Here is a 72,089-nt window from a genome sequence, read left to right as displayed (position 1 = left end):
ACTTTTCTAGTTGTTTTTAGCAGATGTTTAGTGGATACTCCAGGAGTGACGCAGCTCGTCAAAGCAATCAGTTTTTAACAAAACAATATTTATTAATAGACTACCAAATGAAAAACAATCGAAACATAACAAAATTTAGAAGAACAACAATTTGCAAAAGACGAGGGACACGATAGTAGCCGCAGTGCTAATAGGATGATTAGTGTCAGATGGACTTTAATTTAGGGAAATGGGAGAGGTAGTATTTTGGAGAGGCAACTGAGGGCAGGTCCTAAACTCTTCATGGCAAGGTCCTGAGTAGTGCTCATCAACAAATAGAGCTTGAAGTCCAGGTTCATATTTTCTTGACGATGGAGTCGCAGGTAGATAGGGCAGTGAAAAAGGCGTTTGACGTGCTTTCCTTGTATTATTCAGAGCTTTGAATATTGAATTTGGCAGGCCATGTTGCAGTTGTACAGGAAATTGTTTAGGTTTTTTTGTAATATTGTTGCAATTCTGCTCTCTCTCCTATCAGAAGGATATTGCGAAATTTGAAAAGGTTCAGAAAAGAGTTTCAAAGATGTATTTTGGGATACAAGATTTGACGTACTATTAAAGGCTGGATAGGCTGGGGCTGAGTTCCCTGGAGCACGTTGATGAGTGACAGTGAGGTGTGTAAGACCATTTGTGGCAAAGTTGTGCATGTATTTAGGATAAGTAGGGAACAAATTAAGAGACCTAAGGGGCAATGTTTTCATGCACGGTATGGAATGAACTGCTGAGGAACTGGTGGAAGCTTGTACAATTACAACATTTAAAATGTATCTGGATAGGTATGTAAGTAGGAAGAATTTAGTGGGATTTCGGCCAAGTGCTGGCAAATGGGACTAGATTAATTCAAGATATTTGGTGAGCACGCACTAGTTGAACTGAAGGGTCTGGTTCCATGCTTTACATCTCTATGACTCTATGACACTAAATTAGCAAAAAACTATTCAGGTTTCCTCCAAAATTCCAAAAACACACGCCTCCACCCCCACCCCACCTTGGCAAAAAGGTAACTTCAACCTTAGGCTCTGATAGGAGAGAGAGATTGCACAAAGGATCAGCCAGGGATTATTGCATGAAACACGGATCCACTTTCTTTAGGAGCAGCTTTGTAAGCTCCCCAACTAAAACTAAACCAAACTAGAATGACCCTGAACTGGGAGAACAGACCTCTCGCCTTGCATTAAAAAACGTTTTAAAATTATTTTCTGGCAAAATAAAAACACTTTTCCCTGATTGTTGCCTTATGTATCATCTGTTAGTCATATTTAAAATGACGTTAGCTCAGACAAATCGGAGCCTCTTCCTTTCGCAACATTTTTGGGGAAATAAACAGGAACAATTTAACCTTGCAAAAGAAACAGTATCATCAGGAATATGCTTATGCTTACTGTTTTCGCGCCCTCTATCTCTGTCACTCTGTCTCTGTCTGTCTCTTCCTCTTGCATTCTCTCTCTCTAAGCCATCTATGAGTTATTCAAACATTTTGGTTTTCTATTTAAAACAACATTGGTACAAGATGTCGTTCCTGAAAATTGGACTGCCGTTCTCTCAGCTCTTAAAAAAAAGTGAACGGCCTTCAACTTTCACATTGCATTGGAACGGTCGTGGAACAGTGTCAATGTGAGTGTTCTACGAATCCAATCACTTGGCTAATATTCTTGGGATATGGCTTGGAATTCTACTTCAAAAATAGATTAAAACCTGAACTTAATATGAAAGAAGAAAGAACTTAATGGAGATATAACCCTTCCATTAAATGTCAATTTGTTTGGCAAATGACATTTAGCATAAACATTGGCTGTCCTTGTCCAGATTGACCAGCTATGACTCTTGACACACAACAATGCGATTGACTCTGAGCTGCCCTCTGAGTTATTAAGGATGAACCATTCATAATAGCTAAGCTAGGGATGCTCACGTCTTATGGATAAATATGTAAAAAGTCATTCTAATCTATCAAATTATTCCATTGGCTGTACAGCATTCATAAATGAATTGTCACTATTTCAGTGGTGTTGTTTATTTTCTTCTTCCAGTATTAAACACATCAAAATTAGCAGTATATGTCAAAAACAGAAATATCCATGAATCAGTTAAACAGAATAAATTGAAACAGTTCAGTGATTTTCAGATACTCACCCGGCACACCAACAATTGCAAGAATAGGGTAGCAAATATTTTCAACCTGTACGATTACGGGCTGCCCCATGTGTGCCAGTAATGAAATTTTCTCTTGCCTTCCTAACACACAGATGTTCTGCATTCAAATTCGTGTCACTTTAATACGAGAGAGAATCCTCAAGTGGTTGTGCCAGTATTACACAATGTTTAGCTTTTATTTCCATCCAGTCAACAAAATTAAGCCCAAGCGATATGCATGCTTATTGTTCAAAAATATGTTCAATTCAAACTGTATTTTATCGTGTTACAAAAGACAAAAGCCTTTTAAATTGAAAATTTTAGAGCGTATGTAGCTGGTATGCAATTAGGAAAATAACTGAGCACCTTTGCTTTGTAATAGTGGCAATTGTACCAAAATATTCTTACTTATTTAACTTATACACAGTATTAAATAGATTTATTTGAGAAATACAGTTGTATTGGCAATCCAAGTAGCTCCACACTGAGAACTACAGGGAGAAACCATGTGATGTCAGTTACAGATCTCTGCAAGAACAATTTCACATATTCAATTTTACCATTCAGAGGTTAACGCCCATGTTGGAGATGGGAGATGGTTTTACGTGACAGATACTATTTAAGAAAAATGCGTTCAGATATGGAATTGTTTTAATTAACTCTTTGCTTAAATGGTTGAAAATGTTACTTTAAAATTTCTCAAACGTGACTGACGTCAAAATTACATCGAGCGTTGAAATTGTGTGTTTCATTCAATTATTGCAAATGCTATCATCCGTTGAAATTGTGTCGACACAACGTCATCCCCACTTGCCTTTTTGATTTTGTGAATGGACGTTAACAGGGTCGTTCTTCAGATTTTTCATTGACTTTGCTTTCTGCATTACTTTTTGTTTAGTAAAAGCAGAAATCTTCGAAACTGTTCATTCAGAAGAAACAGGTGAAAACCAATGCTTGATGTTTGATTTTATGACTTTACTGGTGCTGCCACGTGTGACCATGTTGCTTCTTTAAGCTTTGCATTTTTATTCCCATTTTCTTTTGGAGAGAGATTGCTCGAAAGGTGTACCCATGTTTGTGGTAGTATATGCTTATCTGTGAGAACTTTTTTTTCGAATTTAGGAAAAAAGAAGCACTCTCGGTATGTGTGTCCAGCTGTTAACAATTTGGACTTGTTTAATTTTTGTTAACATTTGATTCTCTCTCTCTGTCTCTGTCTCTCTCTCTGTCTCTCTATCTTTCTCTCTCCCCACCCCCCCCCAACCTCGCTCTCTATGTGCTGCTGGCTTACATACGAGACAATTCTGTTTCTGACTGGCTTTGTGCTAAGGCGTGAGTTTATGGCATGTTGCAATATTGTAACAGCTATTTCGCACTAGTTCTTGCCTGTATTATTCTGGCAAGTTTTCCAGTATGGTTAAATTATTTTTTGTTCTTCTTTGGTTCGTTGCATTTTTAAGGGAGTATTAAAAGAAAAGTGTTTTGCGAAAAGCCAAACAGTTTGACGAGTCGAATTCTAACTGGCAGGAAGGCTCATACATCTGTTTTTAAACTGCGAAAACGTTTGCGTTTAAGCTACCTTCTTAAAAAGTAATTGAAGGGGTGTGTTCCATGCACGCTATCTCAGTGATGAGCACAGTTACGCATAATATAAGCAGAAAGTAATGGAGAATCTCAACAATTCATAATTGACAGTCCCATAAGTGTCATACGGATTGGAAATGTTGACATTGTTTCTCTTCATGCAGACACTTCATGACCGGATGAGTTCTTCAGCATTTTATATAACTATTTTATTTTTCCAGCAGTTAACAGCATATTGTTATCATATAAGCTGAAGATTCCAGGGCCTGATATCTGGCAGACATGCTTCATTTACTTCGCAGTAACAATCTATTTTTAAAAAGCAATGAATGCCTTTTACATGATGTAAATTTCAAACAATTTAGCCCAGATCGCTACTTTGAATGACATAGAATTAATATTGCTGATAGTATCCCATCATTTACTCCAAAATTGGCGGCCTGTTTGGAAATTTGAAGAATCATGATCATTTTTCCTTTTTATTTCATAGGATGACTCAAAATTTGGACAGAAAGATGTTCTGATGCAATTTTCCATCTAAATCCAACACATTGGAAAGACTGGATAGAATAATTTCCTTTCGAAACCAATTTACGTGAAGGATGGAATGATGGATACTTTTCTGTATTTTAAGTAACTGTCATTTCTAGAAGTAAGCAGAATAAGCAGCATGCATATGTCAAGTCCGGTTTTGTCAATAATGCAATGTCAAGAAATATGGTTCGAAGATCATGAAGGTCTAATCTTAACCTGTTGAGAATAAAACAGCATTACTGTATACTTCAGAAAAGTGATAGTTTTCTTAAAGGAATGCATAAGCAGCACGATATACTGTCTAATCAAATTATTAGACCTTCTTTGAATTTCTTGATTATATGTTTTTGGAGATGTATCTCTTGTTTCAATTTAAAATATAAGCCATAACTATTAATTAACTTGGAGCAGTGTTTGTAGAGGTATAAGGCGGTGTTATTTTCTTGCTCTGTAGATTGTGAAGGAGGGAAAATGATCTTTAGTAGATTGATCTGTGCTTCTTGTCAGATGTGGGAGTTTAAAGAGTGTTTAAGGGTTAATGCGGATTATGTCTGCCATAAATGCTGTTGGTTGCGAATCTCATCAGATCGAATGGATTGGTTGGAGACACAAGTAGAAGCAATGAGGAATTTGCAACAGCCACAGTATATGATGGCTTGCAGTTGTAAGAAGGGCGGAAAATCTCAGATTGATGTGATAACTCCAGGAAATTTAAGAGAGGGAGACACCTAATGCACGAGTCTTTTGTGGGTATACCCATTTCAAACAGGTAAGCTGTTTTGGAAAAAGTGATGGGGTGATGGATTCTCAGGGTAACGTAGCACGATCAGCCAAGTTTCTGGTATTGATAATGGTTCTAATTCAACGAGGGCTACACCGGATTCCAAGAAATCAATTGTGTCAAGGGGATCCTCTGTCCGAGGTATGGACAGACATTTCTGTGGGCAGCAGTGTAAAATCGGAATTGTGTGTTGCTTCTCTGGTGCCAGGATCAAGGATGTCTCAGAGACGTTGCCGTTTGTTCTCACGGGGGAGAGGGGCCAGTAAGAGGTCTTTGACGACATTGGAACGAACGATATAGGAAGGGAAAAGGTTAAGATTCTGAGAGGAGATTACTGAGAGTTAGGTAGGGATTTAAAGGTCCTCGAGAGTAGTAATATCTGGATTACGCCCGGTGCTCCGAGCTACTGAGGGAAGGAGTAGGAGGATAGAGAAGGTGAATACATGGCTGAGGAGCTGCTGTATGGAAGAAGGATTCACATTTTTGTTTGCTTGGAATGTCTTTGGGGTAGAAGTGTACAAGAAGGACTGTTTGCAGCTAAGTTGGAAGAGGACTAATGTATTGGCAGGGAAATTTGATAGAGCTGCTCGGAAGGATTTAAACTTGTAAGGGGGATGGGACCCAGGAAGATAGTGAAGAAAGATGTCAATCTGAGACTCATGGAGTTGAGAACATAACAGAGTCAAATATTCAGGGTAGGCAGGGACAAGGTAGGACTAATAAATTAAACTGCATTTTTTTAAATACAAGCGGCCTAACTGGGAAGGCAGATGAATTCAGGGCATGGTTAGGAAGATGGGACTGGGAGATCATAGAAATCGCAGGACCATGCTCAGGGATGGGCAGGACTAGCTGCCGATTATTCCAGGAAAGAAATGTTACAGGAAGTATACAAAGGGAGGCAAGAGAAGTGGGATAGTGGCGTTTTTGGTCAGGGATATCTTTACAGCAGTGCTGAGAGAGGATATTCGTGCAAATCCATACAGGAATGTTATTTGGATGGAACTGAGAAACAAGAAAGGGATGATCACCTTCTTGGGATTGTATTATTGATCTTCTAATACTCAGAGGGAAATTGAGGACCAAACTTTAAAGGAGATCTCAGCTATCTGAAAGAATAGCAGGGTGGTTATGGGTCGGGATTTTAGCTTTACTGTGGAAACGGATATTGAAAATATAGAATGCAAGGAAATAGATGGTGACACCTTGCAATCTGTACATGTTACAGAGGAGGAAGTGCTGGATGTCTTGAAATGCATACAATTGGATAAAGCCCCAGGACCTGATCAGGTGTACCCTAGTACTCTGTGGGAAGCTAGCGAAGTGATTGCTGGGCTTTTGCTGCAGTATTAGCATCATCGATTGCCACAGATGAGGCCCAAAGACTGGAGGTTGATGTACGTGGTGCCACTGCTTAAGAAGAGTGGTAAGGACAAGCCAGGGAATTACAGACCAGTGAGCCTGACGTCAGTGGTGGGCAAGTTGTTAGGAGGGAAACCTGAGGGACAGGATGTACTGGCATTTGGAAAGGCAAGGACTGAATATGAATAGTCAACATGGCTTTGTGTGTGGGAAATCATGTCTCACAAACTTGATTGAGTTTTTATGAAGAAGTTGAAAAGAGGATTGATAAGGGTAGAGCAGTAGATGTGATCTATATGGACTTCACTAAGGCGTACGACAAGCTTCCCATGGGAGACTGGTTAGCAAGGCTAGATCTCACAGAATACAGGGAGAACTAGCCATTTGGATACAGAATTGTCTCAAAGGTAGAAGACAGAGGGTTGTGGTGGAGGGGTGTTTATCAGAATGGACGCCAGTGACTAGTGGAGTGCCACAATGATCAGTGTTGGGATACTCTACTTCTTGTCACTTACATAAGTGATTTGGATACAAGCATAAGAGGTACAGTTAGAAATTTTGCAGATACCAACAAAATTGGAGGAACAGTGGGCGGTGAAGCTGGTTACCTCAGATTACAACAGGATCTGGACCAGGTGGGCCAATGGGCTGAGAAGTGGCAGATGGAGTTTAATTCAGATTAATACGAGGTGCTGCATTTTTGAAAAGCAAATTTTAGCAGCACTTATACACTTTATGGTAAAATCCTAGGAAGCGTTGCTGAACAAAGAGACCTTGGAATGCAGGTTCGTTGCTCCTTGAAAGTGGAATCGAAGGTAAATAGGACAGTGAAGAAGGCGTTTGGTATGCTTTCTTTTAATGGTCAGAGTATTGAGTACAGGAATTGGGAGGTCATGTTGCGCTGTACAGGACATTGGTTAGGCCACTGTTGGAATTTTGCGTGCAATTTTGATCTTCTTACTAAAGTAAGGATGTTGTGAAACTTGAAAGTGTTCAGAAAATATTTACAAGGATGTTACCAGGTTTGGAGGATTTGAGCGATAGGGAGAGGCTGAACAGCCTGTGGCTGTTTTTCCTGGAGCATCGGAGGCTCAGGTGTGACCTTATAGAAGTTTACAAAATTAAGTGGGGCATGGATAAGGTAATTGGACAAAGACTTTTCCCTGAGGTCGGGGAGTCCAGAACTCGAGGGCATAGGTTTAGGGTGAGAGCAAAAAGACCTAAGGGCCAACTTTTTCAAACAGATGGTGGTGCTTGAATGAAATGAGCTGCCATAGAAAGTGGTGGAGGCTGATACGTTTGAGGGATATTTGAATGGGCATATGAATCGGAAGGATTTGGAAGGATATAGGTCGGGTGCTGGCAGGTGGGATACCTGTTCGTGATGATGGATTGGACTGAAGGGTTTGTTTCCATGCTGTACATCTCCATGACTCCATGATTAATGTTGAGAAACTCTACAAATAAATGCACTTATTTGCTTCGCATATATCACTCCTTGTTCTAGAATTATAAATTGGTCATTGTAACTTGTTATCGATAACTGCAAAATTGCAAAATGAACAGCAAAAATGTTTTGCTGGAAAAGCACAGCAGGTCACGCAGCATTCAAGGAGCAGGAGAATCAAAGTTACGGGCATAAGCCCTTCTTTTGCAAGGATACATTGCAAAATGTGCAATTATGTATTATGCTTATTTTTCAGCTCATAAAACAGAAGTTGTAAGATTTCACGTTTCCATGGTTATTGGCGTTCTCCCCATCACCATTTATATATTGTTGTGTTTCCACCAGCTATTGTTTCCCGTAAATCATCTTTAATGTCTATTGATCTGTGCAATGTTCCTGATCGTCAGCACATTCGGCAGGAATATTCAAGCAAATAGAACAAATTGGTGACAACAATTTCCATCCACCAACATGCATTCCATGTAGATAAAATGCAGAAAATTGCTTTCACAGCATCTTAGGTCTGTTGTCAATCATCTTATGAGATACAAATACAAGATGGATAGAAAGTGTCCATAAATTGCTCAGAGAACTGCCGATTCCATAATCAGTGCGGCTGCTTCGCACAACATTACTTTGTTCATTGCTTTTAGTATGGAACAGCCACAATTCCATCAAAGATGGATGCAACAATTAACCAGACAATTATGCCAATCTCACCTGGGCGATGCTCAGAGTGAAAATGTGTTGTTGTTGAATGATAGGCTTTGGTAATAAAAGTCTCTGGTGTCATACAGAAAACCATCCACTGTCAGAACTGATCAACTTGTTCCTACCATTCTCATCAGGTATCGAGGAATGCATTTGGGCAAGTAACAACGTCCACTGGATTGAAACATTTTTGTCGCCGGATTGGCAGCCACAATAAAAACAAATATTTTGCTTATGCTCAATATGTTTTGATCATAACAATAAGTTAATAATCTTACTGGATTAAGTGTTTCCAAAATTCGATGGCACTTGGCATATATAACAGATTTATAACCGATTATAACAGCTGAATTTAAGGGGTGCATGGAATATATTCTCATATTTCTGTGGTTGCAAACAACAGACTGCGTAACCACTCCATAGAATTCAAGTGATCCTTGTTGTGAAGTTTATTTCCTCTTATATTATGGTTGCTGCTGGTTATTTCAGCACCTCCTGCAAATGACAAATTGTGCTTTAGAACATGATGATAAGCCGTCTCCTTTAAGTCTGTAGATATCCTGATACATATGAGCAAACACTCCGGTTAAGAAAGAAATTCAGGAGCATAACCAATTAGGGATTAAGAAACATCAGGATGTTTCCAAATTAGGATTGCAGGAGAAACTGTGATGGTTTTGTACGCTTTCACTGTAAGTGAGAGAGGTGGTGGATTTGGAAGTTACTTTCAACAGGCCGCTTTGAGTGATGCGGTGTGTTCCTACAGAGCATGGTAAGTTGGAACCAATTGCTGCTAGAATTTTTGATGATGGAGGTTGTTGAAAATTTCTGGAGATTGATTGGATGCAAATCACGCTTTGCACGCGATTGCACACATCCATGCGATTTGCAAGCATTCCATTGCACTGCTATCCTCCGTTTTCTCATCATTGAGTGGAAAAGAGGCGTTGTCCTCAGTTTAGAGCTCCTGGCCACTGAGCAATAGCTGCATGACAGAACTGTCACGGAGTCAAAGACATGTATAGCATGGAAAACGACAAATCTATACCAAATTTTGGCTTACATCTCCTCACTCCTTCTTAAACATATGGCCACTCAAATGCATTTCAGAAGTTATTATTCAACCAGTCTCAATCACTTCCTCTGGCAGTTCATTCCATGCATTCAACACTCTGTGCATGACGCTTTTATCCATTTCGCATGTTTCCTCTGTTATTTTAACTATGCCATGTAGTTTTATATTCCCTAAAAGGGGGGGGGGGGGGGCGGGGGATTCTAATCACCCTATCCATGCGACACGTGATTTTGTAATTCACGATAAGGTCACTTCTCAGCCTCCGAATCTCCACAGAAAATAGTCGACAACTATCCAATCTCTCCATGTAGCTCAAACTCTCCAACTCATGCTATAGCCTTGTAAATCATTTCTGAATCTTTTTCAAGATTAACATCCTTCCTATAGGAAGGAGAGCAGAATTTTGCGCATTATCCCAAAGGTGGCCTACCCAATGACCTGTACATGCATAAAATGATGTCCCAAATGCTATTCTCAACGCACTGAACAATAAAGTTAAGCACGTCTAACATATTTTTTCAAGAACCTGGAACTCTACTTTCAAGAAGCTATGAACCTGCATTGCCAGATCCCTTTGCTTGACAACATGCAACAGAAGTTTAACGTCAGGTGTACAGTTCCTGCTCTGATTTGCCCAAACAAAATGAAGCAGCTCATATATATCTATATTAAACGTCATCTGTCAAACCTCCTCCTCGCGTTCAATGTGTTATATGTCGCGTTGTGCTCTGAGGTCGCGTTCTTCATGCAATTCTGGTGTCATCTGCAAATTTATTAACCATACCACACCAGCGTCATCACCTTGGCACACTACAAAGGTGCAACTACCCACGACAAGTTCTCTTTGTATTCCATGTATTCGAAACTTGTTAACCTGTCTACCATGCAGAAGCTCACCTCATGATATACCGAAGTTGATCGCTAAGTTGCAAAACCCTCATTTAGTATCTCACCAATCTCATATTTTTTCTGATATTTAGGTTGCCTTACTGACTCCTTTCTGCTCTTTTGTCATTGTTGCATCTGTAAAAAAAAACCTGTGAATTCGCCTGAGGTCATTTATCAGAGCAATCTCACATCTCCTTTTTGTCCCACGATGCACCTCGCAAGTGTTCTCTGACAGCTCTCATACTCGAACAGCGATTCACTCTATCCCTTCTGCCTAGACCTCATATATACTCCCTTCTTTTTCATTAACAGAACCTCATTTCTCTAGGCATCCAGCGTTCCTCACATTTACCCGGCTTGCCTTTCACCCTATTAGGAAAATACTGTTCCTGGGCTCTGATTATCCCATCTTTGAAGACTTCCACTTTACAGCCGTCAATTTACCTGCGAATATCCACCTCCAATTAACTTTTGAACGTTCTTACTGAATACCACCAACACTATCCTTCCTCTAATTTAAAACTCTGACTTTTGGAACAAATCCTTTCCCTTGCATAACTTATTGAAAACTGAACATTGTGACCATTTGAGGTATTGTTATCCTTCATTGATGCATCAGTCACTTGGCCCTGTCCTATTTCCCATGAGTAGGTCACTTTTTGATGCTTTTCTAATTGATACATCCTCAGACTGAATGAGAAACATTGCTGTACACACTTTAAAAGTTCCTCTCCATCCGAATTTTTAAGACTATGCCAAACCGGGCTAATGCTTCTAAAGTTAAACCATGACCTTATGCACTAGTTTCTTCAGGTCAGCGATTAGAATGATTAGGATCATTTGATATGTATGACTTCTTGTAAACTAGATATATCTGCAATGACGTGTACATTACTGGATTCATGACAGTGTCGTAGCTACGTTAGCTAGTGGTGCTGTTAACTCTGGTCCAACCTTTATCAGTACTACTATCGTAATGTCAGGAGATACCATAGACTTTGCAAACTCCGGTGCACTCAAGGGTTTCTCGATGTGTTGTGGCAGAATTTAAATTTATTGCATGTTGTCATCTGTGAGGCTGGTGAAATCCGGAGCAAACTGTTACAAATCTTCCACTTGACATTTCAGGAAGAAGATGCTTACAATCGCCTCAGCTGTGTTTTGTTCGTCTGTTTTATACTTTACTTGAGATATTTATTGATCATCCACAGTCAGTGCATTCTTTAATGGTTGAAAATAAACTATACTACTCGTAAAACTCTGAAAAACCATATCGAATTTGTCAGCAATTTTTTTTATACATCGAATGTTCTATGGTGACTAAATCAAACCAATTATTTATCGTAGACCACACCTGCGTTGGTTTTGTTCTCCAAATGAGCCGAGTAATTCAAATAAACACAGAAAACTTGAGGTACACAGTAATATACAGAACGCCAAAGACTAAAACAATAGAGAAGTAAATATTTTCGACTCACCTGATTATACGTTGTCCCATGTTCATTCAATAGTGGGAATTTCTGCTTAGCTTCTCCACAGGCAGTTGATCATCTTTCCAACTGATGTCACTTTCTTGGACGAGAGAAACCTGAAATGGTAACAGGAGCATTATGCAATAAATAGTATTACTTTCTGTCCTTTGAACAACAGGATTATACCAAAGTATGCACATGATACAGCAATGTTGTTCAACAAGTTGGATCATTTGACTAATATCGACATAAACATGCATGCGATTTTGCCAGCTCAATTATTTCTCAAAGGAACAATTATCTTGCCTGCATGGTCCGTTCAGATGTTCACTTTTGACGAAGTCAACTCTAATGGTTATGAATCTACAAGAAATGACGATTCGTATTTACAAGGTAATCAATGCATTTTGTTTGATTTTGCTTCCAAATAATGTACAGGAATTAGTGATTTTTCAAGAGATAGAAGTATTTTACTCGTAAGGCAAGCTTATACTGACTGGGAAATTATGCAGTTCAATTAAATTATGTCTCTGTTGTTATTTCATTAACTGGAGTAACTACAAGAGGAGAAGGATTTTGCGAGAGTAAACGAGTCTTCAAAGTTTTGAATTCAATGAGATCACATTAAATTGAATTCTAAGTTCGGAGTAACATATTATATTGCTGCAGCATACTTATCAAAGGATTAAATACAGCCAATATAGTATTGTTAATCAAGAAATACTCAAGGGATAAAACAGGAAATTGCAAATTTGACAGTTTAACCTCAGTGATGGGGAAAGTGATTAAAACCTTTCTGAGGGTTACAATAAATCTACCCATGGAGAGGGAGGCATTAATCATGAATAGCCAGCAGGGTTTTGTTGAGGGGAATAGAATCCTCATCAACTTGATTGATTTGTTTTCAAAGAGGTAAGAAGTTGTGCAGGCAAAGAAAATGCATTCAAAGTCGTCGATTTGGACTTCAGCAAGTTTGTTGATTTGGAAGATTGATCAGTCAGTTAGTGGATGATACGAAAATTAGTGGGATGTCAAGAAGTGAGAAGGATTTCCGTAGGCTATTGAAATATATAGAGTGGGCAGTCAGTTGACCTGGTGAGTGGTTAATAAAATGTAATTATGAGGTGATGCACTTGGGCAGGACATACAAAGAAAGGGAGTACATGATGAACCGTTGGACAGTGGGAAATGCTGTGGGTCATGAGGATTATTGGTTGGGCTTCTCCGCTGATCCCTCAACATTGCAGAGTATGTCTACAATGTGATTAAGAAAACATGCATGATATTTGGCTTATAATCAAGATATGGTTTTTTGGGGCATGCTTATTGAGCCACAGCTGGGGTATTTCGTGCAGTCCTAAAATATACATTACAGGAGGATGTGGATCCCCTGGAGTGGGCCGCAGCCGAGATTTAACACGGTACTGTCAGAAATGGAGAGTTCCAGACGTAAAAAGAGACTAGATAAATTGTGGCTGCTTTCCTTGCAGCGAATGAAACTGAGGGAGTACACGATATATCAAATTATGAGTGAGAAATTCAGCGTAGACATTCAGCAATATTTCTCTTTCGTGAAGAGAACAGGAATGAGACTTCGATGTAAGTTAACGGGCAGAAAAAGATAGAGGAACGTGAAGAATACGATTTTAACTCAATATTAGTCGGAATAGAGAAATCACAAGTTACGTTACTGGGAGGGTTCGAAATCCTCATAACAGTTAAGAAGCATTTAGTTACACAATAGCTTGCAAAACAATGGGCCATTTTTTTGTTTTGGAAGTTAGGAATAGCATAGTGAAGTGGCTACTTTTGGTTGCCACAGAATCGATGGGCTGAAAGGCTTTTGTTGTGCTGTAGATCCCTGTGATTCTCTATCAGTAAAGACAGACTTGCTTTTATTTTTGCACAGTTATTTATTTACATCATTTCCAAAAATATTCTTCCCTTAAAATCTGCTACAATGACGTAAAACAGGAAAATCCACCTCTCCAGTAGCACGTACATAAACAATGGAATATGATGCAGGAAATGTCTCTTTAATTATCACATTTTTGTTTCACATTATTGTATTGATTAAGTTAGAAATCGTTCAAACTGGTGAAGCAGAGCTAATTTCTTTAACGGACGTGATTTTCTGTTAAACATGAAATCCAGCACTCTCAGAACCACCATCCTAACATATGGATCGTTGTGAAATGACTCTTGCTATTAACTGTTTTTTTTTTCATTGGAAGCTCTACTTTGATGAAATAAGGATTGAGTTTTAAATTCTGAAACAGCATTTCAACGTATTGGATCGGAAATCTTTTCCAAAAAGAAAAACACATAATTAACCAACCAATCAGGTATAAGTCAGTTTCAAACTCAGGATTGCATTTACATTATTTCCTACTGTTAGTCTATATGTTAAGGTTTATATAGGCGTCAGGATTTAGGAAGGTTTATGATTGAAATTTATGTTGGATTTCTTAACATGTTTAAGCATGTAGCCAAATCCTGAATTCACAAGTAGATATTAAAGTAACACAAAATAACGTATTGCTTTGATTTTTTTAATAATAGAATTTATTTACCAAATCACCATTGCACTTTCGAAATGTTTGAATTTTAAAAATATGCATTTGATAATCTAATCACAGATGTAATCAAACCACATCACAAGAATTTTTCATGGATTTCTCAGCAATATATACCAATGCTATCGTGTACATTGAGACATAACATTTCATTGAATCTTGACCTTATTCGCGTTGGATTTCTAATGTTCTCGCATTGCAACTCCCTCCAAAATCTTGAAACTTGAACTGCCTCTAAGCCTGCTCTCATCAAAGTGAATTGATTTTAAAACCTGAGCGTCCACTTGACTTGGTCAATAACACATGCACTGAATGATTACCAGTTATTTGAGAAAAAAACGTTCCCAATTTATTTCTCTTCCAAATGTTCGTCACATCCATCCACATATACTCTGTCTTTTTTTTAGTTCCAGAAGAATTCTTCTCAGCGTCAGAGTATTGAAACAATGCCAATGTATTCATACTCAGAGAGGCATCATAAAGATCAGTAGAAACATGGAATATTGAGCTAGCCTACACGATTGAACAATTAGAGTGGCTATGACAGATCAGCTAAGCTCAAAGGATTTCTCGGCACCAGAACTGCCTAGAAGCATTAACAACAATAAGGTTGCATATTGGATCACCTTTGCCAGCTCTCGAGAACATCTGGTCACGTTGATTTCCTTTTCGTCCGACTTGTCGATGCATCATGTAGGGTAAAAGACAGCTTATCTTTGACCTCTGAGTTACGCAACAAATTAACTGAAATACAGCAATTAAAATGCTGGAAAACTTCTTGCAAGTACAGACTGCAGCCTCATGCCAGGAAAAGCAATGCTGCATCTCCAACAAAATGTTCCTTTGTGATTTCTGTGTACTGACTTGACATGCACTAACTTCGATAAGTGTGGTGCTGGAAAAGCACATCAGGTCAGGAAACATCCTAGGAGCGGGAGAATTGACGTTTTGGCCATAAACCCTTTGTCAGGAATGAATTGTTAGTCGGAATACTGCGATTATGGGACACTTTATGCATAAATGTTAAAAAGGACTGCACATGTACGAGGTAAGTGGGTCACATTGTTTGAAAGATACAATGTCCATTTATGAATTAGACAGGGGAGAGTTTTTCAATGGAAGTGCTGTGAAGATTTTTCCATTCGCAAGCTATGGCAATGTATGTGCACCAAAATGTTGCTTGTAATTAAGAAAAAATACAGAGCGAGGTTATTTCATTTCACGTTTAAAATGTGGTTAGTGGAGTAGTGGAAGAATCAGAATGGTTTCAATTACTTACAATATACACAAATAACTTGATTGTTTGTAATTATTATTTCGTAGTCACCTTTGGTGAACATACGGAGGACGACAACAAAGAAGGTTTTAGACGGCTACAAAATGTTGCAAAAGAGATTGAAAATGCAGTGTGATTTGTTGTATTGTGGCAAATGGTATATATTGGAAAATGACAGTTTATCTATCTGAACAGAAAGAATAGAAAGGATGCAAAATGGCAAGTTTTGTCGATCCACAGCACTAGTTAACAAGATTCTAAATCTTTTCATTTATTCAATGAGGAATCTAACTTACATAAATGTGTTACAAAAGTTAAGGGATGAATGACCATTCGTTTGAGCTCATTTCTGAATTTCCGCTGGAAAACCACATATATAAAAGTGTTTGTGCAGCAACTCAATGTTCTGAGAATATATCCTGACTGTTCCAGAATAATAAATGGGTCGTTGTAATTTGTTACTAAAAATTCAGCATTCGTAAATTGTACAGCAATATAAGATGCAAAGGATGCACTCCATAAAAGTATAAAATTGGCAGATATGGCCAGCAATATAATCATTGATTTTCTCCGGCACTCCACCTCTGGATCGTCCAGGTTCTCACCATTGTTCTTTCATTGCAGTCCCCTTCTGATGGTGTTTGCCTGCATTATATGTCTGACAGTTACTGCATTCAACAGTAATATCAAAACAAAGGGAAGAAATGGGATTAAAACCGTTTTCAACCCCCAATACGCTATCCATATTGTTAGGATGTGAAAGCTTGCTTTCACAGCACAGGACCACGGTAAATTTTCAATTATTTCACGAGGTTTGAATATAAAATACAGTGGAATGGTCTGCAAGATGTTCAAAATAATTATCACTGTTATAACTGCAATTGCACTTTTAACATTACAATAGTTTTTTTCGGAACCTTTGACAGCAAATAGCAACATATCGATCAAAGGTGAATGCGACAGTAAACCAGACTGACAAGTCAATTGAAACCAAACACAGAGTGATGTTAAGGCTACAAATTGGGGTGTAGTTAAGGAATGAATATGGAAAATAAGAATCCTTAATCTCATAGAGTATTGCGTTAAATAGTAGCAATGATAAATCAGCTGTTGACATGCAGACCAGATATTGCGTGACACATTTGGAGAGGTCACAACGACCATGCAAAAGAATTAGAACTGTTAGTACATTAGCTGAAACGAAACAAAGAAAATTCTAGTGCATACACTTCTTTGAGACCTTGTAAACAACGACATTAGGTGAAATAGTTTTGTACTTTGCCAAGACTATTCCCATGGACTTGTGCAACTAAACGGGCCAACGTGTAAACTTTGATCTATAATGTGTCTAAAGCCATGGATGTTCAATGATTTCTAATTGCATTCTATTGCTCTGGTAAATGTATCTGGCGATCGATCATGTGTTTCAGAAGTCTATTGAAATTGTCTCGATTTCTATTGTTTAACTTGGAATATATAAAATAATCGAGAAGCTTCTCCATTTAAAAGAAAACGTGTTTCTAAGAGCCTCAACAAACAAACCAGGCTTCGGAATTGCCCCACTTTCAGGTTTTGAGAAAGAGAGATGCAATTTTGATGATATGCCTTAAAAATGATGGATTAGGAAATTTGAAAAAAAGAAAAGGCATTTAATCGACCTGAAGACACGGCATTAAAACGGTAAATGAAAACCATTACTTTACACGTGTGATTTAATGCACAATGTTTGGATCAAGTGAGCTAAAATTTTCCTTTTTATTCTGAAATTCTACACCAGACTTTTCAGTATTCTCCAGATATATAAGAGACCCCAGTGAAAACTGAAGACCTGACTGTGTAAAATCGGAAAACAGACAGCTATTTTCTGCAAACATTGGAGCAGCCGATTATCAGACAAATAGAGTTCATTTCGAACCTATCTATACGGCATAATAGACAGATTTAGTTGTTATTATACAGAGCTCGCTGAAGAACTCTTAATTATAGAAATGCACTAAAGTTTACGTGGCTTCATTTCAGTAGGGCTGAAATAAATAGAAAAACGTTAGATCAAACTTATAGAATGTTTCGTTCAGGCCACAATTGAATGGCTGTCAATACACTCGCCAAACTGTATAGGTTACATCTGCAGTCCGATTTTCTAACATAGTGTTAGACCCCTACTTCTAAGTCTGTTCATCACATTCTAATTCCACCTGTACTTGAGGTGTGTGATAACATGATCAAAAGACTTAATTGAAAGCAAAACTATTACGTTCAAACAGGTTTCAAGATTGTGGCTTTTATTTCTAATTTCCAGAGGTGACACCAGAATGGAATGCTCATACCTTTCAGAAAGCATTCAGTAAGCTGGTTGCATTTTGATCAGAAAAAAAAACATATACGCGCCTTCCATTAGCATCTATAAAACAACTAAGTAATGAAAGTCATGTAAATACAACACATATAACCAACTGTGCCTGAGCCAAAGTGTGCAGCTTAAAATTGACAGTCAAAAATAAATTACATGTGAAGCTATGAGAAGTATTGTTACCAGAGAAGACTGCATATATAAATTGAACTTGTCTCAGAGAATCAGCTGAAGCGAATAGCAACTGTTCATTGAAGGTGAAAATGTATAGGTACGTCGCTAACCAAAGTGGAATTTGTGAATCTCATCCCTCTGGTCATGTGCTCGACATATATGGTGCGTTTCTTATAAAATGTGCATTTAAAATAAAATCACAGCACCACTTCCAGCTTCTCTGAGGAGTGGATCAAAATTCTAGACTTGGGTCGACTTCTTTACAGAAATATGAAAGCTGTTCTTTTAATCCTTCTCCCCTGGCACAAACTTAAATGTACACTGAGTATTCATAGCATGCTAAAGTTTTCATTTCCACTTCAAAAATCCAAGGTTTATTGGATGCGGCAACTTCTGTCTGCAACCAAAAATATACTCTAGGTGTCATACAAATATTTAAATGGTTATATTGCTTGTCAAAGCATTCTACTGAGAAAATTTCAGAGGCAAAGAGTTTGCTGTTGTTTGATGGATGATTGTATTAATTATGTTCTGCACATTGAACATCTTAAGAATGGAGCATCTGACCGTTAGCAAGAACTGTGATCTCATTAATAGAATTTACAATTATTAACTGATTTTCAGAGACATACCTGTGATGCCAACAGCTGCAAGAATCGGGTAGTAAATGCATTCTATGTGTGTGATAATCGGCTGTTCCATGTTCGCACAGGAAGTAGCTGTCTGGTTTATGATTCTACGCAGGCATGTCTTCAGTTTACACTCGTGTCTCTTATATGTCTGGAGAAATCTCAAAGGACTACTGATTGACATTAGTTTCTGCATTTTGTATAATCGTGTTAAGCATGAGTCATTTTAAATTCTTGGGACTATTTATTTCATCATCTCACCTTCACATGCGAGAATTTAGAATATTGTTATTGTCGTATTTTTAATGTATTGTATTTTAATTCCTGCACTTGAAAACCTGTGTTAGAGAAGTTTCGATCTGAAAATTAGTTTGATATTAAAGTATGACAAAATATCGGAAAAACATCTAGGGCTGAATGGCCTGTATTGTACTGTTTTATGTTCCATGTTGAATGACGTTTTCATGTGTTAACTTGATGAAATAAGCATTATATTTATGGAGGGTGAGTGGAAGTTGGATACCTAAAAATAATGCACATATTCTGTTCAATTAAACACGAAATAAATCAATTTGAGGAGATGTTAGTCAGATGTGAGATCAAGTCTTCCAGATCTATATGCAAAGGGTATTATACAGACTTTAAACAGAGTGACAAAGATGAACTGCCATCTTGAAATATTCGAAGTTGAAGTATAGGACGTGGTCGACAATTATCAATCCTCCAGACAAATACTATTAGATTTGAATATTAGATTTAAGAAACTCCTGGAAACTTCGACAGATTTTTGTTAACCTCCACAATTGCGAAATAAATTTGATGAGAACATATGTACGTCCTTGAAGCTATGTGATCCATTGAAGTATTGTATCGCATTACTTCATTTTGAACCACAGAAGGAAAGAAAATGTAATTCTGATGTCGCTTGAAATTGAATTTCGTGGCAGTCTTGTTGTGCTTTGCAATTTGCATTGCACGATTGCTTTTGCAAACAGAAATGATCAATTCTGAATTCAACCTAGTTGTTGCACACTTCTGAGTTAATGTGCTGTACTGCCAACAATAATGGCCACTGTGGATGTTATCACTCAGGCAAGCAAACCAATCAGATTCAATGAATGTTTCCATGTCGGGTTCTGACCTTTTATTTTAATTAGAAATAAATTGCCGGTGTGATGATGTTTTCGTGCATTGGTCAACTTAGTTTTGAAGAGAAATTGATGTGTATTATCGAGTTATTTATTTAATCATATTTTTAAGCTCATCTAGTAGATCATAAACCTGGAACCCGTTTAACAGAGGGACAGGAGTAGACTATATTCAGCAGCCAAGCATGTTTACTGTTCAATTCCGTCACTGATATCAAATCTGTATCGTGTAACAATGTATTATATATTCATAAAATTTATATCAACCATTTTAGTACTTCATCATATTAATTATACTTCTAAGTGCATTACTAAGATGGGGGGAGGGAAGCAATCGCCTTGCCGTCTTTTCCCGGGTTATTAATCCAGAGATCCAAGAAATGTCCTGGGGGAACTAGGCTAAAATCTCGCTATGGCAGATGTTAGAATTTGAATTCAATAGATATGTGGAACTAAAGCTAATGTTGATCGAGAATGACCTTTTCGATTTCTGGAAACGCTCGTTTGCTTTACTATTGTCCTTTAGGGAAGAAAGTCGTCGTCCTTCCCTGTTCTGGTGTACATATGACTCAGACCCTCACTTCCTTAGAGGTAAGTTTGGCTGGCAGTTGGTCTAGCCAGTGACAGTCACATTTCGTGAATGAATAAAAAAGTAAATGTCTGTTCAATAATACAAATAATTTATTACATAATTATGAAACAGAATAAGCAGTGATGGCGAAAGAAATGTTTCCTGAAGGTCGCTGGGCCTTGCCAATAATAACTTATTGCAAAGGATGCTTTAAGATAGCTTAGGGCATTTTACCTTGAGCAAAGTGTGACGAATTTTGCTGGAGTGTGTGTTGAGTCGAGTTTGGTGGAGTTCTGTTGTCAGTGATGCCGAACACATTTCTGTCATACAGGAACAAACTCCCAGTTTATCTGCAACTTGAGACCAGATAGGAAGTCCACGCTCTGTTTCCACCTCGTCTTGCCAGGTGGTGTTTCCTAAACATTTGCTAACTCAATGCAGATCGCAGAAGTAAATAGAATCCCCAGTGTTGTCATTATGATTAATAGGCTGCTGTGCAGATGGACAAGCAACATCAATCTGGAGCGGCAGAGAGAGGTATATATTTTTCCTACTTTGGTTTATGCACCTGGAGATTCTGCTGAACTGATGATGAAAAGTTGGACTTACCCTTGAGAAGCAGTAGAGGAGATGGCATAATATTATGTTAGCCTTTTTCAGGGTTGTTAGCCAAGCAGACTTTTCTCAGCCGTTTGGAAGAATGTCCAATACTTTAGAAAGAAGCTCAATATCATTTTGCACTCTGCCAAAATGCTATCATGTCTCTATGATAACTCACAGTCGACCTGTCTCTTGTATTGCAACTGGTTCTCACCAAATCTCGTTCTTTGCTACTGTCACTAATCTGTACAGCATACTCCCCACATACGCTAACCAATCCAAATCTGCAATGCCACTCATTCTGCACACTTACTGCTCTAATCACTTGGTAAACCCTCACAAATGTAACAGCAACAATAACTAAACCACTTGATTTAATCTTCCATATAACTGCTTGATTCTTATTCCAGGAGGATTAAAGCCAATAATAGGACAACGAGTGTCAAAATGGATTGTGGGCTGACCAGCATTCACATGCTGACATTGACTGGCCCTTGCAAAAACTGCACTTCAGCTGATGTAGTTGGAATACCTTAGCAAATGCTGCGTTCTCTTCACTGGACAAAGTTCTGCTGACAACCAAGTCAAGCTCCAATAATTTCCCATTATGCTAACGTCACAAAAGCCAGTAATGATGTGAGCCTGATATCTCTGAGTGTGTGAGGAAAATGAAAACAGCCAAGGCCGTGATGCCAGGACCATCCAGAGAGACTTTGAATCGGTGAACATTCTTCCATCAAGATCTAGCCTGGTCCAGTCCATGATTTTATTGCATGTGCATGGGTACAAAGTGCTATTGCCAGAGGATTAAAATTGTAAATGTCGATACTGTTAGACTATCATGGGTTATATGGGGTAAGGTGAGATGACTGGTAGAAATGGGCGCGTATTGTTCGATGAAGGTCATTTTGATGTCTTGATCATCTCGTCACATGATGTGCAACCTTCTGAAGAGGTTGTTTAGAGTTTCCAATTGATGCAGATTATTTCTATTTAAACAGTTTACCAGCAATTCAACTCTCCAAAGGTTGGGTCTTAGAAAACGTACTACACAGCTATCCATTGGAAAGGCTTTGTGGCATGGTGAAAATGTCGTTAACTTACAGCCAAAGGGTTCTGGATCAATTACCACAAGCATCAGAGGCGTGCCAAATCGTATATGTGCAGATTGATAAAAATATCCTGACCAGCTGTCGGTAAAACTCGACATGGAAACCAAGGTAGGTTCTTGGCGTATTCAAATCGTCATTTGCTCCAGAAGATCGCAACATTGGCCACCAAGATTTTGGCACGCTACTTTACTGCCAGTCACATGTCATCCACATGCATGAACATTGGCATGTCTTTCTGAACTAGCCTTTATAAACCTTTATGGATTACAGGACGTTTCTGGACTTCAAACATTGAACTTTGATGTGCACAAGCAACTAACAGTGCATTCGTGTAGCAAGGAGCTTAGTTTACAAGGGAAAGTATCCAGCTCAATAACTCGACGAGACTGCATCCCTGAGCTGTTTGTACACTGTACAATACTTTCTTTCAGCCTGACGAGATACATGTACAATTCACGCCTTGCATTGCTTTCCCTTACCTTTCAGAGAATTTCCCCATTCTGTTCAAGCAATAGACTAACATTGCGAGAATATTCTTCTGCCACTTAGTGCACAAACAAAACAGGGATGCTTGCATCAGCCGTCAGCAAACCTGAGTCGAATCAAAGGCAATGTCATTCACCAAAGTAATCTGGCACAGTAAGACAAGGATAGTCTCAGATATCAGTCCAACATCTGTTCAGACACTAAGTGTATCTTTTTCGGAAAAGGTATGAGGATTTGAACGGTAGTCAGGGAACCACACATCTTCACTCCTTCAGTTCAATTTAGGCTATATTGCTCATGGAACGAGAGGCAAAGAATATAATGGAAGATGAAAGTGGGTAACATAAGTCAAATAATTTGCATGCTGAGTGAATAGTATCACAGATTGGGATGGGTAAAGTCAAGTCGGAAATACGAAATATGCACTTGCAAGAGCAGTAGACGATCACACTAGGTGCCAAATGTGTCATGCAGAAGGGATAGAAACAGTTAGAATTTTCAGACTGAACATGATGACAGGTATGCCTCTGGAGTGGGGAAAAACTTCGAAATTCTTCCACAGGACAGGTCATTTCTCCAGGTGGATAATACTGCTGTATCTTGCGTGGAAATCTTCGAACAGTCAACACAGACTGATGTTATGGATTCCAATAACACTACTGTAGGAAGAAGAAGCCTCACCATTGCATCAACCCATCTCTGTGAACGTTGCCACAAAGTGGGGTACAGACATTCTACTGTCTGCTTTTTCGAGCGCAAACATAAGGCACTCCAAAGTGCATTTGCAGAGATGCAATTCCTTTTTCATCTACTGAATGGTTGACTCAATATTGTTCTGTTGCTGATTAATGTCGGGATTTTTCGTGAATATCAGGTCACTCTGACAATTGCTTGTGTTACATTGGGTGGGAATTCAATATGATTATCGCTGTTAAGGCTCAGACTCCAGTTATTGCGATGAGTATCGTCAAGATGTAGCAAGATAACTTGCCTGCTCTTTCGATAAGAAGTATTTTTAGAGAGAATTGTAAGGGATAAGATTTATGAACATCTGGATAGGAATAACGTGATCAAGGATAGTCAGCATGGTTTTGTGAAGGGCAGATCGTGCCTCACAAACCTTATTGAGTTCTTTGAGCAGGTGACTAAGGAGGTGGACGAGGGTAAAGCAGTAGATGTTGTGTATATGGATTTTAGTAAGGCGTTCGATAAGGTACCCCATGGTAGGCTAATGCAAAAACTACGGAGGTATGGCATTGGGGGTGCATTCGAGGTTTGGATTAGAAATTGGCTGGCTGGAAGGAGACAGAGGGTAGTAGTTGATGGTATAGGTTCATCTTGGAGTGCAGTTACTAGCGGTGTACCTCAAGGATCTGTTTTGGGACCATTGCTTTTTGTTATCTTTATAAATGATCTAGAGGAGGGGCTTGAAAGCTGGGTGAGTAAGTTTGCGGATGACACAAAAGTCGGTGGAGTTGTGGATAGTGAGGAAGGATGTGGCAGGTTACAGCGGGATATAGACAAGTTGCAAAGCTGGGCAGAAAGGTGGCAAATGGAATTCAATGTAGCTAAATGTGAAGTCATTCACTTTGGTAGGAGTAACAAGAAGATGGATTACTGGGCTAATGGTAGGCTACTTGGAAGTGTGGATGAGCAGAGGGATCTTGGTGTCCATGTACACAGATCTCTGAAAGTTGCCACCCAGATAAATAGTGCTGTGAGGAAGGCATATGGTGTACTGGGCTTTATTGGCAGAGGAATTGAGTTCCGGAGTCCTGAGGTCATGTTGCAGTTGTATAAGACTCTGGTGCGGCCTCATCTGGAGTATTGTGTGCAGTTTTGGTCGCCATACTATAGGAAGGATGTGGAGGCATTGGAACGAGTGCAGAGGAGGTTTACCAGGATGTTGCCTGGTATGGTAGGAAAATCGTATGAGGAAAGACTGAGGCACTTGGGGCTGTTCTCATTGGAGAAAAGAAGGTTTGGGGAGATTTGATAGAGGTGTACAAGATGATTAGGGGTTTAGATAGGGTAGACACTGAGAACCTTTTACCGCTAATGGAGTCAGCTGTTACAAGGGGACACACCTTTAAATTAAGGGGTGGAAGGTATAGGACAGACGTTAGGGGTAGATTCTTTACACAGCGGGTTGTGAGTTCATGGAATGCCCTGCCAGTAGCAGTGGTGAACTCTCCCTCTTTATGGTCATTTAAGCGGGCATTGGATAGGCATTTGGAAGTTATTGGGCTAGTGTAGGTTAGGTAGGATTCGGTCGGCGCAACATTGAGGGCCGAAGGGCCTGTACTGCGCTGTATTTTTCTATGTTCTATGTTCTATGTTCTATTCCATTGAACCCGGCAACTAACACTCGAGCAAAAGATTCAAATTTTCAGCTCACCCTTCCAACTAATAACACTTGCAAAACAGCAGGCACATATCTCCCAATCTGTCCTCAGCATATTGTGTGCGGCCATCATTATTTCTAGAATCAATCTAACCGTCACAATTGTTCCCAAGTTCACAGAAATTCACTCAGAAATTCGTGTTGCTCCTTGACAGACATAATCCTTCAATACTTACCTTACATCAACATAGTTGTGCGATGGAGAATGTGTGTGCGAAAAAAGTCATTTTGGACAGCAAGTGGTTCCATTTCTCAGAGTAAACAACACTAAGTTGTGCTAAGTAGTGGGTTTTATTCGGATTTATGTGTGGAGAAACAGGATGCAAGGAGGTGGAACTTATGTGCCTTGATCAAGGTACTGGTGAGGCGACACCCGAAATGGTGCCGTTGCTTAGGACCAAGATACTTAGGGAAAGTCACATCATATATAAAGTTTATAAAAAGATTCTGGTTATTAATGTTCCATCTCGACATCAAGTTCTAAATTACGAACGATGACAATAATTGCTGTTAGTATGCTCCTGATCTTTTCAATGTTCAAGAGTGATTCAGCAAATATGACAGATTTGCGTGCAGGTGGAGCACCACTGCAACTGTGTCCACATAAGTGTGGAAGCTGTGAAACATGAGAATGAAAAAGGAAAGACTTTAAGACTAGAAATGCAGAACATCGAAAAGACATTCTTTACATGAGGACGTGAATATCATCGCACTTTGACTGTGGAGGACACATTGTATTTTGTGAAATGTTTTAAGATGAGCCAGGACCTAATCTGTCGATCCAGCTCCAGGACACATTGGAGTCAGTGTCCTGAGTGGGCAGAGATGCGTCTTGCGTGCAGCATGATATTCTCCTGTTCGAGGCGTCTGACATTGAAGTGAAGGCGAAAGGGATAGCAAAATGAGTGTACATTGCCATGATTCTGGGGATGAATTCCAACATCGTCGACCAGAGGACCCGAAGGGGTGGGGTGGGGGGAGGGGGCACGTTGGTGTAGGAGGGGGGAGAGCTCTATGAGGAACAAAAGCTTAACTATTGAATCTATTCAGTTTTAGTTATATCAATTTAATACTAATTGATTCAGTAATTTATTTGTTATTTAAAGATTATGCTGGAACGTGGCAAGACTATTCACTTTGCACTGTCCCTAGGGATAAGAGTAGTAAACAACAAAAGTTATTAAGGTGACCCGAATGTCATAAGTAAGAAGAAAATAATGCCGCTAAATTTTTAAATGGGAGTATAATTCTTACAGCTCTCAAGTGGACAGAGGATGCAGAAAGATAAATCCCCCAACTTAGCGGGATGAGCCGTGTGGAAGCGAGAATAAGGGGCAAAACTCTCACAATTAAAAGGAATGCTATTTAAGGTTGATGTTTCTTCAATCAGGAGTCTTGGAATTCTGCAGAGATTGGGCTTTTGCCCGAAATGTTGATTTTACTGTACTCAATGCTGTCTGAACTGCTAGGCTTTTCCAGCACCATTCTAATCTAGACTCTGGTTTCTATCATCTGCAGTCATTGTTTTTATCCATTCTGCAGAGATTGTCATTAGTATATTCAAGGCGGAGCTCAACAAATTTGTAGATATTGAAGATATTAGTAAACATGCAGCAGTTTACTTAACTGGCATTGTGGTAGGAGATCAATCAAGATTAAGATGAAAGGTGGAGCTGGCTTGGGAGACTACACAGCATGATCCTGCTTTGATTTCGAATACGACTGCATCCTCAGAAAAGGAATGGAAATATCGTGATTGTGTTTAGACGTGAACAACAGATAATTTAGGAGTGAGAAGGGCTGTAGTGATCGTGTACTTTGAGATTTGCTTACTCCTCACTTCGGGAATTGCAAAATCCAAGTTTGCCTAAGTATAAAACTGGATGGGAATGTACATTCTCAGAAGGACACAAAGAGACTTTCATGAGTCACCAACATAATACAGCAATAATAATGAATGATAGAGTATCACAGAATTATTATTTTCTAATTTGGCTGATCCAAACTACGTCACGTCTATGCGAAATTTGACTCTATGTTGAAATCATACTGTGATGATTCCACATAACTCTGTATTTCATTCTCAGTCTAGACACGCTAATGATGTGGATGAGAATATGCCGAGTCAACATGTTGAATAGCTTGGAGGGAAACTTGCAGGTTGTTTTGATAAACTGAAGTGGTTGAGGGCTCAAAGAATTGTGGCTGAGTATATTGAGTGAATTTATGAGTGCATCTTAATAATTCTGTGCACTACTGCTACTGAGCATCAGAAGTAAATGAACTAAATGCTTCCTACCAATCGAGTGGACCACTTTGTCCTGGATGGTGTCAAGATTCTTGAGTGTTTTTGGAGATATGTCCATCCATGCAAGTTGGGAGAAATCTTTCATATTCCTCACTTTTACCTTGTAACTTATATACAAAGTTAGAGAGTCAGAGCGTGAGTTAGCTGCTACAATATTCTTTGCTCCTCTTCTGCTCTTGTTGCATTTGTGTTTATGTGATAAGTCAAGCGGAGTTTGATCAATGGTAACCATGAGAATGTTGATATTGTGGGATACAGTTAGGGGCAGCATGTTGATCAATGATTATCATTGTTTGCATGCAATACCAGGGACGTGACATTGATTCCAATCTTGGGTAATTGTGTGGAGTTTGCACGTTCTCAATGTGTCTGTGTGGTTTTCCATCTGGTGCTCCGGTTTCTTGTCATTTTTCAAATTTACGCAGATTAGTGAAATTGTCTAGGCTAAGTTGCTGTGTGCTGTCCATGAATGTGCCAGTGACATGGGTTAAACATGGTCAATTTGGCATTACAGAGATTAGGCTCTTCGAAGAGATTCCATGACTCAGTGATGTTTACGCCATTAACTGTCAAGAGTGGAGGTCAGATTGTCTTACATTGACGATTGCTTGGCAGTTATGTGGCTATAATATTACTTGCACTTGACTAGAATATTATCCATATCTCTTGCGTTTCACCATGGATTGCTTCAACATCTGAATAGTCTTGAATGATGATAAAACTTATCTAACCTTTGGAGATCATCCCCAATTCAGATGATATGATGCAGGTTTTATGAAGATGATTAAGCAAAGGACGCTGCCCTGAGCTACTCCTGGACAGTTGGTCAGGAACAGAGAACGCTGACATCCAATAAGCTGGACACATCTGTTATGTGTCATGGATAATTACAGCTTGTGGAGAGTTAGCCATCGGATATCTATTAACTCTATTGTCTTCTTGCTGTCATATTCATTTCAATGTGGCCTTGATGTAAAAGGCCATCACTCTCAACTCACTACTGGAATTCAAATGATTTGTCAATGTTTGAACAAAGGGTCTAATGAGATCTAGAGTTGAGTGGCCTCAGTGGAACCAGATTGGGCAGCCAATGAGCATGTGTTACTTGATAGTACTGTTGATTACACATTCCATCACATTTCAGATAATTAATACCAGACCGATGGGACACGAATTATCCAGTTTGAATTTGAACTGGGGTTTTGCATACAAGTCATACCGAGGCAATTTGTCACATTGTCAGGTAGATATAATGTTTTCAGTGCATTTAAAGTGTTTGTTGATGGAAATATCAGGGTTGGGAGCACAAAGTATTATTGACGGAACGTTGGCTTGGACAGAGCTTTCACAGGATCCTGTACCTCCAAAGGTTTCTTGGTATCATTTGTAGAGAATTGAATTGGCAGAAGCCTGCTATCTGTAGGAACCTATGGATGAGGTCGAGTTGGATTGTCCAAACGGCATTTGTAGCTGAAGGTTTCTCCGAATTCTTATGCATTATATTTTGCACGGATGTATTGGGTTGTTCCATCATTGAACAAATGGATATTTCTGAGCCTTTTCCTGAAGAGAGATGTTTAGTTTTCAACAACCAGATGTGGCAGGACTTCTGGGCTTACATTTGATGCATTATTTGTGGAATCTCTTAGATAGGTCTCTCTACACATTCAGTCTTCATGACACTGAATTGACCAATTAATATAATTTTGCATGGTTTAAGATGTAAACATGTCTTACCAAAAAAATTATGATTATTGTTTTATATATAAACAGGTTCAGATGGCCAACGGGCCTACGACATTTCCAAGGCTCTCTGAGAAAATAGCTTTAGAAGCAAAACTCATCATTATATTTTCGAACGTATTCAGGTATCTTGCATGTGTGATCATGATGGCAGGGCAGTCCTCTTCTTGACAACATCTGGTCTGCGACTTCAAACATCGCACCCTGCTTTTACCGTTTAAATAAATGCAATTTCTCTTGATTCATTCATGCTGGTTAAAAAAAACAGTCAGCAAAAGAAGAGAACGTTCGGGTGAACAAATAAGCAGGAAAATGGTTCACTGACATGAATTGTGTGGCACAATTTCCAGTACAGATTGTGCTGCACATTTATCATTTCAAATAACGTACTTTTGATACATTAAAAGTAATAGAATTTTGGGGCAGTTCACCTTTGAACTATCATTCACAATATGTAATAACAAAAGAATTGTGAATTGAATAGTATGTCTGATCTTGCGTTCCTGCAGCTTCAAAAGATAAGAAAATTAGTTTGGTTACACCGTGGCACACAAGTCATTACAATCCCATTTTCTAAAATTGTCAATATCAAACGTACAGTCGTTATTTAGTTTGGTGATGGAAATTATTTTATGTTACAGAAGTGGAGTAAATTTGAAACAAACTCGAATTTGTCAACATTTTTCACCTTGCACTCAACGGAGTAATTAGTAAGAAATAATAAAATAAAATTGAAAATTGACCCGTATGATGTATAAGAGGATAGTGCCAGTTGGCTGGGAAGTGGACACTCAATGGTAATGGTCTTTCCATCAAATGAGATGCAATTCATTTTTGTGTACTGGAAGAAGCATATAAGAATAACCAGGGCCATGTTATCTGCAGTGAAACAGCGTGTCGTTATAGCCTGCCTGTTTTAATGCAAAGAAAAGGATAAAGACATTCAGTCTTCATGACACTGAATTGACCAATCAATGCAAACATGTCTTACCCGTTAATTATGGTTATCCTCAACTAGTACATTGCCCATGATAATATGTCTACCAAATAAAGTCTCGGCTCACACTGTACAAATATCGGTTTCACGTCAGTTCAATTTATCCTGAAACAAAGATGAGACTAAGATGGAATGCTTCAGAAACATCTCTTTTTATCAGTAATGATTCATGTAAACTACTTTACATGAATACATGAGTAGATTCAAGGGAGTTTTAATGATGGTCTTTTTTTGCCATGAATTTGCACTGGACAAAATCATAAATATGCGTGTTGATGCACAACTCATAGAGCAAAAAATGTATTCAGATTTTTCGAGATTAATAAATGGATCATTGTAATTTGTTTCCAAAAACGATATATCAGCAAATTCCACTCAAAGGTGAGATACGAGTGCTCCAGTGTACAAAAGCAAAACGCTGCCAAATGTAGTGAGCAGCGAAATAATTGATATTCTTCATTTCTCTATCACTGGATCATTGCGATCCTGACACTGGCTTCTTTTTCACAGCGAAAATGGTGCAAAAATAGAAACCGGTGTATTCTATTTGAATGCAAAATTATCCTGGTGGTCAATGCATTGAACTGAAATATCACAAATTGAACAGTTGGGTTTAGAATATTAGCAAGCCAGAAACATGTGACTTATGCTGTTGTAAAAGCTGACTGATACAGTACAGGACCATGAGATGTTGCCAATTACTTCACGAGGTTCATGTATAAAATTCATGTGAACGCTATGCAAACTGCTGATATAACACACAACAGCTGTAATTATTATTGAAGTTGTAGTGGTGCAGTAGTTTCTTCGTAGCTTGTGACAACAAACAGCAAGAAATCTATCAATGGTGAATGTGACAGTCAACCACACAGACCAATTAATGCAAACAAAAATCAATACGATGTTGAGATGGGAAAAAGGGAGTGCAGTTAAGGGATGTATGTGGAAAGATTTTTTGAATCTCAAAGGGCAATGTGCCAAATTTCAGTACAGATAAATCTGCCACTGCCATCGCCACGAGGTATACTGTGATGCATTTGGAGAGTTCACAGCGTTTACAGAAGATAATTACAATTGTCAACAGATTTGCTGCAAAGACTCAAAAAAAGTCAAGTAACTTAATAGTTTGAGGATGATTAGACAGCATGCAATTTTCGGCTTAAAATATTGTGCATTGTTTATGTTGGCATTTGCCAAACTGGAAGAGTTGAAAAACGAGTACGTTATGACTTTTGCGACCAACTTGTGTTATTGGCCATAACATCATCATGGTTTATGACTGGTGCACTAGAAAATAAATGATTGACTCCCGTAAGCTGGAGTGTTCAAATTTCTATTACATCAGGTAGGTTCATTGATTCATTGGAATGAATTTCTGTTCCAAGAAGTTGCGAAACAAAAGGTTGCCCTTTCGTTTGATTTATACATTTAAAAGGAAAAATGAATTGCAAATTTCAAACAATTTTTTTCTGATACACGTGTTATTAAACATTCGCATATGCAATCAATCAAAATTTGGAAGTTGCAATAAATTTGGGTATATTCCATACAAGGCAGAAATCAAATGATGACTTTAATAAACTTGGAGAATTGGCAGGAATATTAAACCTGCATTAAAATGTGTGAAACTTAGTACTTATTGACAGACAAAAATAAAGTCGCAATTTGCGTTTTAGAACTTAAATGTCTACACTGTGTGCAGGACAAATAGATATAGGCGTTCACTAAACTTCACAAAGTTCACCAAACTAGCTGCACAAGCTAACAAGGCCGAAAATATCCGAAGAAATTCCAAGATTTCATTAACATATTTCTATGCGTATGAACTTTATAACAAAGATTTTTTAATGTCAAATTAACACAACCCTAATGTCAATCTCGGAATATTGCAAACAGTGGTTGCTTCATTAATGTGTTAAAACAAAAGAGACATGGCAGAACACATGCATTGTTATTCGTAGAATATTACTGAGCATGGAGATTAAATGCCTGAGGGCAAATTTATCAGGTAAGCAAGAAATTTGCAGCCTCACCCATAAAGTGAGCTACAAATCTTTTCTAAAACTACAGAATGTAACTGAATTACAAAGTTTTTATCCATCACTGCATATTATTCGGATTTTTTCAAATGGAAATCAAGGAAAGATTTCAGACGGGAGACAGTTCAGCGTTTCATGGATTCATCACTTAGGTGCACATATGTAATAAAAAAATCCAATTCAAGGTGTTATAATTGACCATAAAAAGTACCATTTGTCTGAGAGTTCAAGGCAAATAATGTTAGCCAAATCATATTCACAATGTGGAATTAGTTTTGGTAAGAATTTGCTGAAGAAAATATCATGAATGCATCCAATCGAATATTAATTACCACATGACTGAGAAAGAAATGTATGTGCCAAACTCAATAGCCTGGTTCGATGACGGGAATATTTATATTACTTTGTAAAAAATCTCGACAATGTTCAATATCGATGCACAGTAAAATGTGTTTATTTTTCAGTGTCATCATCTTTCATACAGATTGACAACAGCAATTGTTTCATTTATCTGTCTTCGCAGAATTTATGAATTATGCTAGCAATTAGGCTTCCACATTCAATATCTATTATTATCTCTAGTTGTTTGTCAAAATGCTAAAGAAACATACAAACGAAACTTAGGGAGCATGCATGAATTTCTGGAGGTGAAGGAGGAAATGTGTTGCCAGACAAATTATTCTATTTATAACTTTCCATCTGTGGGGTGAATACTTAGTCTTTGATGCACATTGTTAATTAATATATAAGTATTGACAGCATCTAAGCAAACAAAATATAGCAGCGACAGAAATAGAAGTAAACCAATTTAGTGGAGCTGACCATTAATATTAGCTGATGATAACATTCTTACCAGTAGTAACAAACATTGCCAGAATAGGATACTAAATATTTTATATTTGATTGACTACTGGTTGAGGCATATTCAGATGGTGATAATCCCAGTTTGTGTTCTCTGAAACAAAATGTTGTATAATCAAAAGAAGCTCACCTTTAACTTTACCTCATGAGACGTCTCAGGTATTACACAATGATTGGCAACAGTTCCTGTCTTTTTAATAACCATGACCACCAACCATTTTCTATCTGCTACTGGAGGAATATGATTATGTGAAATGTTTCGTCAATTAAAAAGACGAATCCTGGATAGGTGCAGTGACCGTAGGTCTGAAATACATCATTGTAATCCTCGCACTCAAAAAAGCAATGACACCGACTATGGAATCCAAAAGTATCAATTAGTCGGTTAATAATTGCTAAATATTTAATCAATATGCATGTTTTAGTGGTCTAGAGACACCCGCAATTTCTGATAAATTTGTCCAAAATAATACATACTCAATGAGTAACCTTATTCTTGCCATCAAAGGGTCCTCACAAACTTTACAGATACGGTGGTACGTAACCAGCTGGCATGTTGCAAAGAAGGAAAAGCAAGAGTGCAGTTTTTGTTATTACCTGGAAATACACGGGGTAAAGAAGAGAAAACTGTTTTCAAATACATCGAGTGATAGGAAACTGATTTCGATTGAATTGCTAACATCAGCCTTAAAAGTTGATGGAAGTTCATTGATCTGCAGTGATATCTTCCAAACGTTGTACACATTCTTCATACTGTGGGAAGAGATTGAAAACGGAAAGAGATGCAGATGAAACAAATATTTCAATGCATGCCCTCTTCCTCAACTATGTTGCATGAAACGGTATCTGGTTTTCTCCACAAATTAATGTTAGCAATGCTTCCGAAAAGTGGAATACTTGGGGCTTTTTGCATGCTCTGTTTATCATAACTGGCTCAAAAAAATTAACGTGCCAAGAGAAGAATTAGGACAATGAGTAGGCCATCTGGTCCTTCGAGTTTTCACCGCCATTCAATAAGAACGTGACTGATCTTTTCGTGGGCCCACCTGCACTTATCTGCTCTCTCACTGTAACTCTTAATTTGCCCATTGCAAATAAACAAAAAAATCTGTCTTAGTTATAAAAACATTTACAGAAATAGCGCTAAGCATTTCACTGGGCAGGGGATCCCAAAAATTTACAAAGATCTGCGTGAAGATGTTCGCAGAACATAGAACATTACAGCGCATTACAGGCCCTTGGACGCTCGGTGTTGCGCCAACCTGTCATTACCAATCTGAAGCCCATCTAACCTACACTATTCCATGTACGTCCATATGTTTGTCCAATGACGACATAAATGTACTTAAAGTTGGCGAATCTACTACCGTTGCAGGCAAAGCATTCTACATGGGCGGCACAGTGGCACAGTGGTTAGCGCTGCTGCCTCACAGCGCCTGTAGACCCGGGTTCAATTCCCGACTCAGGCGACTGACTGTGTGGAGTTTGCACGTTCTCCCCGTGTCTGCGTGGGTTTCCTCCGGCTGCTCCGGTTTCCTCCCACAGTCACAAGATGTGCGGGTCAGGTGAATTGGTTAAGCTAAATTGCCCGTAGTGTTAGGTAAGGGGTAAATGTAGGGGTATGGGTGGGTTGCGCTTCGGCGGGTCGGTGTGGACTTGTTGGGCCGAAGGGCCTGTTTCCACACTGTAAGTCTAATCTAATCTAATCCTTACTAGTCTCTGAGTAAATAACCTACCTCTGATATCTGTACTTTATCTATCACCACTCAATTTAAAGCTATGCCCCCACGTGCTTGCCGTCACCATACTTGGAAGAAGGTTCTCCATTTCCACTCGATCTAACCCTCTGATTATCTTATATGTCTCTAATAAATCACGTCACAACCTTCTTCTCTCGAACGAAAACAACCTCAAGTCCCTCAGTCATTCCTCGTAAGACCTTCCCTCCATACAAGGCAACCTCCTAGTAAATCTCCTCTGCACCCTTTCCAAAGTTTCCACATCCTTCTTATAATGTTTTAGCGTCGTCTGCAAATTTACTAACCCACCCTTCTACTCCCTCATCCAGGTCGTTTATAAAAATGATGCACAGCAGTGGACCCAACACCGAATCTTGCGGCACACCACTAATAACTGGACTCCAGGATGTACATTTCCCATCAACCACCACCACCCTCTGTCTTCTTTCGTCAAGCCAGTTACTGATCCAAACTGCTATATCTCACACAAACCGACTCCTCTGCATTTTGTACAATAGCCTACAATGGGGAACCTTATCGAAGTCCTTGCTGAAATCCATGTACACCACCTCAACCAGTTTACTCTAATCTACCTATTTGATCACCTTCTCAAAGAACTCAATAAGGGTTGTGAGGCACGACCTACCCTTCACTAAACCGTGCTGACTATCACTAATCAGATTATTATATTCTAGATTGTAATAAATCCTCTCTCTAATAACATTTTCCAACACTTTACAAACAACTGAAGTAAGCCTTACTGATCTATAATTACCAGGATTGTCTTTACTCCCCTTCTTGAATAGGGGAACCACATTTGCTTTCCTCCAGTCTTCTGGTACTATTCCTATATACAATGACGATTTAAGTATCAATGCCAAAGGCTCAGAAATTTCCTCCCTGGCTTCCCAGAGGATCCTAGGATAAATCCCATCCGGCCCAGGGTACTTACGTATTTCTAATACTCTTCCTTGTGAAAATCAATCACATCTAGTCTAGTAGCCTGTATTTCAGTAATCTCCTCGACAACATTGTACTTTTCTAGAGTGAAAACTGTTGAAAACTATTCATTTAGTTCTTCTCCTGTCTCCCCTGACTCTACACACAACTTCCATTACTATCCTTGATTGGCGCTAATCATACTCTTGTCATTCTTTTATTCATTAAATGCATAGAAAGTCTTAGGGTTTGCCCTGATCCTATCCGCCAACAACTTCTCCTGTCTCCCCCTGCCTCTTCTGACCTCTCTCTTTAAGTCTTTCCTGACTACCTTGAAACCATCAAGCGCCCCAACTGAGCCTTCATATCTCATCTTAGCATAAGCCCTCTTCTTCTTCCTCTGCAGGAGGAACACTCAACTGCGCTAACCTGCATTCCCACTATTCTAAATTCCCAAAGAGACTATTGAAAAAAATGAGGAATAAAAAAAATCTCGTTACTTTACCAATCTGGCGCACAGTTCCTTTTTCTTTTGGTTACAGGAGGAGGATGCATGTGAGACACTAACTGAGTAGTGTTTCGGTAACGCAACCACACCAATATATGACTTCCTAGAAGTCCTTCGCTCCTCCATCGCACCTCTCGGCAAATGAAGGCCCGACTCCCGAGGTAATTCCCTTTTAATGCAGGAAAACTCACCCTTTCCGGCAGCCCTCGTTTCACCTCTCCTTCTCTCCTCGCCACTCTGGCCAAATGGAGGCCCGATTCCCCAGGTAAGTCTCGTTCAATGAGGCGAAACTTACCCTTCCCGGAATCCCTCGCTTCACCTCTCCTTCTCTCCTCTCTGCTCTGGCAAAATGGAGGCCCGACTCCCGAGGTAAGTCCCTTTTAATGTGAGAAAACTTACACTTCCCGGTAGACCTCGCTTCACCTCTCCTTCTCTCCTCTCCTTCGCATCTCAGCCATAAATCTTCTACCTGTAATTTTGAGGCTCTGCACTCATGTCCTAGTTTTACCTGGCAGTAGAAACATCCTTTCTATGTCTATCTTTTCTATTTCTTTCATAATCATATGTTTCTATAAGATCATCCTTCCTTCTTCTAAATTCCAATGAGTATAATTCAAGTCTACTCAGTTTCTCCTCATAAGCCAAACCGCTCAACTCGGGAACCAATCGAGTGAACCTCTTCTGCATCCACTCTCGTGCCTCCATGCTTTTGAACTAGAACCCTTTAGCAATGAATATCAGTGACATTTTCTTCTACGAATTTCTATTTTCCACAACAATTGATTCAACCTTTTTCTCCATAGAACCTATACCCTCTCTCAGCACAGTCCTTTTATTGCCCTTGAAAAGTAGATATACAGCACCTCCCTTCCCGTTCTGCTTGTCCTTGCAAATCGTCTGACACACCTGGATATTTAACTCCCAGTCGTAACCACCCTGCAACCATGTCTCTGTAATGGATGTTAAATCATATTTTTTCATGATGATTGTTGCTGTTAACTCATCAAGCTTGTTACAAATGCTATGAGCATTCAGGTGAAGTCCTCTTATGCTAGTTTTCATACGCTCATGATTTCCAACATCTCTCATCATATTTCCTAAGTCATCCTTCCGTTTTACTTCTTTCAGAGTCTGCTCTGCACTTAAACACGTCTGAGCACGTGTTTACCTGCTGCTTACCTTTTTAATTAACAACATGCTTCCTGTCTTTTTCCCGTTCCCATGCGCCACCCCCGACTCGCTAGTTCGAAGTGACATCCTTACTTATTCTTTTCAAGAGAACACTTGTTCCAGACGGGTTCAGGTGATGGCCGTCCCAACAGTATACATACCGCCTGTTCCAAAAACTGATGTCATGCCCCATGTAATGGAACCCCTGTTTCCCACAGCAGTCCCTTAGCCAAGTGTTTACTTCCTTCACTTTCTTATCCATAAACCAGTTTTCACTTGGCTCGTGTGATAAAACGGAGATTTGAGCCTTGAGGACCTACTCCTTAACTTCATGCCTGATGCCTGATAAGCCTCAGCCTTGTCTATGCTGATTAGACAAACATGTGCCACAACTACTGGATCCTCCCTTATCGACTCCATATCTTTTCAAGCCAGTCAGAGATGTTTCTGCACCCTGGCAACGCGCAGGCAACAAAGTATGAGCGACTTCTGATTGAGCATGCAAAGTATATTATCTATCCCACTCATCATGCTATTCCCTACAACTGCCAATTGTGCGTTTGCTCACCTCCCACCCACCCCACCCTTGAATGGCCTTTTTAGCCGTGGTACCGTGGTCAGCTGGATCATCCTTACCATAGACCCGTTCCTCATCTACACAGGGAATAAGTAACCTCATACTTGTTGAACAAAGTCCATAGGTGAGTTTACTCCGTTCCTGAACTCAGCATTCCCCTGCCTGCCTCATTTGCAATCATCCTGCTTGAGACAGATTTGCATTTACACTTAATTATTTAAGACAGAAAATTTCAAATGAACTTGTTTTATAATGCTGAATTCCTAAGTAAGGGACAACATTACATAGGAATTACTCAAACATTTCTTTAACACTGGTAATTCATCTGTTGGTATACAAGTGTCAACTTTGATTGTTTGAGCACTTAGACAGATCGACAAGAAAAAATGAATTTATGCAGTGCTTCAATGTTTTATTCTGGCAGTTGATTTGGGAGCAATTGAAGGAAAATTGTGCTAAAGAAAAGAACTTTGTAGTTATAAATTAAATTTAACAATTTACTCGATCTAACTAGAGCTTAATTTGATAATTTTGACATAAAATATCCAGTGTGGACAGAATAGCAGACGTCAGAAATGAATAGGACAAGAGCTACATTAATTTTTTGCTATCAAATATATGGTTAATGTAGTTTGTATATAAATTGCAAAATCATTACTTGAGCTGGATTGATCTTCACGTTCTCAAGTTCCCAAATGCATATATTCTTTCTAAATTTAATTTATTCAGTTCGAAGAAGGTGATGGGATATTTTCATTTCATCAAAGGGAAAATGACTTATTGACTTCACTACATTGCTCTGGGTTAGTGGTTTATATTATCCATTTATTCATTAATGTGACTTACTGGAGCTTATTTTACAACAATTTGTCTTCTTTCGCCCATGTACTTAGCTCCAAAATAAACTCTGAACATTAAGTTTTACGACGTGAATTTACCTGGAGCCGTGCATTTTCCTCATTCCTTAAATTATGGTAGGAAAGAACATACAAATTTCTTGATTACTATTGCTTTTTTAATGTTTGATCAGTAAGCAAAGTAATTGTGCATTTTTAGCTTCAGGTTAATGTCGAGTAGAAGTAATGCATGTGCAAAATCAAAAGTGGGCGCTACTTCAAAATGATAGGACAATGGAGAAATGTAGTCTTAAATCTGAAAGTCGATCAGCATGTGAGTTAATCAGACAACAAGAGTTAGCCAGATTCGTAACAAGAAGAGACAATGTTAGCTCCTAATGTGTTTTTGGCGTCATGAAGGTTGATGGGTGTTTGCTGAAAGACTTGAAGATCACGTGAAAGCTCAGTTCTGCGATGACTGAGGTTTGTTGGGGATTGTGAGAACAGTGAATGCCAATGAAATGAAATAGGAAAGATTTCCAGACTTGAAACTCGGAACGGACATCTAGAGCCTCTTGTTTCATCAGGATAAGAAGATCATCGCCCTTCGACTATGGATGAAAAATATTTGTTGATCAAAGCTTTCAGATGAGCCAGGACCCTGTCTATCAGCATGATGTGTTACCTTCAGCCACATGCACCCCACATGTACAAACATTGGCATGCCTCGATGCACTAGCCTCTCTGAACCATCAACGATCACATAGTATTTCTGGCGTTCAGTCATTTCATATTGAAGGACACACTCAACTGTGAATATGATACTGCAGCAAGGACATTTTGTGCACAATGGAAAGTGTACGGCTCAAGCACTGGACCAGACTGTATTGCTGCAGTCTTTATTTGCTGTGGTCGCACTCTATAACTTGAGTAGATGCTCAAATAATTTTCGTTTTGACTTGCTTTGTCTTGCCTTTAAGGGCATTTTCCCGTCAATCAGGGAAACATACTCGTATTACTATGACTTTGCCGTATCAATTAATGGCATAAACAAAACAATCATGAATCCCTTAACGGACAGCAAACCTGAATCCAAACAAAGGGAATAATATTTACACAAGGAATCTGCACAGTAAGACAATGTCAGCCTTTTATGTCAGTGCAAAACCTGCTCAGACAGACAGAGGCAGCATTCTTTGTGGAAATAGATTCAGCATATGATTGAAAGTCAGCACATGACTCACCTTGACTCCTTCAGATCCATTACAGGCTAATTTGTTCATGGAATAATAAAGGGAAGGAATTATGTAAGATGAAAGTCGTCAGCAAGGCCTATTCCTAGTGATAAGTTTGTTTAGGTCGCCTATTGGGCTGGTAGGATAAATTTAGTCACAGATTTGGATGGGTAAAGGAAAGTCGGAAAGAAGTAACATGCATATGTCAGTGTATCACACTTGCTGCCATGCGTCTCCTGTAGCAGAAACAGAAGAAGTGTAAGGTGTAAAAAAGAATATTATGAACAGTACGAATATGGACCAGCGAAGAAAATTGAGCTTCTTCCAGAGTGTATAGCACTGCTCTCGATAGCTATGTTTGCACTAGCCTGCGTGACGAGTCGGAAATGTCTATGTAGACTGGCATCATGGATTCCAGTAATACTTCTGAGGGGCGAAGAAATTTCTCCTTTATGTCACACCATCCAGTAGGATTTCCATGATCTGATATTTCGAGGGCAAACATAAGGAACTATATTGGGCAGCTGCAGACTGTCATTGCTTTTTCATGAACTCAATAGCTGAATCAGTCTGATGCTGGCCAATGTCAGCATCTCTGATACATATTCATGTGGCCCTCAAAATTACATGTAGCAAATGGGGGACGAGACGGCTGATGAAATGTACTTATCACTGCTAACACTCAGACACCATATATTGTGATACGTTTTGTGAAGATGTAGCAAGAAAACTTACTTGTTCTGTCGGCAAGAACCAGTCCACCAAACCCAGCAATTTGCACTTTGTTAAATGACTTAAAATTTCAGCTTATTGCCAAAAAAAGAAAAATGCACAAGGACAGGAAAATATTTTTCTTCCTGTCCTTAACATCTTCTGAACAGCCATCAATGCTTCCTAATATACCTCACCATCACAATTGTTCCTATACTCAAAATAATTCTCTGGCACAGTAAGTTCGCTCTGTGATACATAAATATACCTCAACATCGCAAATGTTCCTATACTCACAGTCGTTGTCTCACAAAATAGGGTTGCTCTGTGGGAGACATAATCCTTTCAAATGTACCTTACTTCAACATAGTTGTGCGATGGAAGATAGAAGTATGAAAAGAATCAATCAGGGCAAGAAAAATGAGCACTAATTAGTACGGCGGATGGGCTTTCTTTGCTTTGTCCATGGAGGCATAGAACTCAATGAGATCAAGTTTATGGTGATTATTCATGGGATTCGTGAGATAACACATAAACAGTTTTTTTTTATTCTTAGTTATAAGTTATCATGGGTTTAAAAGTCCATGAATATTGTGTCTATGAAAGGAAAGTTATCACAGAAACTCAAGCTTTAGATTGTGTTGGGTGAAAATGTTAGGTGCCATTGCATTCTTGACCCATTCAAAGATCAAGGCTGTTTCATCAAAGAATTCCAGTTCACACGCGAGTTCAGTTCTGTTGTGACCCAAATATCCGGGTGAGTGCGGGAGCTGCTAAAACTGAATATATGTAAGATCAAAGCTTTGTTTCATCAGGATATTAATGTCCCCAAACTTTGACAATAGATTAGAATAGTTTGTTGGGAATAGTTTTCAGACGAGCCAGTGCACCATCAGTGAGTAGAGAACCAGGATGACTCAAAGTCATTGTCCAGCGTCAGAAGCGGAGGAGTACGTGAAAACATGTTATTTTCCTCCTTGGAGTTTGCGAGCGTGGATGTGGCGGTAATGCCAGCTGCAGAAAAGGAACACATTCCCAAATATCGGGAAACAACTGTAGGAGGAGAGAGGATGAATTCTACAGAGACAGAAAAAAATGAAATGTTCAAGCTGTTTCAACTGAAAACTACCAATTTAATAATCATATTTTCACTGTTTTAGCAAATTTGTAATACAGTCAATAATTTTTTTTGGAATCCATGATGACACTGGAAATTGGTGACACTGGTTGATTGATTGATTGTCACGTGCATTTAAAATCAGTTAAAACTTTTTTTATAAACAATACTGGCAGGGCATATTAAGCAAGGATTTACAGATCATAGGGTGAAAAAAGTAGACTAAGTAAACAGGTTGAAGCGCAGAGAGGCAAGACAAACATTAGCAAGATCGGCATTTCTTCACATTAAGGATGCCTTGCATTGGTCTACAAAATGACGGGATGAAGTTATCCTGAACCTCCTACTGTGTGATTTCAAGCTTCTGTACTTTCTGCCTAATGGAATTGCTTGTACGAGTTTTTACAATTGGTTTTCGATCAGATTGGCAGCCTTTCCACAGTTACGAGGCATGACAAAGGAGGAGATTTATGGAAAGTTCGTGTCCAGTATGATCTGGGCTGTACACACAAATGTTTGTAATCTCTTCTGGTCCTAGGCAAAGCAGTTGCCATTCCTGACCATTATGAACTCAGCCTTCGTGTTTTCAATAATCTATATTTCAATGTTGGTGAGGGTGTTCATGGGTATGCTAACTTTTCTGAGAAAGAAGAGTTGTTATTGTGCCTTCTTAAATGTCAGATCGACGTGAGAAGTCCCAGGACAGGTTGTCAGTTATAATCACAATACATTCAATAAATAAAACAAACATGCTTTTAAGTTGACTTGATATTGTCAGTAAGGAGAATCTAATGCTGTTATATTGTGTATCTGGGAATATAATTCACTCAGCTCTCAGTGTATTGAGGATGCGCAAGGAGAGACCCTCAGATTTGGTGAGAGAGAGGTGTGGAATGAACAATAAGGGACAAATGTATCGAATTAAAAGGTAAAACACTGAAGACGGAGATGAGGTGGTATTTCTTCAATCAGAAACTTTGGAATTCATTGAAGAAAGTCATTGAGTACGTTGAAGGCAGAGATCAAAAATTACTAGATATTAAAGGCCTTAATAGGTACGAGGACGGTGCAAATAAATGGAGTTGAGGTACGAGATCAGGCATGATTGGCTTTAGTGAGGCCTAACTTGGGAGACTGCACAGGCAAGGTCCTGTTCCGATTTCCAATGTTCCAAGGTCCCAAGAAACTGAAAGGATAGATCCTGATTGGGTTTAAACACTGGACAAGAATAATTCGGGTGCGAGGCGGAAGTTTGAGACTTTATTTCTCTTCGAAACAGATAGTGTAGAATGCTGTGTGCCAAACTACAGAGCTAGACGAGAATGTTCTGAGGAAGCCATAATGAGATGTCTAAGCCAGACCACTCGTTGGCTATTTTTTACATTTTTTAAAAACAGAAATAAGGCCATGATCATTTGATCTAAAACTCTTCTCCTACTATCAGTTCAGTCACCTGCATTGTCTTATTAAACAATAAAAGGGCAAGATTTGTGTTTTTTTTTAATAGGAGCATTTACAGATTGATAAAGAAAATGTTCTTAAACACATTTAACAAATTCTTCACCACTCAAATCCCGAATAATATGGTTACCCTAGTCATTGTTCTGAAAAACAAAATCACATACTATTACAACATTGATATTCTGAAACATATCTAAGATTTCTCCACGTATATCTTCCTCAAATTACCTTGAATATTCGGAGGTCTATCGTACAACCCCATCGAGATGATCATTTGTTTTTTATGTGTAATTTCCAAACGTTTGTTGTCACTGGGCAATGTTTCAGAAATATCTTCGATAGGTGGAGCAATCATGTTTTCTTTAATCATAAACGCCATTCCTACTCATCCTTTTTATCTTTCGCTATCCTTTCAAAACCATCTGAAACACGCAACATTGAATGGCCAATTCGGTTAAAACCTCAACTAAGGTTAAATGAATCCTTAGGTATTCATAAAGAGAGTCGAAGCATTCTTTGTGACAGCTTGAGTATACAAGGCCTGGATAATCGATAGCCTTGTCAAATACCAGTAAGGATAATGTAAACAGATTCCACAATTACGTAAGAGGAAGACAAGAGCCAGAGAGAAAGTAGGGCCTCTTAAAAAATCAACGAGGTCGACTTTGTGTTGAGATTAGAGAGACAGGAGAGATGTAAAATGAATATTTTGTACTAGTGTTTACAGTGAAGAAAGACATGTCAGCCAGAGAACGCAGCAGTCTTATCAGATAAAAAGGTGGATACATTTCTGTACCCCAAGACTTTGTGGGATGTTAGAGTAACGCGGTGGTATTCTTTGCAGAGGTATTTGTATCATTCATAAATATGGTTGAGATGCCAAATGATTGCAGAGTGGCTCATGTAATGCCTTTGTTAAAGAATGGTTGTAAGATGAAATCTGTGAAATATAAACCTGTTCGTTTGACTTCGGTGCTGGGTAAGTTGTTAGAAATGATTCTGAAAATGATTTACATGTTTCTGAAGAGGCAAGGAATGATTAAGGATAGTCAGCATGACCTTCTGGGACACAAATCGTGTATCACAAAGTTAAAGGTTTTCTGAGAAATTAACCAAAATATAGTGATGAGAACAGAGCTGGATATACGGCTTATTTAAACGATAGTAAAGGTTTTGATACGGTCCTGCCTACTGGCATGGTGTTGATTCCATTCTTTGAACCATTGGTCTCTACTTATGTTCAAGAATCAACAATTTGCCTGACCAAGTGCACATAAGCCATTCCTGTAACACTTGTTCAAACATTGTTAACCGGAGGTTTATGAGCTCTGTATCCACCCATAACGTGTTTCATTCACACTGTAAACATTTTGCAATTCTATTAGTGCTCTGTCAGTCTTCAAATATCTCAACGCTATCACAAAACTCAGATTAGACTTCTGAGTCCTGAAAGACCCAAGATATCTACTGATAATGCTGTCAGATGGAGGGATTTCCAGGCGCTGAGTATGTCAATTTAACTTTTCCTTTGAAGCAATGCCAACAGACCATTCTAACTGTTAAATAGCGACAGGGAGCACAATGCTAAAAGAAGAGTGTTGTCACTTGTGACATGTACTTTTTGTATTACTGTTACCATAAAAATCTTGGCCACAAATCCGGCTAATAAATGCAAATAATAAGCACCATTGCCAACTGTCGAAATTCAAGTCCGTTTATCAAATTTCTAGCCTGGAACTTCGCTAACAAGTGAACTGCAGCACAGTCAGGAATGCCTTGCATTATTATTTCAGCCCTTTGATTTCTCCAAATCCAATAGATGCCAATACCAACTTGTTCTTCATCGTATCTACTGATACGACTTATCAAACAGGGCAATGCACATCAACCCTTCAGTCCAACGTCCATGCCGACCATATGTCCCAACCTAATCTAGTTCTACTTTCGAGCACTTCGTCCATAGCGCTCTAACACATTCTTATTCATATACCCATTCAGATGCCTTTTAAATATTGCAATTTACTGGCATCTAGCACTTGTTCTGGCAACTTATTCCATATGCGCAACACCTTGTCTGTGTACAATAGCTTCACTATCAACAAAGTTCCAACCCAGTGTTAAGACAAAAATCTTGCTGCAATTCCTGATAAAGTCAACAATGGATGACCTCGTTTCTCGAGTTATTAGGAAGTAGATCTTTAATATTATCTGAATTATCTATTGCAGTGGAACTCTCATGAATCTTTCCATACTCTTCCTGGTATTCATTACACTGTAGCACTTCTGTACATGTAACCAAAAGTGTTGACATATGGATGGATAAAAAAAAGTGGCAAAAGTTATAGCTCACTTATTGAAATAATTCTTCAGACCACATATCACAACATTATATTATAATCAGTGTTCATATACTTTAACACTGACAAATTGGAAGTAATGTACAGAAGATAAATTATTTTGTATGTTCAGGACGCTGGTACAGGTAGAAAATGTAATGACACATCAGAAGTAGATACATGTAATAATACAGCAGAAAACGTCTTATAATGCATGGATTCTCGACATAAAATTATGTTTGTTGTTACAGCAATCGACAATTTCAAATTTATCACTCATTAACATCTCTAATTTAAGGATTATACACGTATCTGAGATAAATACGATATGTGGATTTTCATCATACGGCAACATTAATCTTAATAAATTGGCAAGAAACTTTGACACACTGAGCGACTTAAGAATCCACTTCTATTTATCTGTTGAAATGTTCTGATGCACACTTTTGAAAGCCTGAATATTTTCATTGTCTTACGTTCCTAGAGTTGAGCATTGGGTCAATGTTGAAGTTCCATCATAGTTGACACATTGGAAATTGACACGAGAGGTTGATATGTCCAATAAATGATAACCCAGCAGATGAAGCCATTTGAAAATATCACTAGCTCTGAAATGATGTCGGAAGGCTGGGGAGGATCTAACTGTTTAGTTTTAACAGTTACCCAAGTATGTTTACAGGAACATATTGTCTGTCGCCTCAAGAAGTTTTATACCAATAAATTGGCGAAGCCTGTTTATCACTAAATCCCATGAATTTCCTTTACATTTCCTCCTTATTTAATCTTCCAATGAACAAGGCATGAAGAAGCTGGTGACCAAAGAGGCATGTGACTTTGCAACGATAGTGAACGCATTATTTTGGCAACCTGGTCAGTCATCTCATTGTATGTCATTGGACTAGGTGTAAATTTAATTCGATTCTACTGCCTCAGCAGCAGGGACATGACTACACGACGAAAAGTTCTCCCCTCAAATTATGTTAATCAAATCAACAAGTGATTTATGTTTTCACTGAGAATTTAACAAATCCTGCATGGACAATTATACAGAAAAGGAAAGAAGAGATTTTTGTTGATGGGTTGCTTTTTCATTGTAATTAAACCTGCAGAATACCTGTTTTCTCTTTAAGAATGTGTTTTTTATTATTGACATTATGTGTTAAATGATATGTAAGTCACCACCCTAAGGTAGGCCCAGTTAGTGGAAGCAGAATATCTCATAATGCATCATTACCACAATTTGTTTACTGTGGCTTTACACAAATTATCAGCATCAATATGGCATTTGCTATTTAAGCTCCAAATTTAAATTATTTCAATGCATGCCAGTAGATTCAGTGATTTTACTGACAATTCAATGCTGAAGCTTGTACCTGAATTGGAAGCAGTATACCATCTGGGAGATACACTGGATTAATGATTTAGGCTTGAAATAACAATCTCACAACTGGTCAAAAAAACATGTCATGACTTTCCACATTTAATTCACATGCGTATGAAAAATGAAAAACATGTACATTTCTGTGCCTGACCCATGTTAACAAAACATTTCTGATATTTTTTTCTGGAATGTTTTGGGGAAAGAATCGTATTTTATTTAAAGCCAAAATACAACACAGGTGAAAGCATTTTCAGAGCACTTATCAACTAATCTTGTCAATACTTCACAGCAACAGAAATCTGGTACCAGTGTATAATTAAATGCGATTTGATATCATCAGAGTTTGTTAACATTATGACTTATTTTTATCATCTGATTTCTGTGAAGTGAAAATGGCATTGCGTCCAAAGGACACTTAAGCATACTTTTAAGCTCTTCTTTGAATTTACGCTGGGAAACAGCCTAGATAAACGTATTTGTGCAACAACTCAACGTTCTAAGTATATATCCAGATTGTTCAAGAATAGTAAATGGATCGTTGTAATCTGCCACCAGTAATTTTTCATCCGTAAATTGCACAGATACATAAGACACCATTGTTACAATCCATAAAATTACGAAGTTGCTAGATATAGCCAGCAATAGAATTATTGACTTTCTGCGGGTTTCCATTTCTGGATCATTGCAATTCTGATCACCAGATTTTCCTCGGAGTGCACGTCGGACTCTATTAGCTTGCAGAATATGCTTGATGGTCATTGCATTAAACAATATTACCCAAACAAATGGGACAAATGGAGTTAAAATCGTGTCCAGCCACCAATATGCCATCCAGATGGGTAATGTATAGAAGCTCGCTTTAACGGAGCAGGACCATGGTAGATTGTCAATAATTTCCCGGGCTTCAACTGCAAAATAGGCAGGAACAGAATGTAAGCTGCTCAGAGAGCAAACCATTGCTATGACCACAGTTGTTGTCTTAATGGTACAGTAGGTGGTTCGCAGCTTTTGACAACAAATCGCCACAAATCGATCGAAGGTGAATGTGACAGTTAACCAGACAGAACAATCAATTGACGCCATAACCAGGGCAATGTTCAGGCAGCAAATCGGTGAATAGTTAAAGAACGAATACGGAAAATACGAATCCCTAATCTCATACAATATGATGTTGAATACTATTACAGATAAATCCGCCACTGCCATGGCAACTAAGTAATGGGTGATGCATTTGGAGAGGTTGTAATGTCCGCGGGAAAGAATCACAATTGTTACAATGTTAGCTGCAAACAAGTACAGAACTAATGTGTTAACTCTGATTGTACACAGAAAAAAATCAATCGATATTTACTTTGAATGTAAAAGCATGTGCAGCTTGCATTGGACTGAATGCACTTAAGCTATCCATTTGAAGAATTACGCTGGTCGAACATTAACATTATTCAACATCAATAGTAGAATAAAAATATATGAAGTATACACTAACAACGCTGAAATATTAAACTAGATTTTCACTTGATAGTGTTTCTACTCAACAAACTTAAAAATTCCAAAGTTCTCTGCACAGTCTGGCAATTTACCTGATGAGCCAACAATAAAATGTTTTCCAAAATTTCTACAGCCCGAATTATACAATGATAGGATTCCACTGGAATGCTGCAGATGAGGTTTAACGGGATATTTTTATTGGCAGAAAAATATTAGTTATGAAGAGAGATGGCATAGGAGCTATCAATGATAAGAGTACAGATATATGTAAAGGCACAGTAGCTGCAGAAGTGTCTTCAGTAATTTTTGTTGCCAGAGATAAATGAGAATTACAGGTTGGGATTAAAGATTGATTACCACCGGGCTTCGCAAAATTGCAATGATTATAAGTTACAATACTTCCATTGAATCAGAGATCGCACGTTTCTGGTATCTTTCGTGAAATTTTACTCTCACTCGAGGCCCTGCACTGTCGTTAATTTCCCTTAATGCTATCAGGCTGATAACACTGCTTAAATGTTATTGGCATGGGTGTTTTAAACTCATGCATTCACGTGTTCACGAGCTCAATGTATTGGATTTTGCATGATATATTTGATAAGCCGCAACAAGAAACATTCTTGTAAAAAACAAAAGTCTGTGTTATAAGTGATAACATAATTAATTCATAGCAGATTGGGTAGCTGGCCAAAAACAGGGTTAATGCATAAGTTGGCATTTATCGAATTGGTGGATATAACAAGTGAGGCCCTGTAGAAATCTCTGTTGGGATGTCATTTTTTTACTGAACACATCAAGGACTTAAATAATCGAAGACAGGATTTTATTGATTCGATGTCATTACGCTGGAACAAGAATGTCATCTCTTCGGTGGTTATGTGAATTTCGAGCTCTCCTCTTCGAGTGCCGAGCACGAGAGGACATAGCTTCAATTTGAAGGGTGATAGATAGAGAGCAGGATGTCAGAGGTGGCTTCTGTAGTCAAAGAGTAGTAAGGGCGTGGAGCGCACTGACTGCACCAGCATCAGAATCGCCAAATTTATGGGAATTAAATGCTCATTGGATAGACATATCATGAAAATGGAATAGTGTAAATAGAAAGGCTTCGGATTGCTTCCACAGGTCAGCTCATCTATGTCTGAAGGGCCGTGTAGAGCACTGAAAAGGGAAGTTCGAAATGAACGCAAAGGAGAGCATGGAATGTTACTTACAGATGATAAGTAAGTAGATCAAATTATTTCAGTTATGTATAGGATTGTGGAATTCGAACAGGAATCACATCTGTCAAGAATATTCAAAAATGTAACAGGTTCGAAGGATGGAATGGTTGATATCTCCTGTTGATTATGTCTGTCTGATATTTCACTCTGATACCTGAAAGCTAATGATGACTCATCTAGATAGCAAGTTGGTTTTGAAATTGCAAGCCTGACATCACCCCCGAGACTTCGGAATTTATTTATCTTAGAGAATTTCTACACTGTTGTGGTTCTGTTCGCCGAGCTGGGAATTCGTGTTGCAGACGTTTCGTCCCCTGTCTAGGTGACATCCTCAGTGCTTGGAAGCCTCCTGTGAAGCGTTTCTGTGATCTTTCCTCCAGCATTTGTAGTGGTTTGAATCTGCCGCTTCCGGTTGTCAGTTCCAACTGTCCACTGCAGGTCCAGGTCGATGTGCTTATTGATTGAATCTGTCAATCAGACCTGGACCCAATATACAGATCACTGCAGCGGACAGCTGGAACTGACGGCCAGAAGCGGTAGATTCAAACCACTACAAATGCCTGAGGAAATATCACATAAGCGCTTCACAGGAGGCTCCCAAACACTGAGGATGTCACCTAGACAGGGGACGAAACGTCTACAACACAAATTCCCAGCTCGGCAAACAGAACCACAACAACGAGCACCTAAGCTACAAATCTTCTCACAAACTTTGAATTTGTACACTGCACTGAAAGGGACCAGACCACTTATGCTCATTCGAGTTAGTTCTCTTTTTCGGAAAGAACGGCCTTCTGTTTCTTGTTTCATTGAACAGTCTGTAAAATCTCATTTTAGCATTCTTCTACCATTATTGTTAGTCCTCTTAGATACATTATGAGCACAGAATTCAAATATATTTAGACCAATACATGAATATGTTCAAGGAACGTTTCACCACCCAGTGAAATATAAACTATAACTATGATTTCCTTCCCTTTTAACCAATATTATAACACAAATCGATGATACCAGTGACTGTATGAACCATTTTATGTTGTAATTATTCTGTGCAGTTCAGTAAAAAAACGGTAAAACTTTAAGAAACATTTTAATTTATATATAACATTTCCATTTTTGTCACCAAACCTATTATTTTTAATGGATAATTCATTCTGAATGTAGACGTACTCTATAATATATTATATAACATTCATAACTCATCATTCTCTCACAAGGGTTCATTTAGGTCAGGAAATCCATTTTTCTACCTATTAATGTTAATTGTTTATCTGGTAGGAATCATAATCTCTTCGTATGTTGAAAAAATAATATTCAATGAAAAAGTCGGAAATTCTTGTTATGAAATCATGACAGAAAAGAAGAAAACTAAAATGCGCATGAAGCTATTTGCTGATGCATTTTAAATTATTACACTGTACAATATACAGCATCAATAGCAGACTCAAAAATTCTTTCTCCGCAATTAAATATTTATAATTATAAATTTAACATACAAGAAATGTAACTGACAGGCTATTTTATCCCCAACTTGCCCTTCTGTATAACGTAAAGCAAGTTTGAAATGGTTTAGCATAGATTAGTGTCACAGAAATCATTGCAGTAGCCAGAGATGTTTTAATAGTTATCAAAGACACTGTTTCTCAAATCATTGAATCGTTATGAGTCGCCCCTTCTTACAGCATTTAACACATGATTGTTTGCATATTTATTTAAAAGCGAATATGGGAATTGCTGCCTGTGTCAGCATTCTTGCCCATAACTAAATTCCCTTAAAGTTTGCCTTCTTGGAGTGCTAAAATTCATTTAGTGTCTGTAGATCGAAATGGCACTAGCTAGTGAGTTTCAGGATTTTGATCCAGTGACAGGGAAGTATTTCCAAGACAGAATGATGAGTCATTTGTTGGCACACAGTTTTGGGACGGTCCAGGTATGTTTATCAATTATTCTTGCAAAAGAGAAGAATTAAGAAATGCATAAGTTTGATAATTGAACAAATTGCGTTTCAGCAAATCTCGCGATTAGATTTAAGATAGTTAATCACACATTTATAATGGATTTATGGGCAAAATATTTTAGCAGGCGTCCTGTCATATTGTAGAATTAGATATCGCAAGAATGAAATGAAAGAAAATGAGCTTTCAAAGCTCATTTCTGTGCTGGAAGAATACTCACAGCAGGATTGTGTTTTGCTTCCCTCCTGAGTTTACCACAAGAGAATAATTATTGATACAGTTTTTCTACAAATCCGTAAATTTGTTGTTAATTATCACTCTTTCAATGGACAGGGAATCAGCGTTCTTGGAACATTTTACGGTTTAAACTCACAGAAGCCACCGTTTCATTAATGCAAATATTTCCCTACAAAGGCATTAAAACACAGATTCGTTCAAGCTCGTAGATAAGTTGTCTTGCAATTCAAATGACTCAATTGGCAACATGAGAGACAAATGGAGAGTCGACAGTGCTTCATTGATGATACAAATTAATATCATATCATACAAAATAGAACTGAGCATCTCAACCACAGAAGGGTTTGCAATTCACTTAAAAAGTGACCATTATATTAATTAATTAATGTTAGCCACTTACCTGGAACACCAACTGTTGCAAGAATGGGGTAATAAATGCTTTCTATCTGTATGATTATTGGATTTCCCATTTTCAGAGAGAATGTGCTTCTCTGTCTTATATCAATGCAGATCATTTGCTGTCAAATTCTTGGCTTTTATGCTACTCAGAAATCTCAAGTGACAACACAAGCGTTGGACAAGAATTGCAATTAGCTGATATTTTTCAACATGCAGATCAAACAAAAGGGTGTTTACTTCTGTAGCTTAAGCAGTTGTATTTTACAGCAGAATACACATGACGAAAAGGCTTTAGTCTGGAGCATTAGGGTGTTCATGTTTTGAAGAAAATTATTTTTATGTTTGCACTCCAAATGCAGTAGTACAAATGCTTTCATCTGACCATGTTAAATATCAGATTTGTGAAGGGTGAAAGTCAAAATAATTTAACAGATCGCAGACGATTTTTATCACTTTATTATCACAACGTAAAAATATATATTTTCCAGTCAAATCCATGTATACTGTGGTTACTATGTTTGAGTGAAATGTTGAAACAGAGCGCAAAGGCGCCATCAATTCTCAACTCTTGGCAGAGCTCCTCATGAGAATAAAATATTATGGGGGAACGAAACAAAGTACAATACAAAATAAATCTGACGTCAATGGCTGTGAAAGCTGATGGAGGCTTCTGCAGTTGGGAAACAAAGTAACTTACCACCACTGTATTGAAAACGTTTCAGGGGATACCCCTGGGGCACAAGCACCAACCAACCCCAACCAGATGACCACTTCACCACCACCCCACACTCCCACAACCCAGCACTCAGCAAATGACATGCAAGTACTGGGTCTCCATTGCCAAATCCAAGACACCTAACGCTGGATGAAAAACACCTCATCTTCTGCATTGTGATCAACCAACCATGCAGCATCAACGTCAATTTCACCAGTTCCCTCATCTTCCCTCCCCAACGTCATCCCAGATCCAACCCTTCAACTTGCCATCACACTCTTGAACTATCCTACCTGTCCATCTTCCTTTGCACCTGTCCGCTCCACCCTCCACTCCACCCTATCACTGTCAGTCCCCACCCTCATCTACCTATCACCTTTCCAGTTACCTCACCACCACCTCTACCCACGCACCGAGATATCTCCAAATCACTAATCCTCACATTCCTGATTTTTCAACCCCTCGGATGCTGCCGGACCTGCTGTGCTTTTCCAGAGCCACACTTTTCGACTCTGATCGCCAGCATCTACAGTCCTCACTTTCTCCTGTAATTAGATCTAACTTCTGAAAAAGACAACATCTTTGCTGATCTGCAACAGCAACCCGCGTTAAAAGATAGCCTCCACAGGTGTTTACCTAGATTTTTTATTCAAACCTGTTGTTGGGTTTGGCGCAAGTTTGAAAATCGATATGCAAATTTACAAAGGACTGGCAAAATTATCATGTAAGCCACAAAAAAGACATTCCGCAGAAAGCGGTTCTCCGAGTTAAGTTGGTAACTGCATCCAAGTTCCAGCAGCAGTTAGGAAGAATTAACAGAATGGCTACCAGATCTAGTGAAGACAAATTAGGGGTGGGGGAAGTAGGAGGGGTAAATAAAGGAATCAGGATTTGCAGAAACCAACAGAACCGGACAATGTTGAGCTCTAGTAAAATTTTTTGGCATTGAACACGTTTTACCAGCGATTCCAATACAGTAACCAGAATGTGAAGTTGGCATATCTGAACTGAAAACTTGTCTGCTCTGAAAAACAGCTTTTAAAAGGCCCATTTTCACGTTGACTTCATGACTAACAACAGTGAAGAAGTACCCTAAGTTAGGAGACGTGTTGACAACACTAAGAAAACTTCCAGGTAAAAATAATGACTGCAGATGCTGAATACCAGATTGCGGAGTAGAGTGGTGCTGGATAAGCACAGCAGTTCAGGCAGCATCTGAGGAGCAGGGAAATCGACATTTCGGGCAAAAGCCCTTCATCAGACTAGCTACCTACTCTCCCCAGTAATAACGCATGGGATTGATCGCAGCACGCATGATAGTAAACGACAGTGATTCAGGTTTCACCAGTAGTTAAATAAGTGTGTCATTTGCTTACGAACATTACAAATTAGTGGCAATTTTACAGTTCTAAGAGTCTTTCTTTAATGTTCATAACTCTTCCTCTCTCTCTTTCTCTCTCTCTCTCTCTCTCTCACACACACACACACACACACACACACACACACACAGTCCTCTCTCTCTCTCTCTCTCTTTCTCTCATATGCACAGCGACAGGCGACACCTCAGCATAACTCTGTTCAACTTTGTTATGTAACAAAGTAGAGCACTAAAAACCGTTTAAGAAAGTTGCCTGAATCCTAATTTTGCGAGTTGTTTTAAGCAAGTGCAACGGAGATATTTCAGTAGTGATGCAGTTGGTCCAAACATTCAGTTTAAGAAGAAGCGAATTTATTTGAAACATTGCCAAATGAAACACAAATGAAAGAGAATTGAATAAGGAAATACTTAAACTAAAGGAAAACCCATCACACTAATGATGCTGCTTTAAATTCTTGCAACGATCCCCATAAACAACGCTTGGCAAAATAAAGGTAAAATCAAATACAGGATCTCGTAGGAGAGGGAGAGACAGAGAGAGAGAGAGAGCGAGAGAGAGAGAGAGAGAGATGCCAGAGATATTCAGCATGATACATTTGCTTCCATAAAGCTCTTTCATTGAACAGCAGCCTCAAAACTGTTTGACTGTTTGCTCTGAACAGTCAGACTGCGAAATCCCAAACAAAAGGAAACCAAACCAGAGTAAAGAAAGCTAGGAGAACTGTCCACTCATATTTCATTGTATGCGTTTTTTTTTATTTGAAAGCCTTTAACTTGAGGCAGTATCTGGCAGCTATAATCAAATTGGCTCTCAAACCCATTTACGACCACTCTGAAAAAAAGTAAGGGCAACAACCTTGTGAAAGGGGCAGCATTGTCACATTTTGATTCGGAAAGCGACTGGAATTAAAAATAATCTGTTACATCAACAACTAGCTGGTAAACTGCATCCCGCAGTCTGAAATCTAAAATCAAATTCAAATTCAATTTCGTAAACTGAAATGTACGAACGTTCATGGAGAAAATGAAGGTGCGCACAATGCCAGGCTCATGCATGCGCACCAGCACCCTTCTCAACTGCGTATATTCAGGGATGGCTTTATTGTCATTGCATATAATTATTAATTTCTCCCCTCATAATCTTTCAACCACATGACAAACAATAATCTACCTGCCTCTTCTTCAAATGCAGCCAAGTACATAGCATCAGTATCCTTCTACTTCCTTTAGGAAGAGTGTTCAAAAGACTCACAGCAGTCTCAGATCAAACAAAGTCGCCCTTGCATCCATTTTAAATTTATCATCATAGTGTTTTTCAACAGTTATAACTGGTTTTCGATTTTTTTTATCAAAAGAGGAAACATCGTCGTCATATATGTCTCGTAAAGAGAGAAAATAATCGTATATTTAAATGGAATAACGTCCTATTTTTCGAAATATTAGTGGCAACATGCCAAGCCAGTCAGAACTGTTCAATAAGACAGCAACTGCTAATCCACCCGAATACAGATATTACTCTATTAGCCGATGCATTTCCATCCAGCTGAAAATGACATAAAGAATACAGATGCAACATGCTAGGTGCTGTCTCACCAATAATTTGAAAATGAAAGTATAAGCAATTACCCTCATCATAAAAGCTAATATTGTGTGAGCTTTCATTATTGATATCTGTAGAAACATGTCATCCATTGTGGTCATGTAGAGAACACCTATCTGTCAGATTTCTTAAATTAGATTTTAGATTTAGATTGAAGTTTATTGTCAAGTCTACTCAAGTTGGAACAAGATGGCAGGGAAAAGTAGATAGAGTGGACAGCTCCCACACATATTACGTACAAAGCAGCTAGGTAAATAATATCCATTGTAAAAGTAGAAATATAAAGAAATAAGTTATAAAGAATTTCAGCAAATGCAATCTTCTTGGCATAACAGTGGAAACAATACAGAAACAAAAATTAAAGCGACAATTGTTATAGTGCATCCTCATTGTGGCAATCACCTAATGAAAGAGCAGCGCTCGGAAAGCTACTGCTTCCAAATAAACCTGTTGGATTATAACCTGGAGTTGTGTGATTTTGAACATTGTACACCCCAGTCCGACACCAGCGTCTGCAAATTTTGACATTAATTTTTGAGTATTTGTTACCATCAAATGGAACTGGCCCCACTTCAAAGAAAATGATCAAGCTTTTCAGCAACGTTGCCAAAGGAATGTTATGCTTCGTCCAGAGACTTGAACGTGACGTAATTTCCTCTGGTTGTGCAGGTAGTTGATTGATTCATGTCCAATTATTGAAGGAACAGTTCATACTTTCCTGAGTCAGTCACAACACTAGAATAATAGAATTGCATTTTTAGAATTGAAAAGTCAGTCCGTCATCATTCTGTGAATACCTATGAGAGAAAATTGATCGAAACACAAACGTCTGGTTAATTTTGACTGAAGCCACTTTTTGAATCAGATTTGGTATTGTTAATTTTGCTTGGGCATGTGCATCCATTGTGTTGACTTCTTTAATCTTCAGTGTGGTCAATCACGTGGCATTTTCTGCTTTTCATGCTAAAATTACAAGAAGCCAGCAAGGTTTGCATTTCGTTTCTAGCAAATTAAAAGCAGAATATAATATGCTCTTGCGCAAATTTGCAGCTAAAATTCAAGTTGCAAATTTATTTTCCATCACGCCATAGTGCACAAGTCAGCAAACAAAGAGACAAATGATCAGAATTATTAATGGAAGGTTGATTCGCATAGCTCACTGAGGAATGATTCGACTGACATAGAAGCAATAGCTTTCAAATAATTTCACCCAGCTAAACGATCAATTCATGTATTTCAGAGATCCACACAGAAGTGATAAATTATTATACATGGAGCATAATGCTGCATTTCGAATATTTGAAATTATTGGCTTACAGAAAACATCAACAAAATAACACATTCATTCTTGCTATATTTTGGGTGAAATGTTTCCTATCTCTTTCCCTCTCTCTTTCCCGCAAACCTTTATTGTCTTTCAGCGTCATCATTAATTGAAAAAGAGTTTCAATTCTACTTCCAGACAACTGTTCTTGATATTGAAACGATGATGCTAATTTCACAAAGCATAACTTTTAGTTTAGTTTATTCCGAATAAGCAAAACGTGAACCGTAATCGAAACAACATTTAGGTATTTATAAACAGTTGAATTCCATCACACACCCTTCCTTCAACAGGAATGTAGCCTGTGTTATTTATATTTTTTGAATGCATATCAAAAAGGGACAATTAAGGATAACCAACGAATGAAATGTTACAAATTTCTAAATCATACTCAGGACGTTGGTACATAAGCAGGATACGACACTAATTCAAGATTTAAAACAAAAAGGGATGAACCACCTATGCATCTGTAGTATACTGGATATCAAACATGATGTGCAGCGATTTTATAATGACTCGTTTCACATTATAAACCCTATCCAGAAATGTTTTCTCGCTAAGTGTTGAGGAATCAAACACTGTCTATTTTAATGACAAGACAGCGCCTGGAGGACACTTTGATTGTTTTCTGCAGGAGAAACATTCTAACAATAGAGCCAAGTCATAGATGATTCCCTAAACTTATAGTGTTCGGGAGGCGTTTTCTTAGCAAGAAAGTTGAACAGAATAGATGGACAGTCATTGAAACATTGAGATATTGAGATGATTTAGTCATCCGAATTCGTTTGCTTTCACTTGTAAGTTGAAATGTGATTTTATTTTAAGCTTATTAAATAATACTGTTAATTCAGCAATATCTTCATTCTGTATTTTTCACGAATATAAGCCAGATTTTTAAACCAATCTTTGATCTTTGCTGAATATCTATATTTGACTATTTCGTCAGTTTTTTTTTATTGATAATATTTGAATGCAAACAAACTATGCGATAAAAACAGCCATCAAGAAGCCTAAACCTGAGTATCTGAGAAGCGAGGTTAAAGCAAAATCTGGAGAACAGTATTGGTATTATAGCAAGAATGATGAAAATTCAACTCATAACCACCAAATAGTGCACTCAAGTTTGTTCAACGACCAAAGAAACATCGACGGTTTTTCAGCCCTTCTAGATTATCTGCTCTTCAACTGGATTATGACTGATCAGCTACAATTAAATAATTTTCAATATTACCACTATTTTTGCGAACATTGTTAGTCTCCAGAAATCCATTTGTTTCTGTCTTTATCCATTTCAATGACTCAACTTATACAGCTGTATCAGGTAGAGGATTCGAGAAATCCCTCCTCTTAGTTTTACACTAACCTGCCACATCTCTTGAAGTTACGGCTTCTGGTGTTACACTGCCCAGTAAGAGGACATATAAACGTCTGTGCCTGCAAGATATAGAGCAATATTGTAAGTTCCATTACAGTCATCGCTCCTGTTTCAGAATTATAGAGAATGCAATGAAAATTCGTTAAACCCTAATGATAGAAACAATCCTGCCATCTCATGGATCGATTTAGTGAATTTCCCTTGATCTCCTTCTTTGGAAAGTGTACCACTCATTTTATCTTAAAACAGAATGTGTGCACAGTGCACCAGGATCAGCCCACATTCCACACATCATCCCTTCCCCACTCCCACTCCAATTATTGTGTCACTTAAAAAAGATTCCAACATTTCACTCCTTCTAACGTGAAGCAAACAAAGCTATCGTTTTTTTTTCACTTCACTCCGCATCTATTCTTCAAGGATTTATTATAATTGTTACTTAACAACCCCCAGGACAGGTTCCAGGAGGCAAAGAATTATAAATGTCATCATTAATGCATTTATCCTCTCTCAAAACACTTCTTCATCATGTTGGGCGAAGCTGATGTGTTGTAGGGTCTTTATAACTTTCGATACAGCTCACTTTCAAGAAATAAATTTTTACTTCATTCTTTTCTTTCTTCACTTCCACTGTCTTCTGCTTTCCACCTATTACCAGGATATTTTCTGTATCTTCTAATGTAAAGACAGATGCAAATTAAATGTTTAATTTGACCTGTGTTTATCTGTTATTCTTGTCGGTTTGCCCATCATCATCTGTACTGAATCTACACCAGGACCTAGCTTTTTTTTTCTTTACATATATCCAAATCTTTTAACGTCTTTTCTTTATGCTACTCACTCGTTTGGATTCACGTTATATTTGCATTTCTGATTCTGATTCTTTTTTTTATCTGGCTGCTATAATATCCCTATTTCTCAGAACATTTTTTTTCATTTTCAACGTCTGTATGAATAATTTCATTTCATAAACTCAATCTTTGACATATTTGGGTGGTCAACTGAAGTTTCATCTTAATGTTCAGTCTTTTGAGTATTGGATATGCTCAGGGATGTCATTTCCTCGGCATGCATCTTGACAAAGTCAGTTGGGCCACGCGTAAGGGGCTCATGCTCCCCAGATTTAGCACTCACTGTTAACTTTAATTCGTATACAAACAGAAATATGTCTTTCACACATGATTAAACAGATTTGCATAGAATAAAACTTTATCATCACAATTTGCTTTCAAATAATTCCCACAAATCTCTCACGCCATTTATCGATTCTTCGCTCACACAAGTTTGTTCTACATCTTTAAAATGTTTGATCATTATTGTATCAATAATTTCCCTTAACAAGAATACCAGCGAGATAGCTCAGCTTTATTTTCCCACTTGATCATCCAAATTGCTGAAGATCCTTGGATATTCAGTTCCATTTACTGCTTTCCCAGTGGACGTGTCGCTATGACAATGCTTCATTACATTTCTATTCCGCTTAAACGTTTCCCACTTTGAAACAGGTGTGGAACCAACATTCTCTATCCTGGACTGTCGAGGCTAAATCCTCCCGGATAATAGCCAAACGCCTTCTGAAATCGTCAATCTCGGCCCATTTAGGCTGGAAACAGACTATCATGCAAATAAACCAGCAAGCCTGGACAAGAAACAATGGCAAAGACATAGAAGAAATAATCCGGGCAATTCTCGAGGTCTTGGTATGCAAACTGTTTCATAGCTCTCTGAAAACAATGCATAGGCAATGTCATCACGGCAATATCATAGGTAATTTATTTGAACTGTTTCATTGCTGTTTCATTGCTGTTTCATGTCATAGCTCTCTGAAAACAATGCATAGGCAATGTCATCACGGCAATATCATAGGTAATTTATTTGAACTGTTTCATTGCTGTTCACCTTCGGGCAGCAGAATTTCTTGAATTCCACACTAATATTCCACACTAATATTTTTTACCAGTTAACGGGTGGGAACCATACTATTTTGGAGTCAAGGTCGACAGAAAGACCAGCGTTTTTTTCTGGCATCACGAATCTTCTATAATTACAATGTTTTCAGTCTCCTTCTTCCCTGCTTGAACAGCTAAGCCAATCGTGCTGCAAGAGCATTGATCTGGCTGCAACACCTCAAGGAACTAACACCATCAGCCGGAAACACAATGGAAATTCTTTCAAGGAGCAGGATGAGAGGGGATTCTTGAAGTACAGAAATTAGTTACTGGACAGCTTGCCATTTTAATTATAAAGAAAAAAGGTTGTGCAAGACTTGGGATTTAGGACAAACTGAGAATTTTTTTGTGCCATCATAGGCCTTATAGGTGTGTTCTGTTGTCAGAGAGAGAGAGACAGAGGAACTGGGTCTGTTTAACTTGACGGCGATCATATGACTCAATCAAAGGGAAAGGTTGGGAATGAGAGTTTTTTATGGTCAACTCAGCCAGTGATAGGAATTGAACCCGTGCTGTTGGCATCACACTGTTTGGCAAACCGGCCTCCTTGTTAGCATTTCATCAAGATTTACGTGATAATAACCAATCATAAACCAACACTGTGATGAGATGATCAAATGTTTCAGCACTGTGATCTTTTATCGCAAATGCTTGAATAGAAGTGATCATTAAAGAAAATCAATCAAATGCAAGAATATCCTGACATCAATTGTATCTTTAGTCACATTCTTTTGACATAAAGTAAAGTTTTCATTCATTTCAAAACCAAGTCTACTCCTCAGAAAATGTGCCTCTTGATTCTTCCATAAGAATAAAACCATCTGTCTTGGCACATAAATGATAGAATAAATATTATTATTGCGTGTTCAAAATCTGTTCAAATGCATTGGATTCTCGTGTATCAATTGGATTAATTTTGCATATTGTGTTACAATGTAAAGTAATTAATGATCAGAATATGGCATTCTGCTCATCAGTTGCCATGATGATTTTGATAAAATCTAAAACATCTCATTTAAGCGTCATGATGGTTTAGTAATTTTCCAGCATCCACTGACAGCTTATACGTTTGGCAGAGTTTATTTAAACATGGTAAATATTTTCATTACTTTTGGACTTTTTGATTTTTTTTGTATATAATTCACAAGTACAGCACCACTTCCCATAAAATCCACGAGGTAGTGAATGCACAAAATTGTTCTACGCTTAACATTTCTAATGAAAAGGACGATGATTTTTTAAAAATCTGAAGGTAATATTCTGTTTTTTTTTAATGGAAATGATGGACCGTTGATCTTCCTGTGTTCAGGACATGTATGTGAAAGTGCAATCATTTTCATGTTCCATTTCAGACGGACTGTCAAATGGTGATACCTGTCTAGATATAGAAATACTGCATGTATTTTTTTTCCACGTTATGGAACATAACAGCTCCCCACGAACCCCCGTCTTAGCCATTTAAAACAAAAACGATGAAATAGCCTGAGCCTTAGCTTTTACACTCATTTTTACGCAAGTGTAATGGGCTGTGTTCCAGATTTGATTCGATGGGAACACCAATCAGCTTTAATCAAAACACACTTTCTTTTACAAGGACTTAAAATATAAACTAAGAAGAAATGGCATATTTTTAAATCATTAGAAATACTTAATAAGGTAATGCATTATCTAATGCAAAAAAAAATACCGACAGAAACTGCATGTTTTCATTTAGAAGAGGAAGTCTCTCATCTAACATTCTAGCAGCAGAGAACCTAGGCCGTTAGCTCAACAGCAGCAGAAACATCCTCTCTAAAGAAACGCAAAGGGAATAAGTGCATTCTGTTTAACAATTGCCTATTTGAAGGAAACATTCTGACAAGGTGGCAACATCCCACTGCAAAGGCAGAAACAGAACGGAACACAGTTCTCTCTTAGGCATAGTACAGTCATATATGCAATTCACAAATAATGTGAAATATTTGACAATCGAATATTAGAAAGTGCTATGTTCCAATATCGTCATGTTGCTAACGGCCATTAAGTTCCCATTTTCACTAGGCACATCGACAGCCTTGCCAAGCCTCTGATAAAACTCAAGAGTCACTTTTAGTCTGATAAAACCGGAAGGTATCTTAGGGCCATGACTTGAAAGAAATTCTGCCATTTACATATTAATCAACCAAAATAATCCCCTCTATTCTAATTGATTAAAGACTCAATAACCATTTAGATTCGTTCAATACATTCGCATAAGTTGTATGAACCTTTATCCTTCACTTACAAATTCTTGCCATATATTCTGTTTTACAAACTGCCTGAGGAAGGAGCAGGGGCGCTGAAAATTTTCGGTTATAATTAAACTTGTTGGACTTAACCCAATGTCACTTGATTTTTTGACTTGTTTCCAGCACAGAGTATTAATTTGCACATCTGTTGTAATTTTGTATGTAGTTCCAGGACTTATTACGGCATTATAGAATATATATATATTATACATATATATATATATATACACACACACACATACATATATATATACACACATATGTGTGCGTGTGTGTGTTTATATATATATATATATACACACACACATACACAAACATAAATATTCCAAATCTTTTCATTCAAAGCAATTTTCTTCTGTGCAATCTAGAACCTAAACACACCATACACTCCTTAAGAAAGACAGGGCCTTCTGAGCGGTCACCAATGTTGTCTACAATAGTGTATGTTTCAATATTTTATCACAGAATACCAGACACAAGTGTTTACGTTGCAGGGTCATTATTGTCTCATAGAAGTTATAAACAAAAAAAGAAATCAACTGTGAATTCAATTTATTTTCTAACGCTGCCCACCACTAATTTGTTTGGAAGATGGACTTTCTTGTGATTTGTAATTTAGATGTCACATACCAAGTTGCTTGGAAGAAAATATAGCAAAATTTCAGATAATGGCAACAGTGGATGAATTCGCTGTTCAATAATGTTCTGAGCCAGTATTAAACAGCACGTTTAACTCATTCAGTATATTGTTTTGTGCTTTTTTTTAACAATCCTAATATTTCTTCAATGTTTCAATAATTCATTAAAGAAAGTTATATGTTTTTAAATATACCATGGAAAATGTAAGTTCTTTTGTGACCGTTACCAAAATCATTTAGGAGAGTGCTCTGGAAGTGGCTGTTGATAATTTGTGAAGAACCGTTTGAGAATGTTTTCAGCTTTGTCAGTATGAAATGAAGAACGTCAAGAAAGCAAGGTGAACATGAAGTATTAAATTTCAATCGCGAAGCATATGCACGGATTGTGTTACCGAGCATACAAAATGTTCAGTTTGATGGTTGACAGCATTTAAGTTATTAACATCAAAGTGTCTACGTCAAATAAAAAAAAACCTTCGTTCCTATAGGTTAAAAGCTAGGACCTACATACTTAACCGACCTTGTGATGAAATCCACGACCTTTTGATCCCTCAGAACTGTCCAAACCAGAAGTCGTTGAAAAGTACGCATGAGAGTGCTTATCATATTTCACTCTTGCAAATTATCAGTTGCCTTCAATACTCCGGAGGTTTTGCAGCTTTCAATTGCTGATTCGATGTGTTGAAGAGTCTCGAACATGTATTTCAAGGGTGATATTCAATTTCAAAAAACAAGAAGACGAGAGAGACAGAGAGAAACTTGGAGACAGAGAAGCAGAAACGAGTCAGAACAGCTCTGTTCTTAAGATGTGCTGATGAGAAGTGTATAGTTTTCTTTATAATTGATGTTCACTGCGAGTCCCAAATTTCTTGGAGGTTTCAGCAATGTCAAGATTCAAATGAAGACTTAGGAGCCTGTAGATACAGTCAGGTGCTTGACTTTGGGGCGGGGCTCAAAAATCCAAGAAGCCATCAAGATCTTGGAGAAGTCTATGAGCGAGTCATACTTCAGATCAGCTCATGCTTCAACAATGAATACATCGACATGGAAAGGAAAAGAGGATGAGACTCTGAAGGGAGAATATAGGAAGATAGACAGGCATTTGATAACGAGTTCCTCTAGTGCAGTAATATCAGCATGACTGCCATTGCCACGACCAACTGTGGGCAGTGAAGGTTGGAATAGGAGGATAGAACAGATGAACATGTGGCTGAGTTGCTGATGCAGGGTAAATGATTCATGTTTTTTGGATCATTTGAACCACTTATAGGGTAGGAATAACCTGTACGAGATAAATGGTTTGCAACTGAAATGGAAAGCGATAATAGGAAAAGAAGATTTGCTAAAAGTGCTTGGCTCGATTAAAACTGGGACCCGAGGGCACAGTGAGGACATAGATAAATCTGACACTGTTACAGTTGGAAAAGGAGCAAGTTAAACAGTAAGGCTAGGCAGGAACAAAGCAGAGAACTAGATAAATTGAACTGCATTTATTTCTATGCAAGACGGCTTCAAGGGACGGCAGATGAACTAAGGGCATGGTCAAAAACGTGGGAGTCGTATATCATAGCAATTACAGAGACGTGGTTCAGGGATGGACATAACTGGCAATTGAATATTCCAGTGCACGAAAGCGATGCCAAAGATAGAAAGATGTGCAAGAGATGACGGGGAGGGGGTGTGTGGCGATTTTGATAAGGGATAACATTAGGTCTGTACATTGTGAAGATATTCCGAGGAATGATTCCATGAAATTTATGTGGGAATAACTGAGAAATAAGCAAGTGATTATTATCACACTGTGATTGTACTATAGACCCTCAGTAGTCTGCGGGATATTGACAACAAATTTGCAATGAGATTTCAGTTATTTGTAACCATAATAAGGTCGTAATACGATTGGATTTTAACTTCCCAAACAGAGTTTCCGAATGCTAGAGTGTTGACCGTTTGGATAGAGAGGAATTTGTAAAGTGTGTCCAATTTTTTTAAATTCAGAACGTGGAAATACCTGGTAGAGAAGGTGCAAACTTGACCTATTCTTGGGAACCTAGGCAGGGCAAGTGACTGAAGTGTCAGTGGGGGAGCATTTTGGAGCCAGCACATGTCGGTCTATTAACACTGAAATACTGTTGGATCAGGAGAGACTGAATCTAAAAGTTAACGTTCTAAATTGGAGCAATGCCATATTTGACAAGAACTTTCAAAAGTTGATTCTGTGCGCATGTTTGCAGATAAAGGAATGGGTGGAAAATGGGAAGCCATCAAAAATGAAGTAATGATAGTCCACAGACAGTATATTGCTTTTAGGGTGAAAGGCAAGGCTGATAGAAGTAGAGAATACTTGATGACAGGAGAAATTAAGATTTGAGTCAAGAAAAAGAACAAACGTCAGGTATAAACAGTGCAGATCGAATGTATCCTCAGATGAGTAAACAGGCAGGAGCAGTATATGTTAAAGAGAAATCAGGAGGTTTAAAGCAGCACATGAGATAGCTTTAGCAAATACGTTTAATGAAAATTTAAAGGGTTTTGAAGAATGCATCAAGAGTATCGAGAAAAAGAAGGGGACCCCTCAAAGATCAGCAAGTAGGCCTATGTGTGCAACTGGAGATGAGGGAGATACCGAGCGTGTATTTAAAACCAGTGTTTACTGTAGAAAAGACAGGGTAGGTAAAGAATGTTGTAAAATAGGGGGTGACGTCTTGGAAAATTTTGATATTACAAAGGAGGAGGTGTTAGATCTCTCAAAATGCATAAATGTAGATAAAAGCAAGGAACCTGATCAGGAGTACTCTGGAACTCTGTGGGAAGCTCCGGAAGTAATTGCTGGGAATCACTGATGAGATATTTGGGTCATCAATAGTCACAGATTAGGTGAAAGAAGACTGGTGATTGGCTAACTTGGTGCCACTATTTATGAATGGTGATAAGGAGAAGCCAGAGAACTATGGTCCAGTGAGCCTGACATCGATGGTGGCCAAGTTGTAGTATGGAAACCTGAGGTAAAGAATTGATATTTATTTGGGTAGAGAAGGGCAGGTTAAGGATAGCTTACACGGTTTTGTGCGTGGGAAATCTTGTTTCAATAACTTGACCGACTGTATTGAAAAACTAAGAAAATTTATTCATGAGGGCAGAGTGGTGGGCACGTCTATGAAACTTTCAGTAAGGCGTTCGACAAGATTTCTCATGGCAGACTCGTAAGCAAGTTTGCGTCACAGGGAATACATGGAAATCAAGTAATTTTTATAGAGAACTGTCTGTAAGAAAGAAGAAATAGGCGGGTGATGGACGAGTGCTTTTCAGACTGGAGGCCAGTGACCAGTGGTATGCCACAAGGATCGGTGTTGGGTCCACTGTTTTTCGTCATTTATATAAATGATTTGAATGTGAACATAGGAATTATAGTTGGTAAGTTTGCAGATGACACCAAAATTGGAGGATAAGTGGACAACAAAGAAGATTTCCTCAGAGTACATCGGGATCTTGATCAGATTGAATAATGCACCAAGGAGTGGCAGAGTGGGCTTAATTCAGATAAATGTGAAGTGCTGCATTTTGAAAATGCGAATCAGGGCAGAATTACATGCTTAATTATAGATAGGCCAACTAGAGTGGAAGCCATATAGTATTTGGTGCGAGACAACTACCCAGGTCAGGTGTCAGATCAGTCAATGGGAGAGCATTTTGGCGATAGTGGTCACGACTTCCTGAACCTTACTGCAGTCATGGATTTGGACAGCACAAGAGAGTATGGAAAAATATTTAATTATGGGAGAGACAATTACAATACTTTTAGGCAGGAACCGTGGAGCATAATTAGGGAACAGATATCCTCAGGGAAATTCATGACAGAAACATAGAGGTTGTTTAGGAAGTACTTGCTCCGTGGGCTGAATAGGTTTTTCTCAGTGAGGCAAGGAATGGATGTTCAGGTGAAGGAACTTTGGATGAGAAGAGATGTGGAACATCTAGTCAAGAAGGTGAAGGAAGCTTACTTAAGGTTGAGGAAGCTAGGATATGACGGGGTCAGGAACATTTCAAGGTAGAAAGGAAGGAACTGAACAATGGACTTAGGAGAGATGGAAAGGGACATGAAAAATACATTTCTGGGAGGATTAAGTAAAACACCAAGGCGTTCCATACTCATGGGAGATAAACTAGGGTGGCCGGCGTGAAGGTAGGACCAAGCAGGGATAGTAGAGAGAATTTGTGCCTGGGGTTGGAGTAGGAAGGAGACGTCCATAATGAATACGTTGTTCCAGTATTCACTTGTGAGAGGGGTCGTCGTTTATGAGGACAGCGGGAAGCAGGCTAATATGCTCTGGCATGTTAATGTTCAGAAGGAGGATGTGCTGGGAATTTTGAAACACGTGAGGATAGGTACCAGATGGGGTGCACCCAAGATTTGCACAGAATGCGAGTGAAGAGATCTTTGCGCCTTTGGCGATAATCTTTGCAACCTCAGTGTTCACTGAATTAGTAGAGACGATTGGAGAGTGGCAAATGTTATTGTGTTATTCAAGAATGGGAATAGTAATAACGTTGGGATTAAAGACCAATCAGTCTTCCGTTTGTGGTCAGTAAATTGTTGGAGAGGAATTTGAGAGACAGATTATTTGGAAAAGCATTTTTTGAATAGATATTCAACAAGGCTTTTTGAGGTGCAGGTAATGTCTCAGAAATCTTACTCAATTCATGGAGTTTGTGAAAAATACCATTAATGAAACTTCAGCAATTTTTGTGGTACGTATGAATTTGGGCAAGGGGTTTGAGAGGTTTCCCCATGGTAGGGTCATTCAGAAAGTAAGAACTCATGGGATGCAGTGTAATGTGTTTGTCTGAATACATAATTCGCTGCTCAAGCAAAAACAGAAGGTGATGGTCGATGAAATCTAAGCAGCCTATAGCATGGTGACCAGTGGTGTTACACAGGGATCTGTTCTCGGACCTCTGCTCTTCATAAGACTTGGATGAGGAATTGGAAGAATACATTCTTATGTTTGGCAATGGCACAGAGGTTTGTGGGGTTGTTGCAAGCATGGATGCCTGCTGTCTGTTGTAATGGGACATTGATACGGTGCAGAATTGGGATGGCAAGTGGCAGATAGAGCACAACAGAGAAAAATGGGAACTGATACATTTTGGAAGGTCAAAGTTGAATGCAGATTACAGTGTGGAGGTTAGGATTCTTCGCAATGTGGAGGAACAGTAGGATTTTGGGCTGCATGTCCAATGCTCCCTCGAAGTTGCCATCCAACCTGATAGCGGTGAGGACAAGGCTAATTGTGCGTTGGCTTTCATTCACGGGGCAATGAGTTTCATGAACGCAGTATTGTGCTTCAGTTCTATAAATCCCTACTGAAACTACATTTGGATCATTGCGTTCAGTTCTGGTAGCCTCATTATAGGAAGAATGAGGAAGCATTCGAGAGGGTACAGAGGAGATTGATGAGGATGCGCCTGAACTGGAGGCCATGTCTTAATAAGAAATTTAGAGTAAGGTGGGGATTTTCATATTGGAGTAAGAAGGATGATCGGTGACTTGATACTCTTTTGAAAGATCATGAAAGCCACATAGAGATTGCATAGCCAGAGACGTTTTCCCAAGGACAAAATGGCTATCATCAGGCGGCATAATTTTAAAGTGATTCTTGGAAGTTTTAGGGAAGATGTCAGAGTTATATTCATTGCATAGAGTGCAGTGGATGCGGTGAATGCAGCAGTGGTAGACGAGTCAGATACATTAGGGACATTTAAGCTGTGCTTGATAGGCACATAGATGGTTTTAAAATGCAGTGTATGTAAGTGTGTTAATCTTTAAGCAGGATCAAAGTGCGACACAACATCGAGGGCAGAAGGACCTGGACTGTGCTGTACTTTTTTATGCTCTATATTCTTAATAGTAAGGCCCTGCTCAACCAAGACTCCTTTGCGTGCAGGTTCATGATTCCTTGAAGTGGAGTCGCTGGTAGATGCGAAATTGATGAAGGCGTTTAGTATGCTTTCATTTATTGTTCAGAGTATGAAAATTAGGAGTTGTGAGGTCAGGTTATAACTATACAGACTTTGGTTCAGTCATTTTTGTAATACTGTGTGCAATTCAGGTCAGTCTCCTACAAAAAGTAAGCTGTGAAACTTGAACGGATTCAGAAAAGATTTACAAAGATGTTGCTTGTGTTGAAGGATGTGAGTTATAATGAGAGGATGAACAGACTGGGGCTGTTTTCCAGGAGGGTTGAAAGTTGAGGGTGACCTTATGAAGGCTTACAAAATCATGAGGAGCATAGATAGGTTGAATAGACAAAATATTCCACCTGGGTTGGGTGAGTCCGGATGTAAAGGTTTATCATATGTGGGGAGATACTTAAAAAGACCTAAGGAACAATTTTTTCACCCAATGTTTATGCGTCATGAATGAGCTGCTAGAGGATGTCGTGAAGATTGGTACAAGTACAACATTTAAAAGGCATCTGGATGGGCACATGAGTAGGAAGGGTTTAGAGGGATATGGTCCAATGGTGGAACATTGAGCTAGATTAAGTTGGGATATCTGGTCGGCATGGGCGAATTGGGCTGAAGGTTCTGTTTCTATGCTGTACATCTCTATGACTCTAAGAGTAAATGCTGCATCCACTTGGTGCATGTGACTAAGGCTTGAACAGAGTATGTAAATAGACGGGGTGCATTACTCATTGATGGGGATGACTGTCTTTGAATTGTTAGAGTCATGCCTAAAACTAACTGCAATAGTTTCCAGAATGCAACGTACAGATGGAAAATATGCCGAATTACCAGAATGGTTGGAATGGTTGATGTAGTTTATGAACTACAGATTTTAAGACAATTCTGAAAATGTTTATTCGAAATGGAAGAACGTAAATCCCTTGTTTACTTTTTTATATAGTAATTGTGGTTATGTTCCTCGAGCTGGAAAGATGAATTGCACAGCTTTCGTCATTGACTGGGTGACACCTTCAGTATTGTGCTGCCTCCTGCAAAGCACTGCTGTCCTGTTTCTTCTGGAATGCATTTGGTTCCATTTCTGCTGCTTCCAGTTGAAGGTTCTGGTTGTTTTTTGCAGTGGCTGACATGCTGGGTCCAGGCCAACGTACTTGTTGATATAGCCCTTGGACAAGTGCCATGTTTGTAGGCGGTCACATTCAACAACCAACTATCACTGGGATCATAGCAGAAGCAGAATAAACACGCCTATCACAAATCCAGCCCCAATTGTGCACATATACGTAGACGATACTTTTGTTATCATTAAGAGAATAGAACTCGAGAACACACACCGGATCATCAACATAATATTCACAAAGCTCTTATTTATGAGAGGGGAGGGGAAACCAACAAGCAATTCACATTCCTGATGCGATGATACAAAGAACACAGAGCAGATAATGCACCACAAAAGCCTACAGGAAAGCCACACAGACTGATCAGGTGCTGAATTAAAACAGTAATCACCCAAACGCACTCATGAGAAGTTGCATTAGAACCCTGTTCAAAGGAGCACACTGCAGCTCACCCAAACTATGAAGCAAAGAGGAAGAACACGCAAACCAGCTACTCAATTTATCAATGCCTTACACACAAAAGACACGATGAGTACATGCCACGAACTAATTCACTAGCCACCCTACCTTATTTTTTAAAAAAAGCCTCGGAACTGGGAGACAGATTAGTCTGAACAGGGGGACAATGAAGTCCATCAAGAGACAGTAATTTTCAGAAAACAAATTACTAGGAAAGAAGACTCGATATATAGCGTGTGCAATACTAAAATAATTTACAGGAATTTCGTGCAAAAACTACCTTAGATTCTATGTTAGGCAACCAGTCAAACAATGAACAGTCCACATCCACGATCATCAATGAGCCACTAAACGCCACAACTAGCTGTCCCTAATATTGATACACGCAAATGATAAGGATCACAGATTCGACTGGGACAGAAGATCATAGTACAAGCCAAACAGAGGACAGCAAAGGAATTCATTGAAACATCCATGGTCTAAATCAACAAACACGTTGAACTGGACCCAATATACCAGCCACTGCAATTAACAACCTGAACCTGCAACTGCAAGCAGTAGGAATGAAATGAAATGAATTCCAGAAGACTAAGTACAGCAGCTCTTCACAGGATTCTTCAACACACTGAAGATGTCACTAGACATGGGTTGAAACATCTGTAAATCAAATTCCAAGTTTGACGAAACTAGCTG

This window comes from Hemiscyllium ocellatum, chromosome 35 (genome assembly GCF_020745735.1).
Source record: "Hemiscyllium ocellatum isolate sHemOce1 chromosome 35, sHemOce1.pat.X.cur, whole genome shotgun sequence".
NCBI lineage: Eukaryota > Metazoa > Chordata > Chondrichthyes > Orectolobiformes > Hemiscylliidae > Hemiscyllium > Hemiscyllium ocellatum.
This window is presented reverse-complemented; position numbering follows the sequence as displayed.